This window comes from Colossoma macropomum, unplaced genomic scaffold (assembly GCF_904425465.1).
Source record: "Colossoma macropomum unplaced genomic scaffold, Colossoma_macropomum, whole genome shotgun sequence".
NCBI classification, from domain to species: domain Eukaryota; kingdom Metazoa; phylum Chordata; class Actinopteri; order Characiformes; family Serrasalmidae; genus Colossoma; species Colossoma macropomum.
In genome coordinates, this window is record NW_023494791.1 from 31,633,212 (window position 1) to 31,705,066 (window position 71,855).

Consider the following 71,855-nt stretch of genomic DNA (forward strand, 5'->3'; position numbering starts at 1 on the left):
TGTGTTTGTGCTATTTTCAATGAAATATAGGGTTTAAATGATTTACACATCATTGCATTTTGTTTTTATTTACATTTTGCACAGTGTCCCAACCTTTTTGGAAATGGGGTTGTATATAAGTATTAGAAATAAGAGTTATTGTAGAAAATATGTTAATTTTGATTAATACTTTCTGTTAAGGAGACTTTGCTATAGACACGAACAGTTAACTCTGATGTCTGAAGCTCCAAAGGCCTCTTTAACAGATAGTATTTATCAACATAATATAACGTCCATGATCGTATTAAACACAATTCATTATACATAAAACACTAAATTCTTGTTTTACCATTATCATCCATCTTCAACTGCAATGTCTTTTACAAATAAATACATAAATAAATTAAAAAAAGAAAAAATCGTTTTAAGGCATTACGCCTCTCCAGCGTGTATCCTGCCTTCCGCCCAGTGACAGCTGGGATAGGCTCCAACCCCCCCGCCCCCCCCACAATATAATTTGTGATTAACACTGACTTCAAAACCAAGAACTTTTGTAAGAAAAATTATAAATACAGTACTTTTACTTCAACTCAAGTAAAATTTTATAATTTCTATTTTAACTCAAGTTTTGTACATTGTTCACTCCTCGCAAGAAGGCTCTTGTAGCTGCTATGTGGGGGGGGGGGCCTAGAAGTAGAGGAAAAAGAGAAACTGAAACAGCACTTGAGTAAAATTTATACTGTAATCTTTGGTTGTATAAGATGGGGATCCACCATGGAAGCAGATATATTAGTCATGAAAACTCTAGAGAAGTAAAAAAGGTAGTTGAGAAAACACAATCTGCTGTAGGCGAGTTCAAAGACATCCTCACTAGTCAGAATTTTGGTGGTTTCAAAATGAAAATGAAAATTTCTGGTGCGCTTTAGATTCAACCAAAGAAAATGAAAATAAACAAGTGGTTCAGTCAAGCAAGAAAGTTTTATTACATAGAAACAAAGCATGGGCACAACACATCTCCCCACCTCCGCTGGAGTATTTTCCAGTTTCAAAGACAGAAGTCCACCATCTCACAATGTCGTCTCCGTCCTTAAAAGTGGGCAGACTCTAGTCCACATTGTACTGAAGAATGTTAGCTACCAATTCTGAACGAAGCAGGAAGCCATAGTTCTCTTATCCTTCTAAGTGTCCTTTAAATCACCTTAAATCTCAATGTTTTCATTCCACAATTTAAGGTGGCACGAACATATGATTAAAAACCAACTTTACCTTCATAAACAACACAATATGTTTATTTTAAACGGTAAGTACCATAAATACCATCTGTGTTACAGATAGAACTTTTCCAACGCACTCTGCGCTCTGTTGAGTACCCAAATACCTCCTTAAATCCACACCATTCATGTGAATGGCCTATTTATCATTCAAAATGATGAATTTTGCCAAAAGTCGAAAGGTTTTCATGTGTGATATGAGCATGCACCCCCCAGGAAAAAACATTTTAAAAAGTTACAAAACTGTTCTTTACCAATGGTTATCAGTCAGTCAATAATCAATCCTGAGAGAGGAAAACAAAGACATACTTGTGGTGACGTTTTGTTAGTTTAAAGTAGTAAGTTTGTAAGTTTAAAATACTGACATCAATCAAAGACAGACATTTATTTTGGGCTATTACAATTACACTGTTAGAAAAACAATGAAAAAATCAAACCAGCAGTATGTTAAAAAAGAAATGTAAATAAAGCTGCTTCCATACCTGAGAAATGCTTGTGGTAGATGTAGGAATGGAGTCATTACAAGAAGAGCACACATTTGTTTAAGCCTTAAAGCAGTGACATGAACAAAGATTTTACAAACATTAGTCTAATACAGGATTTTAAGTCACTTAGCACCTATTTACCAAATCACAGCTCAGTTGAAATAATACCTTTTTTACCTGTAACTGCAGCACCAGTCACTCCCTCAGATTTCTGTTTTTATTTTCTAAACTCATGTGAGTGAATCATTGAAACTGGTCTGTGGTGTGTGAAGCCATTAACCTGCTAGCCATCACAAAACCTGGTTAGTTTCTCCTTTTCTGTCACTCCAACATCAGTCACTCGACATCTCTTGCTCATATTTGAGCCTTTATTTGTAATGGGTTAGCGTAAGTTACCTGGAACTGAGCCGTTCTTCCAACTGAGCTATTAACTTAGCCTGCTAATGTTAGCTAAGCTTGCACAAACAAATTAGTTAGCTAGTTAGCCAACAGCTCTAACAAGTGTACGCACCTGTTTGTTAGAAATGGAATATAAATTCGACATGGTTCCAAAAAACATTTTCTCTTATTATTTTGTAAGAGCAAACATTCATCTACAAAGGGTGTCTCGCTAGTCAACCACAGCAGATAATGGCGAGTTACTCTTAGTTGACTGTTAGCAAGTAATGCTCATTTTTATTGTAACATGTGAAGAGTTCAATACGAACAAATCATAGGATTAGGTTTGAGTAGATGTCTGACTAAAAAACTGTTGGTACATCAACTAAACCAAGCATTTACCTACCAGATGCGTTTTGAAGCCTTCTGAAGTCCCCAGAAGCTGGTCTAAGCGTGTATTTCCCGCTTCTGTGGTGAAGCGTGTACTGGTGAAATCTGCCCTTATATTTTTTGATGAAACATCAGTTGCCAAGCCTTACCCGTCCCGATTTCAGTGTGCCAAAACTCTTAGCCGAGATCGCCGCACAACAGCCAAGCTTGGGAAAACTCTTCATGTTAGCTAGGTTATTAGCCCATCTAGCTAATGTGATCTTGCTATTAGCCCATCTAGCTGTGTCATCTAGCTAACAGCCAGCCTACTATAGAAAAATATACTTAGTCCAGCTACAGAGAATGTACAATATAAACCAAACTGCTAATGGCTGTTTTTGTTAATCTTTGCAGCAAAAATCTATGTGTATTTCTATGTGTAGTTTTGTACACTGGGTTTAATATACTCATGGGATGGGTTATGTAGCTCCGTGTTTATAGAGAATCAGTTGAACACTACTGGGTCAGTACCTGTATATGCATCAACTTTGGATGCTGCAGTCCAGGTTTTTTAAAGTCATTCCTTGGGACGCCATGCTATGCACATTTTTTTTGTTTTCCCCACTTTAAAGGTGAATGCCACTGCTTTTTCAAAAAGTCTACATAATTAAATGATTGAGACATTAATAAAATCATTCAGAGTGGTTTGGTGTGAAATGCTCCTGTAACCCAGGTTTCAAATGGCCAGAAATTAAATCCAGACACACAGTGGAATAATAATAAATTTAATGATTTATTTAAGAAACAATATAACACAGAAATAACAGTTTAGAAAAGTCAAAATAGATGAGTAAAGAAAATAAACTGAGCATTAATCAACAGCCAATAGTTCTTTGACAAGTCATGGTCTGAACGAGAGATGGCCAATCAGCGCTAAGTGGGTGTTACCTCTACCTATCCCCAAGAGACATCCTGTGAAGAAAACGCAGAGTTAGAAGAAGAGAGAACGCTGAAGTAAAATAACAAAGAAAAACTTGGAAAATATACTAATCAAATAGGTATTCTGAAGAATTTTTGATACCTAGAACCACTAGACATTTGAGACTGGAAGCTACTAGAAAGTTAATTAAATATAACTATTGAGGTGCTTCTACTTACTCTGAGCTGTTGACCGGAATACTCTTCGTCATTAAAATGACTGCCGAGGGGAACTTTGAGCTGAGTTACGTCTGAAACGACGATTTCGATTTATACCGGTTGGATTTGGTCAGTTTTTTGTTGGTTTGTTTCAACTCTTCCCTGCATTCGGTTGCACGTGGCGTGTGCACCCGTTTGGACACTAGATGGCGAGCCAAGCCCACGTCTAGAGGACAACTCACCAGACTTTCGACTTCGAGCACTATAGACGGACTTTTCTCTTGGCGACCACACTCAACAGTGTGGTAGGACTGAACATTGCAATTTCCCCAGTGAACTGAGCTTGAAAAATAAAACAACAAAAGGGAGACACATATTTTATTTCATTTTTGAACCACTTATAGTTCTAACATTTCTATGGACAGTTGAGAAAAAGGTTGAATTTGTATCTTGGTTATTGTCTGGTTGATTAATATTTGTTTGTTTTGTTGTTTAATTCATGTTTTAATAGTTTTGTTTTAAAAGAACAAGGGTTCATTATTTAAGGTTTGAGCACTGAGAAAACCAAAATAAGTGGAACTAAAACCATAAAGTAACACTTTATACACTAGAATTTAAAGCTAAACTAACACCTAAACCATAAACAGAGATTAATACTTACCTTAGCTGACTTAAATCCTAAACCCTAACTGAAAGTACAGATATAAAAACTAATTAATTACTGAAACTTTAATAAAGTGCACTAATTAGACTGACGAACTGAAAAAAATAGGTACACTACTGATTGTCCAAGGACTGCGTCAATAAAATTAAATATATTATACTGATTAGCACAAGGTGAATATCTGAAAAAAAAAGATGCCTGTTGATTTTTTGAATTAGAGGGTAATTGAAGCTTTTGTGAACACTTAAAAGGTCCTCACTGTATTGTTTTTTATTTTATTATTTGATTTCATTGCTGTACTTGGTCAAGTTTATTAATTCTGTCGAAGCTAAGAAATCACAAATTCATTCCTTAATACAAACTCGTATGATTTTATCTGCACTGGTCTTGTCTCCTTTTTTTTTTATATTTTATGTAAAGTGCCGCTACCTGAGCGAACCTATACTGGTCCATTTGAAACCCATAACACCTAGTTTAGTTCAGAATTTTTCACAGTGGTGGTAATAGGTAGTAACCAGACATCTGAGGCATTTAAAATCTATGAACGCTCACACGCAAAAGTTATTACATAAAGTGGTGTATAAATATGCTGTTTGAGACATTGTTTTATGATAGTTTTATGATTAAGTTTTGGCTCAAAATGTATTTTAATCAATTTATTTTAATCCATTCATGGCAGTGGGATACATGCAGGGCGTTGTAAGGGCGTCCCTAAAGAAAACTTTTTTCAGGATTTTTTTTTCAGACTTATTACTACTTTAGCATTTTCACCATTACCAGGGTTGGGATAGCTACTGAAAAATTAGCAGTTAGCTACCTTGTAGCTACTTTCCCAAAAGTTGCAGCTAGCTACAATTTAGCTACTTTTCCAAAAAAAGTAGTGGCTACTTTTTTAGCTACTTTTTGAAAAGTAGTGCAATACTTTTTAGCTACTTTCAAAGCACGATTGTCAGAATGTTTGTGAATCTCCACCTGACACACCAAACAAGCCCAAGTGAAAGTGTGAATAAAACACTGCATTTTGTCATATGCCAGAAAGAAACATGCAATTGAAAAGCTGCAAATATACAAAAAGATCACCAAAAAGTAAGTTTAAGTGTAACCAACAATGAAACTTACACAACCAAAGGCGTGATATCCAACAAAAATTAAGACTAAAGGCAACGTCAAACATTCCGGGTTCTTCCTTACAAAAATCAACAAAAATAACCAGATACAAACCAAACAACTTTGTGCAAAGCATTGTCAACTGTTGAAAACTTTAAAACTGCTCCAATTTAAACATTTCAGCAGGATATACAGACATGACATTCAGAGGCCTTTGTTGAACTTCAGCAACACTTAAGCCTCAAAATTCTCATCAGTGACCCTGGTTCTGTTTGGGGTGAGAATCAGGCCTGTATAATCTTTCCACTGCTGCAGAGCTGTTGCAGCTCCACAGCAGAACTAGATTTTTAGGTAAAATAACATAATCCTCCTTTGCTGTAAAATCGTTATAACAAACAGTTCTAACACAGTTTTCACAATAAATGGTCTTAAACACTGGAGTCAACCCTTAACGCTGAAGACTGATGTACAGACTGCTGGTCATGCGGCAGTGCAGATAACGAAAAGGCAAAGAGAGAGATTTAAGATGAACATCGATAATTTGGAGATGAATGGACTTATTTGCATTTATACGCACTCAGCTGGTTTTCTCATAGATTTAATCTACAACAATTCGCGAAGCCGAAGTCAGCTTCTCATTCTCCGGCTTCTCATTCGAAATCTCCCATTCCACCTTAAATGCCGCAGCAGTACAATCTGGTGCCTCAGGCACCATTTAAGGTGGAAGGGGACAATTCGAACGAGAAGCAGGAGAATGAGAAGCGACTTCAGCCTCATAAAAAGTCAAACATTGAGAGACATTTTACAAGAAACTCGCAGAAAAGTTTCCTGAGACGTGAAAAAAGCTGCTACAGCTGAGCTAAAGGTTAAAGCAGAGCAAAGTAAGTCTGAGTTTTCGTTTATTTAATTTTTAGCCTGTACCAGCACATCAGCACACACTAAGACATACTTGCATCCAAGATAGTAAAACAGACATAAAATGTTGTGCCTCCCAAGGTGGTTTCATTTTTGTTGAAAGGACAAAATGGCTCTTCTTAACGTTTCAGTTGCCAACCCCTGAGCTAAGCCTACTAGTAAGGGGTGATCAGTGCGTGGGGCCAGCATGTGCCCGTTTGCTCAAACTGTCCGCGGCTCAGTCAGCATTGCACAGTCGCCACCAGCCCAATCAACGACCGTGTTCTGTGGTTCAGATTTTGCGCGGATTGCCTGAAACCTGTAGCGAAATTGTAGCAAAAATTATCGCTATAGCTACACAAAAAATTTGTAGGTGCTACAGCTATTAGCTACATTTCATAAAATTGTAGCAGCTACAGCTCTTAGCTACAAAAAATGTAGTTAACTACAAAAAGTAGCGCGCTACTTAGCTACTCCCTCATCCCTGACCTTTACATATACAAACTCAGAAGACTCGTGTAGGTTTATTGGTGGTTTTGGATAGTAAACAGCCATATTTCTGTTGTAGACATGCCGAGCCCTGGTTCCTATCACCACCACTGTGAAGAAATCTGAGTCAGTAAATTTCTCTACAATGAACCATTTCACATCAAACCACTCTGAATGAGTCTCAAGGACTGAAATACTCAGATGTTGGAAAAAAAAATTGTGGAATTCCCCTAACGACCTTTAATTCAGAGGATCCAGTGCTATTCGAGAGAAGGATGTTCATATGGCGAAATGTATGGGGTTCTGAACATTTTTATTTACCACAGGGTGCGACAGAGGTGATTTTGTGAAAACCCTATTCATTCTGGCCAAAGAGAAATCGAGCTTAGACCCGAAGTTCCTAATATGGGCATAAGAACATGGCGCCGACTACAAAATGATGACATGACTACAGTGGTCGCATACGGTTCTGCGTGTTGACGTAGAACGTAGGAGCCAGCGTAACGACGCATTTTTTTTTCCCTGTTGGGGGCACAACAGCAGCTCTGGCATCTTCGGCGTTTGAAATACTTCCAAATTTTCTCGTTTATGCTATATATTGTTCGTTTTAAACGTCTGGAATCGGACTCTTTGATAGCGAACAGTCTCTCCGTCGCCAGAATCGTCCAAAATACTCACTTTTTAAATCGTAGAAGTACAATTAGTCCTGGTCGCCGTGCTAGCTTTTTTGTCTCCGGTTAGCAACATAGTAAATGAGACTGAGCTGCCACTCTTTTTATTTTTAATCTTTACTTTTAAACAACGCGAAAGAATCAGAAAGGCTTCTGCTCTGTATATTACTGAAAAGGTAGTCCGGATTAAAGACCGAGGAGTTGCGGCGGAAGTTTTTTCTTGAGTTGAAGTTAGATGCCGGCCGGTAAACAGCAGCAACGTTACCACTGCTAATCCGACCGAGGTCAGCTTGAGCTGCTTATTAGCAGTGTATTGACGTGCTGCTCCATCGACAGTAACACTGAGATAACAGACAGGCCTTGCGACAAAAACGGAGGAACAAACCGACATCAGCATGAGTTATAAGCCAATAGCTCCTGCCCCTACTGGATCTAACCATACACCGCCAGGTATAGCTCCAATAAAACTTTGTCTTTTGGATTTTAATGACTTTTAATAGTAGCTATTGAGAGAGAGAGCGAGAGGAATTAATATGACTGTACAATTGTTTGTGTGTGTGTGTGTGTGTGTGTATGTATGTATGTATAAATGAATGAATGACACTATGCTGCAGAATTTTGACTGGCCACAAGGTAAATGTGCTTTCCAACCACAAGGGCCCATTTAATGGAAAAACAATTGTCTTTGCTTTTGTTATCACACACACACACCACACACACACACACACACACACATCTTCTAAACTGCTTATCCTTCTGGGTTGCTGGAGCCTATCCCAGCAGGTTTGCTTTTGTTAAATGAGAGCTTAATGTAATATGTAAACTTTAAATATGCAAACTTTCAAAACCCGTACTGTTCGCTTTTCAGTCCGGAGAATTTTTTTTAAAGTTGATTAGTTTCTTTTTTTTTTTTTGTCACTAAAACCATGGCATTTACATATCTGCCTATTCAGCATGCAGCAGTGTAGCCCCTCATTTTGTAATCAGCATCATGTCCATATTAAAAACTGAGTCTAAGGTGGCTTTCTCTGTAAGAAAAAGAAAAATGTAACTGACGGTGTGGACTGACAACCTCACCGAAATACCTCATAATTTATAGGAACCAGTGACACTTGGGGAGTGGAGGAATGTACACAGAACAAAAATCTGCCTAGACCTGGAGTTACTAATGTATAACTACTACGGGGTGACATACGACTTCAGAGGTCTGCAAGGATTTTTCAGACCAGGCAGCTTTTAAATGAGTTAAAACAGAGGTCATTTGCATGTACAATTCTTAAAGACAGGCTATTTTTTGCCACTCCGATTAATTCTAAGGGCTTAAGAGTGGTTGGAAAATGGTCAGGAAAGATGAATCATGACTGTTTTTGGTGCATGAAGCAACAAGATAAAAGTGGACCTTTTTTTTTTTTAATAGCAGCCATGTCTTTGTTTGAGCGTGGTTAAACTGGATGATTGTATCTGGTTTGGTACACTATTATAGCTTGTTGACTGGTCACACATGGAAAATTACCTTTTCTTAATCATTACTGAGACTTGCTTCTGATCTAAATAAAAGCATAAAATGTGATTGTATTTTTGTGAAAGTTCAGGAAACCTGGGTTTAAACATGTCAGACTGAGGCCATCTGTCTCGTGAGATAAATGTTTTCATGGTGCCATATTGCGTGAGTGTGTTTGTGTGTACAGTGCTGTTCTCATTCTGACACTAAACGCTCAGATAGCAGGTACTGTGCCAAGGCTTCCAGCCACTTGGTTTACACTGGCAGGAATTTCCTTTGCATGACACTTCTGCTGCTAACCTCTGTTTACCGGTAGTATGTGGTCAGTGAAATTTCTTAAAGGTCGCTTTTTTTGTAAAAGCTTTCCTGTGTTGTACTGCTTATAACCTCTTCTCTTTTTGTCTCAGGATCTTGCGGATCTTCTCCATCTCTGCCCTCCTCTTCCAACTTCAGACCAGCATTCAGTGACTTTGGCCCACCATCGATGGGCTTTGTACAGGTAAAATAGCTCACATTTATATGTGGAAATCAGGCTTTTTTTTGTTTTCTGCCCATTTGCATGTGGTGTCGTTTGGCCCACTACTTTTTTTTGATCATGTCAGTTTTGTGCCTGTCTCTGTTGTCTTTACTTTTCTTATGAAAGGTGGCAGAACTCACTCTGAAAAACTTCTGTGAGACAATATATCGTCTTTGTCGGAACAAAACGTTGTATTTGTTTTTTTGTACAGAATTTGAAAATAATAGTTGCCCTTTACAATGTGTTTTTATGTCACAGTAAATGGAGCAATAAAAGTACTCAAATCTTGTTTTATGAACTTTTATTTCTTCTGTAAAGTTACTATTTATTTATTACAATTACCAATTAATTATGTAGCGTATATTATATATACAATTTTGTGCATCATAATCTCATTTTCATGATTGGGTTTGATTATTTTGGTACTGTTCAGCATTTATAAGAAGGCTGCATACAAAATGTAGTATGGGAATACAAACAATAAGGAAAATATGGGAAGCTGTTTTATTTCAGTTTGAAATTCACCTATTTGTTGTTGTTGTTGTTGTTGTTATTATTATTATTATTGTTATTATTATTATTATTATTGTTATTAGTAGTAGCAATAGTAGTAGTAGCAATAGTAGTAGTAGTAGTATGTAATTACTGCTTATTATAATTGGTTATAAAATTCCAAAAATGATGCAGTTGAATTGCCACCTTCATATTAATGCATTTTTACACCCCTATCTACTTACTTTTGCTTACCTGTTGTTGTTGTTGTTGTTGTTGTTGTTGTTGTTGTTAAGACTGGGCAATATCCATGCCTGGTGTGTATAGAGAATTTGAAATCAGTTTGAATATGGATATGTCACTGTATTTAAATCTGTGAAACAGATAACTGTTATACAGTGTAGACACGTTGATCTGTTTATTCTTCAGACAAACTACTAACATTTTCTTTTTCAATTAATCACTCATACCAGCTTCGCTTTTTAACCCCTTAAAGGGCCAGGTGCCTGGAGTGAGTCTTCCATTCTTTACTCATGTAACTTAACTCAGTCAGTTTGCATTGTTTTCATGTGACCGTTTTAGGATGTAAAAAGCGTGGAAATTTCAGTCAGGGTTTCCACCAAATGTATAGTTTCACTGATCCTTAGGAGAGCTTCGACCATGAGGCTAATGTTGGGATGAGGTTGTGGAAGATGCTAACTTAATCCTTTTGTTTACAGCCGGTGAAGGTGTCTCAAGGCTCCACCTATAGTGAACTGCTGTCTGTCATTGAGGAGATGAGTCGTGAAATCCGCCCCACTTATGCTGGCAGTAAAAGTGCCATGGAGAGACTCAAGAGAGGTACAGCAGCCATCCAATGATGGCTACACATACAATAAATTCACTTGACAAAAGTCTGTGTGTGTGTGTGTGTGTGTGTGTGTATCTGTGTATACACACACAGATCAGCCATAACATTAAAACCACCTCCTTGTTTCTACATTTATTGGTTATTTTTTATCTGCTCCATATAGGTGCACTTCGTAGTTCTACAATTACAGAGTGTAGTCCATCTGTTTTTCTGCAAACCTTGTTAGCCCCCTTTTAACCAGTTCAGGGTGGTCAGGGCCCCCAGAGGACCACCTTAGATCAAGTATTATTTGGGAGGCAGGTATTATTATCAGTCGCAGCACTGCAGTGACACTGACATGGTGGTGGTGTGTTAGTGTATGTTGTGCTGGTGTGAGTGGATCAGACAAAGCAGTGCTGCTGGAATTTTTAAGCACCTCAGTGTCACTGCTGGACTGAGTGTAGTCTACCAAATTGTAGAACTGCAGGTGCACCTCTATGGTAAGTGGAACTGATAAAATGGACAATAATTGTAGAAACAAGCAGGTGTGATTAATGTTATGGCTGATCGGTGTATAGCCCAAAGTCACAAATTTTAAAACGGTAAGAGAAATAGTTTATTACCTTAAATAGCTACATTACTTATCGTTACGATTTTTTAATGTAATCTGTTTCTAAAATGATGAAAACTAAAGGAAAACAAGATAGCAAGTTGATGAATACGGTTTTAAAATAAACAGATAAAATCTTATCTTTTTTGTTTTTTACAAAATTTTATATAAAAAAAAAGATATTATGTATTACACATCATATTAACAACTGTAATCTCAGTTATTGTATAATGTCGGTATTATTGTATAGTATTGGTACAATCTCAGTCAGTTGCCAGTCTTATATATCGTATTAAAGCCCCAAACAGAACAGCTTTTGAGCATTTTGTACCTTGTGTGGTCCTCAGTGCTCTGTCATTTAATTTTGTCCTTGCCATTATGCAAATCCTGAGGCCTCTGGTTTACAAACTTTAATAATTTAAAGTAAACCTAATTTATATGAAATCTAATGTTAACAGTTATATTTGCACAAACCCATGCTTATGATTAACCTGGAATCAGAATAGTCATATTAACTACATTTTATCATTCATATATAGTATTTGAGTCAGAATTCTTCTTTTAAGCTTCTAAAATGTCTTGATTTTTGATTGTCACTGTACACCAGCAGGCAGGAAAAATAACATTAACCAATAATATGATTCACTTCCCCTCCCACTACCCCTTCCTATCATCAAGAGAAAATGCTCAGCTCAACTTGAGACTCTCCCTTATCTTTCATTTGGAAATATGTCAAGGTACGGAAGGGAAATGCGCTAACTTCCCATTCAGGTGAACTTTAACATTTCAGTAGCAGACTTTAAAATAAAAAGATATTACACAGTTTAAGATCGGTTTAACATTCAGAAACATGGAAACTCTAAAATTTTAATAGAGTTTCTGTGGTATTATTGTTTTATTAATATAAAGTCTTGCTTGTGTATACGGACTATGGTGCCCACTGTTTATGTGAAAACGTTTAATCAAAGTTAGTTGGGATGTGTAGTCAGGGTGAGAAGCTTTCAATTTCTGCACTCTAACACACTCTAAACGCTATACCTTTTCTTTTTTTTTTTATTCTTTTTCCTTCAGGAATCATCCATGCCCGTGCTTTAGTGAGGGAGTGTCTAGCTGAAACGGAGCGAAGTGCTCGCACATAACATACGCCTACAATCTCTCTTCTTCAGTCTTTTGTCTCTCTAATGCGTCTTCTCTTTCCCTCATGCACACCTTTTTTTAAACCTCATGCATAAACTTTGCCAACTGCATTTTTGTTAAAAATGCATAGTTCAGCCCAAGTTCTCTTTGCTGCATGTGTGCTCCCACCTAATTAGTGCTTATTCCTTTTAGCACAGCAGTTTTTTAAACTCAACTTTTGCAGTTCTGTATCTAAATACAAAAACAAAAATGTCAGGTTTTGCAATTAAACATTTAAAATGTCCACATCTGTTTGTGTGCGTGCTTGTTTTTATATTTTCATGTCCCTAGAAAACCAGTGAAAAACAAGATTAACCGACAGGAGTGAAAATCTATGATTAGGCCTGGAAAGTGTGTGAGTGTGTGTACAAAAGTAATGGCATATTAAATATGGAGCCTATAAATCACACATACACATGTATGGATGTAAATTTGGAATCCTTATAGTTCATACAGTGTTAACATCATTGAAACACAAAATATCAAGGTACTTGTCTTTATTTGGCTTGTTGTAACAAATGCAGTCTGCTGTTTCAGTGAAAGACATAAGGCATATTAAAGACACCCATTCAGTGCTTTTTGTACAGAACTCGCCATGATATTTACCATGGAGGAGGCTAACAGAAAGGAATAAAGGTTTACTTATTTTTTTTTTTCTTTTTCACTTGACAGCTGTCTGTGAATTCTTATGTATCCTGTCAGACATATTTTGAAAGGCTTGTTGAGGACAATCAAGGTGAACGTTTGAGTATGAATTTGTCACAAAGTATAAATCAAAGTATACAAGCATACATACAAAGACCACTGACATGAAGATAAAGATGGGAATGCAACAGGAACTACCGAAGGTTGACACATAAGAAAAAAAGAAGGACAGGACAATAGAGTATGGTTTTACAACATATATCATCATTCTTTAATGTTATAGCAGTATTGGCCTTTGCAGAAGAGATACCGCCAAAGCTTACAACACAAGACCTTGAACATGCATCTAATGTGTAATATTGTGCACTATGAGCAATCTGACAAATTCTCACATATCTCAGTCTGTGTGGGTGTTTGGATGAATCAAGGCATTCAAATCATCCAACAAATATTTTGGTCAATATAATACAGGCCAATCTTTTAACCATGTCACATTATCAATTCTCTAACTTGTGTTTTGCAAGTTCTTATAACCATCACAATTGCAATTATGTAGGAATATCTTATTTTCCATATCGTGCAGCCATGCATTAGAGACAAAAGTATTTCACATAAGCTAATTGTCTCAATCAGGAGGTTGAATCATGTCTTCGTGTGGTGGCTCTGCCTGTTCTGTATGTTTATGTAACTGGACGTAAGCAGTCTGCTGCTACTTGCCATAATGTGTCGCAAAGACTCGTCTTATTATTCTCCAGAAATTAACGAGTGTTAGTTCAGACTTATCCTTTTACAGTGCTAACAGAATAAAGTAAGAGCTGCAGAATTTCAATGTGTCCTCAAGTCCCAAAATATTAGTTAGACAAGCCTTTGTGATCCTGTTCATCTCTATAATAAACCAAAAATAAGTTACATTTCATTGCATAACGGGATCTATTACAGACATAATATTTTGTGCACGATAACTGTGAGTAGTATGATTATGGATGGGGGGAATGAACATGTGGAAAGGAAAAAAGGAAGCTGCTTGTGTCTGCCTAGGTAGAATCACAAAAGGGCAAACAGAAGAGCATTCACGGGCTCCAATTTTACAGTGCCTCAACGACAGAACCTCTCTTCATGATCAACAAAAGAAATGTCCATATTTCTTTCAGCTCTGAAAGTAAAAAACAATAAAAAATTAAATGATTATTTTTGCTAAAGTAAACAAAAGAAGTAGTAATAGCAGCAGTAAGGCTAATAAAAAACAAGTGAATAATAATTATACAGTCATTATGCTAATAACAACAATAATAATAATAGTAATAAATTTCATTTTAAGCATGCACTTTTTAACACCTAAAGTGCTTAAGACATCAAAACATACTGATTTTTTACATTTACGGCATTTAGCAGACACTCTTATCCAGAGCGACTTACAGTTTGATTTCATTTTACACAGGTAGGCAAAGGTATCCTTAGAAGTCTTGCCCAAGGACTCTTATTAATATAGTGTAGGGTCTTACTCAGGCGGGGGATTGAACCCCAGTCTATAGTGTAGAAGACAGAAGTGTAGTGTTACGCACTACACTATACCAACGTACTGATGACACACTGTCTATAAATGTTTGGGGAACCTTAGCTTTTCAAACTTGCAATAAATTCAAATGAACATGTCTACCCTTTCAGTTTGCAGTTACTTACCATATTAAAATCTCTGCAGGTTTACTTAGAGGAAAACAATATCAAGTGTAAATATTTAAATCAATATTAATGACAGTGGCTACTTTGGAAATAAAGCTGAAAACCCTGTCTATTTAATACCCTTTTTGTGATGTCAGCACACAAACCTTTTAGGTGTTTAAACCATTTTCGTGCCAAAAGGGTTGTAATATGTGCTTTTAACAATAGTTTAGAAAAGAACACTGTCAAATTTATATTGCAATTATGTAGGAATACTATCACAGGAAAAATACTGTGTAAAAATACTGTGCAGTTGTCCGATGTTGAGGTGCATTCTGCAACTAAGCCTGAGAAAAACTGCAAAGACATGGAAAGCTGAATAGACATCTGTCTCTCCCATCACAGTTGCTTCAAAATGAATTAAATGGCATTCACATAATGTTTAATGCAGAAACAATTACCACCGCTATGATAATTCTAATTTCCACTCACATCTGTATGGGATTTCTAATGTTATGTTAACACAAAGCTAGTGATGGTGCAACTTTTTTGGCAGCACTAATTTATATATTTGAATACTTTAAAAACAATGTTTAAGTGGAGATTGTAACAGACATTAATATATTACAGTGACTCCTTCAGTAAAGAGCCCCAGTGTAGAGGTTGCCCCCCATTTTTTAACAATTAAGTAAAATCTGGTTAGACTACTACTCCTATTCAGTACCATCAAACAGACTTCCAGAAGGCCTGCCATGACATTCCTTTCCTCACTTTCCAGTTATGTTTGTGCTTAATCTGACATATAAGGCCTCCGGTTCAGCTTCTAAAGTCCTAATCAATGGGAGAGTTTGTTTGGTTGTTGTTTGTCTACCTAGACACCACTCAGACAAAAATCCTTATTGGATCATTTTCTTCTAGCCAATTCAAGATATTAACCCTTTCGTTATAAAATATGAGTATTGATACGCAAGTTCAAATACAACAAACAAGATGATCCTATGAAACAAAAACAAACTAAAAACACATTTAATAGTCCTAGAAATCTAGTTCCAGTTCCCAGAAATCATTTCCCTTAGAAAGGCCAAAGTGTTTCCCTGTGTGAAAATTGAATATTTCTTAGGAAATTTTAAGCTTTTGACAGGCAATGTATGTGCACTTCAAGTTAATGCTTGATGATGACAGGGACTGACCGTAGTTGCTGTTGTTGAAGTGCTGCTGTAGTTGAAGAGGTTTTTGTAGCGTCCCTTCTCCTCTTTCTCCTTCTCCCGGATCTTTTCCTCCATTGCTCGGATCTCCTTGGCCACCGCGGGCCCCAGAGAGGGGTCCAGCGCTAACACCTTAGCAAAATCTGCCCTGGCCTCAGCCTCATTCCACACCGCCGCATGGGCCTTCCCACGCTTAAAGTACGCCTTCACATTATCTACAGGAAGGAAACAGGACTGTGAACTCAGTGACATCTTAAACTCAGCCAGTCAATGAAGGCTGAGCTCAAGTAATGACAAAAGGAGACAAATGGCACCCTAAAATGAATACACTGAAGAGGCAATACTAGCACAGACAGAGAGAACAAAACATTTACATAGTAGCAAAAATGCATTCCACATGTAAACTGTGCATGGCCTACTTGAATTGCTGTGAGTTACCTTTGCAGGCTTTTTCCACACTAAGATGAAAATCCTGATTTGGTCAAAGTCAAGTCCTAATGATCAAAATCTTTTAATGTCTGAATTAAACAATACCTATTTTCTAGGGGTTGAAGCTTGGACAGAAGTAAACAATGCATAAATGAAAGAGTAAAGTAACGTCATGAGTCCACTGACGAGCGAAATATGTAGGGAGCAATGAAATGAAAAAAGCGAGGCGCAGCTCTGAGAAAGAAAACAAACAGCGCGCAGCTTCGGGAAAAAAATAAATTAAAAAAATAAATAAACAGAAAAAGCAGCGCACAGCATCGAAGAAATGGACGAGGCTATCCACAATCGCTGCACTAGCAGAAAATACTGCCAGAATTACTTCAACCAGCGTCATGGTTTGCGGTAGCGCTGTACAGGACTGATGTCTGCAAAGTCTGGAGAGGCAGCCGGTAAGATGTGGCACACAACCGTAGAGACCGACCGTGGAATTTCTCAGATGAAATTTAGGGCTGCTGCTAAGCTAGTTTGTAGTTACACTGGCCTGTTTGCCGGTGGCTTGTTTAACTTTTAGCTTCGTGCGAATAAGATGGACTGTTGAAGAGTATGCGTAGTTTGATATCACGTTAAATCATTGTGTTCACAAAGCATCCTGTGTTGAAATACAGTAGGTTACATATGTTACTTGATATGATAAAGGGCACAACAAAACTAAGCACTAATTTTGCTTATGGTTATGAGGAGGAGATATATAAGAGCATGTGTATTAAGTGAAATAAGGCAGTGAAGCTTAATACTTTCTTGAAATAATTACAAATGCTGTTTTGTGTAAGGTTTTTCACCTTATAACCAAAACATCCTTGGCTGAGAAGGCTCATAGCTAAGAATTATTGGTCAATGAAACGGTGAGGCCACTGTGTCAAGCTACTGAACCTGCCAAAGAAAGGAAAAACCCACTTAGTCATGGAGTGAAATCTGGTCAAAGAACTCCATGTAGATAGATCAATCCCTTTCAAGTGGGGAAGCTATAAAGATCCAAGAAAATAACTTGACAATACCTCTTTACAGCTGTTTCTAAAGATGGATGATATGGCACAAACATAACATCAAGAAATAAAGCATTTTCACTACATGCAACATATACGTAAAACATTTATTATTTTTATGGTGCTTGTGAACAAGCTGTAACAAACAAAATGTACCAACCTAGTTTTTAATAGAATTATTTTCTTTATTCACAAAAATTAACTATTACTAAGAATAACTAAGGAAAAAACAGAAGAAAATTAATACACATTCATTAAATAAGATGATGTCATAATGGACTGCCACCCAATGGGGGGGACAAATAAGTTGAAGTTGAACGACTGCGCCTACTTGGGTTTTTACAGCATTGAAGGAACAAATGAAATAGACAAAGACTATGCGATTTCCAAGAACTGTATTGTTAATATAAAGTACACCAGCAACACAACGAACATGCATAGCCACCTTCTTCATCATCCTGATCTGGTTTTTGAGAATCAGCTAACGTCACCACAACTCAGTCAGCCTACAATTAATACCCAATTTTAAGCAAAACTTCCTTTTTGGGACCTTCGCCCATACAGTGTAGTTGAAAATTAGGGTTTTCGCAAAATGCTTCAAACACTGGAACCAAGATATGACATACGAAGCCGAAAATATTTCACTGATAATTGTATTCCAGCGTAGTATGCAGAGACGAGAGCAAAGGTGGATGATGCACTTCAGCCTGCTAAAAGAGTTGCCCTCACGTACGATGCATGGACTTCAAGAGCCACCGAGTCCTTTGTGACCATCACTGCTCATTTTATTCACAGCAAGTAGGAAATGCACTCTTGCATCCTTTAAACTAGGCAGATGCATGAGAGTCACACCAGTGCTCATATGGCAGAAGTGTTAAAGAAGGCTACAGAAGAATGAAAACTTACCGAAAAAGACCCAGTAGTCGCTACTGACAACGCATCAAATATGACTGTAGCTGTTGAGCTGACAGGATATCAACATGTTCGGTGTTTTGCACATATACTAAACCTCGCGTAACAGCATGCCCTGAAACTGCCAGCTTTGCTCGACTTCTTGCAAATTTTCGGAGGATTTCTGTCTTCTTTCAGAGAAGCACCATCGCTACAGATGTAGCGAAGAGAAACCAGAAGATGCTGGACCTTCCACGACACAGTGCTGTCTGATGGAACAGCGCCTATGAGATGCTGCCTGCCATCTGTGCTGTCCTCTTATCTCCAGAGGTAAGCTGTTTATTTAAAGGGGAACTCCACTGATTTTGCAAATTACTTAATCATTCAATGGTTCAGATGTAAAGAAAATCATTCAGAGTGGTTTTGGTAATGAAATGCACCTTTCTAGAAAAAATTACAGTCAAAATTGTTTACCTAGTATTACCATACTAGGAACCAGACATCTTTATGTCTACACTACAAATATCACCAATTCATTTGCTGTTCAAAACAACCAATGAAAATACAAGTGTCTTAAGTTTTTATATGTTAGACTGATAATGCTAAAATAGTGCTAAACCCAAAATTTGTTTTCTCAGGGTACTATTTGTTCCTTACACCGCTTTGCATGTACCTCTCCAGCCTGCATGTGTATTGTGTTTGTGTAGGCGGCGATGCATCGCACAGTGTCAACAAAACTCATGGTTCATGTGAGTATCAGAGGAGCTGTGATAGATCACAGTTACACCTTGCTGGTTAATTGTTCAGAGTGGTGGTTGCAATTACAAGTACTAGAGATCCTGAAGTTGTGGCTAATTGTTTTCAAGTTATACACAAATACCAAAGTTGAACTAGTAGCGACCACTTCACAGACAAAGACTTATACAAGACCAGTGAAAAAATGCTCAGCAGATTTCTTCAAATGCCAATTGCTAAAGAAACCTGCTGTTCATTCTGTTGTATTCTCCACCACAGAAAGCCACCGTGAATATTTCACTGTTAGCCGATAGCTTATAGACTGGTAAGCAGAGTAGCAAGTAGTTTGTTGTTGACACCGCCAGTTTCCATTCGTCCTGGGTTGTTCTGCTTCGGCGCCGGTGGGTTCAGTGTGTGTGTGTGTGTGTGTGTGTGTGTGTGTGTGTGTGTGTGTGTGTGTGTGTGTGTGTGTGTGTGTGTGTGTGTCTCTCTCTCTCTCTCTCTCTCTCTCTCTCTCTCTCTCTCTCTCTCTCTCTCTCTCTCTCTCTCTCCCTCCCTCCCTCCTCCCTCCCTCTCTCTCTCCCTCCCTCCCTCCAAGTCGCTACAACTCATTGGTGTTTTCTGGTTCAAATGGATATGGCTCTACGACATTTTGAAAACAGACCTCCTCGAAGGCCCCCGCTTACTCTGCCATCTTCTACAAATAGGTAAGAAAACTGTAAAAATAAACTGTAACCAAAAGCTGCTGGCATCAGTCGTGTTGAGCGGCTGTAGCTATAGGCTAGTAACAACAAAAGCTTGTGTGCATTGGTCTCAGTTGAGAATGCGGTTTTGAGAGGAAACATAAAAGTAATCCTTACGTAACAATTTATACTAAAATATGTTTTACAATAGCTCAGGTATCAAGCAATGCATTCATAACCATTTTGTGTAATAACTTAACGGGATGTAGCTTTCGGAGCCATTAAATGCTTCGGACCTCTGGTTCCTAGTACTATAATGCTGAACAATTCTGACTCCGTAAATTTCTCTAGAAAGGCACATTTCACACTCTAAATGATTTTGTTTACATCTAAACCACTGAATGACTGAAGTAAATTTGCAAAATCAGTGGAGTTCCCTTTTAAGCAATAGTACACAAGAGGGAGTACTAATAACGAGCGATACTGGCACTGTTGTACAGGGTCAGTACAGTGCCAATATCCCATGTTACAGAACGAACCCACAGATAGTTCGGTTTAAGCGACTTGGCTGTGAATTAAATATAAATTTATTTTATATAGTTCACAACCTAATCATAGCTAAACTTTAACTCACATAAGCTTTAATGCAATAACAGAGCTACACAGAACGTTAAAACTTATGAATTTATACTTTAGGATATATTATTCACAAAAAATGCATTAAAATCGTGTTTTCAATTAAAGTTCCATTATGCAGTGTGCTTTCATTAAAGATGAGAAAGCGTGTCACTGATTGCACTCTGACTGAGACAGACATCTCAAATGGCGGAGAGGTTGTGCAAGCCCTCAAGCCAATGCTGGTGGCAACAAACATCACGTCTGAGGAGAAGGGCCAAATAATTTCTGTCCTTGCTCCGCCTCATGCCCAACTTTTGAGTAACACAATCAGCACCACTGATGATTCCCCTCATGTCAGAAAGATAAAAAGCACCATCCATCAAGACCTATCAAAGAGACATGACTCTACAGAGAAGGAAAAACAACCTGTACATCTCATTAACCTGAGACCCTAGGTTTAAATCTCTGCTTTTCCTGTCACCACAAGATATCTAGGAGACGTATGCCAAAGTGGTGTCAAAGGCTGCTGTTCCGAAGGTAATTACATCTTACAAACTGTAATGGGTTATCTGAATTCCTAGTCTTAGTTTTGTGTTGATGGGCCTTTAAACCATCAGACTATTGCATGGGTGCTCAATCTGGGTCCTGGAGATTTACCATCCTGGAGAGTTCATATTCAGATGCTCCTGAAGGCCTTCATTATTTGGATCAAGTGTGTTTAATTAGAAGTGGAACTAAGATGTGCAGGGTGGTAGATCTCCATGACCAGGATTGGGCACCCCTGGACTACTGTTAGAGATTCCATCTTTCACATATATCAAATCAATCAAAAAGTCATGCATGAAATTTTAAATGAATAAAAATGGTTGACTAGCTGAGAACATATTTTTCAAATAATAATGTAAAAGGTGTGCGACTGATTACTTTTTTACAAAAGGATGCAGACTTGGAAATAATAGAATAACTAGGAGAATAATTGAATGGAGAATAATGGAGAATAAGCATTGAGCAATATGCTGCTGAACAGCTTGACAGCAGTGAGCACTGGAATTATCCTTAGACTGCACACAACAAAGAAAAGAAAATCTGCACTTCGTAATCTCCTTGGCCAGTCATTAAAGAGCACCAAAGCACGTACAGTGTGAGCTACGTCCATAGCTGAAAATGGGGTCAGAAAATATCAACATGTTCGACCTCTATGACTGACAGATGACCCATTGGATTGGTGAAAATCTCAGGCACAAGGGTACCCACTCCTTGTTAAGCTGGCACAAAGCCTGTGTGTCCCAGGGACTGGGTATCTGCAGAAATAATCTTTTCGACTGCTGGTAACATTATTATTGCACAGAGGAGTACGCTCACTTCTGAACATGCTAATCAGTTGCTGTTCCTGAAGAAGAACATGCATATTTGAGGATGAACTGAAACATGCCCAGTTTACATAAAACTAGCTGGTAAACAATGAAATGTTCCCAAGTTTGCACAAAACAGGCTGGTTATGCTTTAAGCAGAATAAGCACTGAAATGTGCCCAGTTTACATAAAATGAGTTGGGTATGCCTGTTAAGCACTGAAATGTGTATTTTTAAATATGTTTATTTTTGAAAAAGAAATGTGTATTTTGCAATTTGTATACATTTAAGCAAAGTTTGTTACTCTGATGTAGAAACAAGCTGCTTGTTACGGAACTATAATTTGGTGGAAGGAATTGCTAACATTTAAACATAGTAAATGCCACATTCACGGCCCAATTTATTTATTTCTTACTTTATTTATGTAACTGTTGAATGAAAGCAATAGAACACTTGAGGTTGTGTGTTATCGTGAATACACTCCCTCTCGTGTTCTATTGCTTTACATAATAGTTACATAAATAAAGTAATAAATAAATTAGTTCTGTAACAAGCAGCTTGTTTCCACGTCAGAGTAACGACCTCCGCTCACTCGCTGCACTGAATGCTGTAAGCCTCGTCTTTTGAAGTACGGACTGAGCCATAAAACTGCCGCAATATCAAGTTTAGCTCAGTGTTGTCTTTTTTTGCTAGGTCAATATTAATGCTGTTTTGTTCCAGCCAGTCTGTAAAGCATCTTACAGCCCATTCTGTTTGGTGAATGGTATTCGGTTCATTTCTGGCTTTCAGTTTCAATTCCAGGTTGTTCAGGTGTTCTGCCACAGCTGCCAACTGAAAAGCTTGCTCAATGGTAATGACAGTTTCGAAATTGTAGTCTCATCTTCAGAGTCTGACCAAATCGGCTGTAGGTCAAATGCAGTCTTTAAATGACCCATTTTCTGTTTGTGAACAAAGTAAGAAGTAAAAACATTCAAATGGCTCTTACAGCTGTCAAAGTCATTGCTTAGCAATGGCATCTCAGCGGAGTGATACAGTGTTCGTGAAAAAAACGCTTCTCAACCAATCAGCTTGCGTGGCTGGAACTAACTGTTGTATAAATTTTTGTTGTATTTTATTTTCTTCAGTTACACAGATATTGTGATTGTGAGGATTGTCCTGAACTATATCAAGTATCAAAGATTTGCAGTATCGTGAAATCATCATTTTTGAGGTCAATATATCGCGATAATATCGCATCGTGAGATGCCCTGTGATTTCCACCCCTATTCGGACTCCGCCTTTCCATCCTCTCCAAGGCTGTCGTCAGTGCCACAGGGTCAACCTGATATAAGCATATACTCAAGAGTATTTTGGTGTAATTTATAACAATAACTAAATGTCATATTACTGACCCCACTGTATCTGCTTGAGTAATAACCTGGCTTCGATCATTGTCCTTTAATATCTGCTCATTCTTTTGCCATGTTTTTCCTCTATATGAAAGTATATTCACACGGTCTGTGAAAAGTGTTCGTCAGCTGTGTTGAGGCAGTGTTTACCTTCATACTTGTTGAGGAGCGAGGAGCAGTGATCTAGCACCTCATAATACTGGCCCAGCATAAGCTTACACTGGCAGTAATTTAGCAAGAGTGGAGTTATCATCTGATCCAGTTTAATCCATGCCAAATCACCAGGCTGCTCCTGGAGAAAATGTTGGGAAAAACAATAATCAAAAAATATGACAGGAGATCAGATGGTCTGCAGTTTACCTTTTTCACATGGCAGCCATTTTGCTCATTAATACTGCAATACTTTTTATAAAAAAAAATAAATAAATAAAAAATCATCGCAGCAAAGGGAAAGGGTGTATTTAAAGAGAGTTACCAGAGCAATAATTAAATATTCTGATTAACCTGAACATCAATTATTTATTATATTGTTACATATTGCAAATACAATAGGTTAAACCCCGCCAGATGGCATGGCTAAAGATTGGCCTAAATGACTTTTACAAAAATGATTTTTGTTTGTTGTAGAAGTGCACGCTCAGAACTGTCCAAAACTGAAATCAGTCAATTTTTGCTCCAAACAAGCAATTGGCTTCTGCCAGTGTATTATTTAGATTTTTGGCTGATCTATGCTGCAGTTTTACTGACATAAATGACATGAGGTTATTTACACTTGTGCTGTATGCATGACTCATTGCGCTAAATAGCCTCTTACTATCAATGTAGTACTAAATGAATTCATGTTATTTAAATTGGCAACTATATTCTTCATTTAGGAATTTAGGTTTTGAGAGAAAGAGCCTTTGCTGTAAGAAGCTTTGTTAAAGAGCAAAGACTCATTGTGCTAAGTAGCCAATTGCCTCTTACTATCAATGTAGCACTACATGAGTTCATGTTATATAAATAGATAACTTTTTTAAGTTAGGAATTAAAGTTTTAGGATAAAAAACCTCTGCAGAAAGAAGCCTTGTTAAAGAGCAAACAAACGTTACTAAGGCAGTGACTTTGGTTTAAAGTGTTAACAAATGCTAATAAAAATCAGCCAAAACGTTATGAGTTTTACCTCTTGCTGGCTGAGCTGTAGTTGAATGCCCTATAAAGCCAGGCACACACACTGTGTGATTTTTAGAAATCTTGCACTTTGGTGACACTGTACATTTAAATAGACCACTGTGTACGAACAAAGCCTACGATTTACATACTCACATTACATATTAGTTTTCTGGACGTTACTGTGTGAAACATCAGTAGCTCTCCTGTACCGACTGACATGCTACACGAAAAGCAGGCTCTACAGACAGCTCTGTTTACTAATTATTATCAATAAAGCGGTATCATGCATGGCCACAGCATCAGCACACTACACTATCAGCTGGTATCCGTATCAGAGAGTTTGGCTGTTCAAATTATGTTCCAATTATTTTTTAATGTGACCTATATCTGACATTAGTCTGAACAGGTAACATTACTGAACTAATCCACATACGCAATAGAACACCGATCCACTCCACATGCTTCTCCAATAAACACAGCAGCCTTGTGTCCTTCTTTAAGACTTTGCTCCTGCTTTTTTGCAAAATTATCAGCAAAGTAACCTGAGCTAGACAGTTACAAGTGCAGTCATAACTGTGGCTTTTCAATGGGACATGTGGTGACTTGTTATGCTTAAAGTCAACTCAGACATTTTTGCATTTTTTCAACCTTCATCTGCAGGTTCTTCAGGCAGGCGATGGCATTGTAGTATTTTTCCGCAGCTGCAGCAGTCTCTCCCTTCTTGAAGAGCATGTTGCCCTCCTCATGGATTTGTGGCACGGCCTGCAGTTTCTCCTCATCCGTCATCGCCCACGTCTCTAATGCAAAAGAGCCTGAGGGCAAGACCTGGTGGAATCACACAGGAAAGAAAAGCTGTCAGAACCTGAACTGATGAGACTTTTCCTTGACTTGGCACAGTATATTAATCTAAGAACTCTCTTGTGATTGTTAGTTACTGGCAATTTACCTTGGATTTTGATTGTTTTGAAGCAGAGCCACATAAAATCTATGCAATCTGCCATTGTGTTTTGAATACGTATTTTCTTATAGCCATTATCATAGAGATGTGAGAAATTGAGATGTATTGCCTTCTCGTGTCACGCTTCTTGGTGACCTCAATTGCACAGTGAAACCCCTAATCCATACTTACTATTGACGCAAGATGACCAGTTCTCAGTGATTCTATTTTGCTTTTTAATATTCAGAAAACTCTACTAATTTTGCATGAATACAACTTTTTCATGAGCTTCCACTGATGCATGTAACACATTAAAATCACCATGTTACCCACCTTGTAAGAAAAATACTGTGCACAAATTTAGGAAACATTTTGACAGCTGTAACAGACCAATAAATAGATATTCAAAGGTAATGCTGCCTTTGATCTCTGACTCTGACCTCTAGGAGCTCGATGGTGAAGACCAGAGGCTGGGGGTTTGCCTGCAGGTGGTCCAAGTCAGCATGGCCCAGTGAGTGATGAGAGTGTACCTGAGCGATTCCACAACAATGTCTCTGACCCTCTAGAGGATCTTTCCCCACACTGATGTTCCGTAATGACTGGGAAACCAGCGGATACAGAGCTGTGTGCTAGGGTATTAGGAGCATTGAAGACAGGAGATTCAGATTAGAAAAACACTAAACTTATTTGACAGCATTGGCAGTTTAACAGTCTGGGCTGCAGCTCTCTAACATGTCACACTTCAACCCTTTAAACCCCATTATTTCCTTTCTTCACAATCATGACTACATAACTTACATATTAGTTTCATAGATGTTACTGAATAATTCATAGCAGTTACTCAAGAATTCAGAGTAGATATAATTCACTGTAGTTACTCATAATAATAGTAATTCATAGCAGACACTGAATAATTAATTGTAGATATTAAATAATTCATTGTATATACTGAATGACTAATAACAATTCATTGTAGTTTAATAAGGGTTTAAATGCATAGATGCGAATATATTGGAATGTTAAGATCCATTCCAATTATAATATATAATAAAGTTTGAATTCAATTTAGCCTAAATACAATTCACAGGCCTTTTTCAAACGTTACATTTTGGGAACTATTTTACTGTCTGTATTCCAATACCGTGTAAATATGTCTTTGTCACATTTTTGTATTCAGTGTAAAAACTATCCTGAATCATACCAAAATAGTCAAATCTAAATTTCAGGTTTGTATTGAATAATTTCCAAAAGAATTAAAATCAAATCACAAATTTAATAAAAACTAATCAGAGATTAGTTACTGGATAATAAATATAGCTTCAAGACAAGTGAACAATACATCTAGAGCTTAAGAGTTTCATGCTTATTATTATACTTCTGTACTCAAAGTTAGACATGTTTCACCATATAATGATAATGAGTAATCGGATGTTTATGGGGAAACTAAGCCAGGCTTGTTCATTGGCTCAGTTAGCAACAGTGTAACTCCTGTCAAATCCCATAACTGACCTTTATGTCACAGGTGAAGTCAGCTACTTCTCCAGCTCTCATTGTGGTGACTACCCGCTCCCAAACCGGCAGCTTAAACTTCTTCCCTAGGATAAGCTCCATGGGTTTACTCTTTCCTCCCATCATCCTGGAGTCATCCAGCACATTACCATCACACAGGCTGGTGCGATAATGAAATATGACCTGAAGGCAATCAGCTGTTACTGTTGACATGTGTACCAACTGATAGTGACCTTTTACACTACATGGCTGCTATCTATCTATCTGGTAAACCTACAGGAAGATGGATCCCTATGAGAACGGTTGGTGCCCACTGCACTAACCTATACTGTAGTCCATAATCTCACTCTTAATCAGCTTTTGTAAATGTATACACAAATATGTCACTTGTTCTAGTAAATTGTCTCATCACAGAAGAACAATTCACTGGGATCAGTTGTTCAACTGTCAACTGGGACGGACAATTGTTAAAAATATACCGGCATAGGAAATTAGTTTAGATTTGGTCGATATTTCTACTCGATCTCTGATGATACATTTGTGGCTTTCCAGAAGAGCAGCCTGTCTAGGCGATGCTGAGCTACGGTCCTAAAATATCGTTATTTTATTTACTACACTTGTCTACCAACAGAAATAACTGTTATATTTCTCCATAATGCTAATCCTGATTAATAGATTTTTACATGATGTAAGTGGTTATGTATTAGCATCGGCAGATGTGTGCAAGTATCAGATATCAACATCCGATGTCGTTGCACGAATACAGTTTCATTTAACGTTAGCACGATTAGAGAACGAACATTCTCGTGTAAAACATAAACTGACTGGCCTTGACGGCGTAATACAGAAGCGGTAGTGCAAAGTTACATGAAATTTATCTTAGCTTATGCAGATAGCTAGCTTTTAAAGTCGTTATTTTGTCCAATTGTTATTCGTGATGCACATCAGTTATACATGTTGATTCATATTCGCATGGAATGATTTGACCTAGCTAGCTAGGTTAGTTAAAGAATGAAAACAAACGTATACGTTACATACGGGGACCCTCTCCAACCATCATGCGTTAGCTTAGCTAGTTAGCTGTTAGTTAACATAACATTTAACATAACTCAAACCACATAATGATCCAACATTATGCATAGTTTCATGCTGAAGCTTTAAGTGGAAATAAGATAGCTAGCCAAGAAGGCCAAACAGCCTTAGTAGTGGTCAGCTAACGCCAAGCTACGCTAGATGGACGGTCTTCAGACACGTTACGAAATAAACCTTTTGCTTTCCTATAGAAATGCAATTCATTTGTCTTTACCTTTGTACCATCGGGAAACGATGGGAGCTCTCCTTTACCTGGAGAGAGCACTTTTTTCTGAATGCCATCAGCACCGAGCTTGATAGCAACTTCCTCCATTCTTTTCAAACTGAAAAATAATGCACAACCAAACGTTGACCACGGGAGGCGCCATACAACAACTCGTCAAACTTCGGGAACGATCGCAAAACATCGGCAATAATCCTACCGATTCGCAGTGTGTCCCAATTCAGGGGCTGGATCCTTCGAAAGACAGGCCTTCGTAGACCGCGTCCTTCGAAGGATCCAGCCCCTGAATTGGGACACACTGCGAAGACCCGCGAAGGCTGAACCGAAATTAGACGGTCTGCCTTACAGCGGGTTTTCTGTTAGCGTCACAGCACCGCTGTTCCCGCGCTTACCGGTGCGCCACGAAACGCCGCTCGTCAAGTTCTTTTAAAGGTCTTTACAGATGGAGCCAGAAATTTTGATTTTATTTGTTTATTTTTCATTTATTAGAGCTGGAGATGCTTCACCGCCGGCTACTGATGAGATTGTTTGTTTTTTTTTTTACATTTGTATCGTTAGCCATTCGCCTCAGTTTAAACTCAATACTTATATTAAAAAGTGTTCACTTTTCTGTTGATGCCGCCATGTTCTCAATTCCTCGCTGGGATATGTTGGCTGGCGAAGGATGCACCCGTTGGATTCTTCATTGCCATGGAAAAGAAGGACACATTTCTCGGCCGCATATGAAGGTAGTCTATGAAATGGGACAGCCTAGTTGCGCCGCTGTGACGTAATCGGCCTTCAAATGCAGCCTCCGAAGGACACAGCCTCATGTGTTTATTATACATGATCTCTTCTCTGTTGTGCCTTTTCTGCCTAGAAAATATGGCCCATGTAGAGAGATTACATATCACTATTTAGATGCAAACTACAAATAGACCAACAAGGCCTAAAAGTGGTGACACAGAAAAATATGTGTATATATGTATCTATGTATATATTATATTTCATTATTTCAAACATCAAATATTTGTATCAGAAATACCACTCATCCCTACTGTTATACCAAAAACCGCCCAGTCTTGCTTTTCAAATTAAAAGCCCCATTTGCTCAACAATTACACTGTGACATATGTATATGATAAGACTGACTTTTACTGTTGTCCTCAGCATATAAGTCATATGGCTGTCTTAGAATTAGCCTACATGCTGCTCGTGTACTGATTGTGCCCTGTATATCTGTGTCCTGTGTATCAATATATTAATAACAGCAAAATGAAAGAAATTATACCAAATGCTGCTGCACTCAGTTCCATACTGAAGCCATACCTGTTTCCCTGCTGGTCTTGAGTTGGGTTTGATTACTTTGTTTATTTAAAAGTTATCTTTTTATAACATCAAGCCAAAGGCCACATTCACTTACTATTAAACTAGAATCTCTATACTGCTCCAGCAAGTTATATACACACTCTCAACACTGGGACCTCATTCTTAACACAGTGATGATCTCTGTGGAAATTTAGTGTCTTAGGATGGTATTCTGAATAAAATCTTTTAAGGCTGTTTTTTTAAAGAATTATTATTTGAAATTTTTATTATATACTGCAGGCACATTTGGATAAGCACTTTTAGAACAAAGACTGTTTCCAGTATTCTCCAGTTCAGAGTACACATACGCAAAACAAACGCAAAACATTTGCAAGGGAATGCATTTTATTTGCAAGGGAACGCAAAACATTTGCGAGGGAATGCAAAACATTTGCGAGGGAATGCAATGTCATTAACTTTTTTTTTTTTAACCACAGCCCCTTAGGGGCTCCGTACAGAGTGCTAAATTGGAAGTCAGTATATTAATGCTTCTACAGCTCAGAAAGCATGCAAATAGAAATGTATGTTTTTACAACTATTTGTTTCTAATTTATGGCATCAGCAATGGACAAAAAGTACAGGGCAGTGCTGCAGTGTAGTAGCTGTCCTTTGATGTAGCATACATACAGCATAAATTAGCTGGTTAAAGTTGTACTGGCTACTACTACTAACGAATATAAATTCAAAGATTAATTCACTGATGTTACTTGTTCCAGAATTGTGCAGTGCTCATTCCAATCACACAGCATGCCAATCGTCTGCCTGCATTGCCATGCAACAGACTTCCCGTGTCTCCTCCTAGGCCCATATCGTCCTCCTTCTCATGAATAATGACAGCCCGCCCTAGCACTGATAGCCCCCCAAACAGTGTGGCCTCGGAATCCACTGATTGACGAATTTTCCCATTCCGAGAAACAAAATTCCCAAAATCTCCTGGGTGGTGTGGGTGGTTGACTCCTGAAGGGTTGTAATGGCCACCAGTGGAGGTGCATCCTTCGCTCAGGTCACCATACTGGTGAATGTGAATTGCTCTTGCGTGATGAATCGATGCAGGAAGGCCATGCAACCTGAAACTCACTCTTAGCTTTCCCTCTGGGCCGGTTTGTTTAAAAAGAACTTGCCCATACACTTTAGGTGAGCCAGGAGACAGCTGAGTGTTTGGACGCATCCGGCAGGAGGCATACAGTGACCCACTGAATGTTTTATACTCCGATGGGAATGCTTCATTTGACATAGGTCTACAAAACTGGCAACCAAGCACGACCACCAGATGGAGTGCAAGCTGCATGGACTTCATTTCTTGTTATTTCTGGAAAAAAAGGGAAAAGCTGAAGAAAATGGGAAATCTAAGAATGCTCACCATATACATCTGACCTTACAACCATTCAGTTTAAGTAGGAAACAATTTAATGCAATAAAATAGCAAATTTCACCACAATTTGATTATTTTTAAAAATGACACTGTAGACACATTGGCCACAAGGTACACCTACCTTGTATCTACTCTCATTGGCAATTTTATCAGACCCCTTATGAAGTTTAGAACAATCATGAAAATACATTGATGCTGGCTCAACATTATGATGGTCGATGGCATCATCTATTGGCCCAGACCTACCAGCCAAAAACATCCAGTCAACAGTGTCTTGTGACCAGAAACTGAACACTAGCATCTCAAACTGTATATCTACCAGAAGGACCACCAAGGTAGGTGTGTCTAACAGAGTGAAAAAGACCCACTGACGTACCACAGTCAGTGTCACTGTAGTGCTGAGAATGATCAACCACACAAATAATACCTGCTCTATTGTGGTCCCATGGGGGTCCTGACCATTGATGAACAGTGTAAAGAGGGACTAGCAAATTACACAGAGAAACATGACTCACTGCAACATTTACACAGGTAGAAACATTTGTATTGTTCACTGTTGATGGGGTGAGGCATAATAAAAGAAACAGAGTTCTGGAATGAAGTGTGTGCATTGTCTGTGGTGTCTCTTGCTCTACATAAGGTACATTGTTGTACCTAAACAACAGAACACACACAACCTGTCAATAGCTAAGTAATAAAAGATGACCTGATTTCTAAAAGGCATAAAGTTAATGATGACACATTTCTTTAATAATTTAAGCAAGATCACTATTTATTTCCATCTTGTACAGTTTTAAACAAATTTTGAGTACTCTGCATGGTCAGCACTTAGTAACATCCCCTTTGACAAGTATCACAGCTTGTAAATGCTTTTTGTAGCCAGCTAAAGGTCTTTCCATTCTTGTTCACCTATTTTCACCCATTCTTCACCCTTCTTACAAAAGGCTTCTGTAAGATTTCTGGGCTGTCTTTTGAGGTCTGTCCATTGATTTTTGATGATATTTAGATCACGAGACTGTGAGGGCCATGGCAAAACCTTCAGCTTACGCCTTTTGAGGTCCGTTATGGATTTTGAGGTGTGTTTAGGATCATTATCCTATTGTATACTTAGACTGTTTTGTGGGCATCAGTTATTTTATTTTTAAGAGTGCTAGGCAGCTGCTTAGAGGAGTGCGTGGCTGCTGATTGTTCGAACAAAGTTTGAGCAGTCAGAGTATTTATAAAGCCATAGAATAAATGTAGAATATTTTTCTTCAAAATATATTTCTTACACCTGGGAATATAGCTCTTTGGCATTTGTCTCTGTGAGGCTTATGGTATGTTCCTTGAAAAGGACATGGTGACTTGAGATAAGGGCTTGTTTATATTGCTCTCCAATCTATCCTATCAGTTTGTGTGAGCACATTAACTTGTTGAGATTATTTTTCTGCATTATTTTAATCAGGTTTCCCTTTCTGTAATCCTGAAAAATGTATTCCTATTAAACTTTATAAAGTATTCTTCTTTTGAAATTCAAAGTGGGGTCCTCTCTTTTTAGTTTTTGGGGGTATATCGCATTACAGACATTATAAATCGGCATTTTTTAGACATTTTCATCTTATTCATGCTGTGGAAAATTACCAACATTTTGTTTATCTAAAAAAGGATGAACTGCATGGCATTAAACTCAACCAAGTGAAGAAATAAGCCCTTCGTGCTGTTACCTATATGACAAGCTAACGTTTGCAGAGATTATAGCACAACTTGAAATGGACAGCAGTTCAATTTATGTAACGTTATACCATTAATTGAGTAAAGTGTTAAACGTTAAAACACCCCAAAGTAAAACGCCTGAGCATTTCATTTACTTTTTTCTTTTGTTCCCAAACTTTCATCACCGCAATCCACTCTAATTCCCGAAATATACTTCACGCAAGAACGCGAACGGAGACGTTTCAAGCTACGGAGACGGGGGGCTTCGCATGTAGTTGAGTTAAAAAATATGTCACAACACATTTCTTAACGCAACGCAAGCGCGACCTGCATTCTGGGCGTTACAACAAGGGGCGCTAATAACGACAGCCAAGCCTGTCCAAACCATAGATATACACACCTAGATGCCGCGTCAGAGCGGCACATGCCAGTGCCTTTACCCTCAGTAAATGGCTAGTGCCACTCCTGAAAAAATAATAAATAAAAACAAGAACACAAGCCTGCGTTCCTCTTGTCCTGTTTAATAAATACGCCGATAAATAGTCTATACATACTTTAGATTTAGCATGAATAACACCACAATGAATTCAGTCATTAGTTTGAGTACATCTGTAACACAAGCTGCTTTCTTCAGCTCTCCGTGCCACAACAAAAGCCCAAAATGACAGATTATCTGCACAGAGTCTTTATGTCAACATTCCTCCATGACTTTTCCCAGGTTCTGATGGCCGATGGTGGAGCTATGATGTGCCGCTAGTTAGCCGAGCAGAGTAGCCGCTGTCCAGAGTCTTTGCTTTACTCACAGGAGCTGTTGGTATGTGCCTGTTTTGAGAGGCACAAGCCGTTTCTGTGTGGCAGGTGCCACTGGCGAGTGCCACTAACCGAGTGGCACGAGCGGCATGTGCCACTCGTTACCAGTTATCGGTGTCAGGTGCCATTCGCTAAGTGGCACATGCCAGTACGTGCCATTTCCGGACGGCGGAGTTGCCACTTCCTGCTGCCAGATGCCACTTCGGGACTGAACCCCTGCAGAATAGGAAGCCAACTTCAGCTTCGTCCTTCCGTGTATTAAGATGAGAAGTGATTCACACACTGATGGATTTGCTGGTTGTGTTTTTACTGGAGCTTGCGCTAAACTCACGTCAGGTGCAGACTGAATACTTTCCTGCTGGTCCGGACAGCTAATTAGCACGATCAGTTATTAAAGAAATAAAAGCTACCGAGAACAGTCCATGCAACCTAGATTAAATTATGTCTGAGGATTATAACAAAACAAATCTGGTGAAATCTGTGTCCGATTTAATCCTGAGACTCATCATCTCTCAATACAAGTGAATTTGTTCATAAGCGGATCTTGACCGCTCCAACATGGAGGACGTGCAGACGTATCGCCTCACATAAAGAACAGCAGGCAACGCGGCATCTAAGTATGTAAATCTATGGTCCAAGCGGTCTTGTATCGCCAACGTGCTTTCTCAACTGCCATAGCAGACGAGCAGTTGAGTTTCAGGCAAATATGGCTTACATAAACATAAAAAATGATACATTATCACCTAAATCATTTAAAATTACAGTAGAACAAAAACAAAATTACCCAGAAATTTCTAGCTCTAAATTTAAATTTATAGGTCTATTTAACAGTAAACAGAGACGAGACGGAACAAACCGTAAACATAGGCAGAAAAACAGAAAAAAAGTGAAAGTGAAAACGAAATGTTGTGGTCTTGCAAATAAAACAAATGAGGGTATTGGAAAGCACTAAACATCTCATTTCTCATTTGCTGTAAGCAATAACAGTGTCTCAGAAACAGTTAATACATTATCTTACAGGACTACATGGAATATGGCGTTCTATCCCTCATATTTTACAGCTGCGTTAAGGTCATGTACTTTTCAAAAATACAAATTTCAAGTTTACCTGAATGGGTTAGTGGTCCTACCTGGTCCAGTACTTGATTCTAACGGTCAGTTTGACTATCTGCCTGTAGTTATAGAACTACACACTCTCCCTTCAGAGTTTCATAACAAAGGGGCGTAAACAAGGCCTCTAAACCCAAAAATGCAGGCCTGGCAGCAGCGTGGGTGGTGGCTGTTCATGATCAGATTTCATTTTTTTTCTCTGTGCATGTTTGCATTAGTGTTACTGAGGCAAACTGAGAGATTAGCTCTGATCTGTTATGCTATTTCTTCCTACAAATGTGTCTACTGAATATGACTTAGTGAGATGTGCAGAAATACAGCTAAATGTATTTATATACAAAAATCTAAACAGTAAAATGAGGCCTGATAGTGGTGAAATGGTGAAATAGTGTAATTCAAACGCAGAAACAGAAATACTGTTGATCCCTGCTCTAAGCCCGGTCTTACTCTTCAAGATAAAAGGTCCATTGTAGAACTCTGGAGTAATGTATGCTATCATAAATAATATATTTTGAAAGAATTAATTATTAATTTTTAATTAAAGAATGATTTATTACTTTTTTAATTCAGGTGTTTAATACTGCAAGCACATTTGGATAAGCATTTTTAAACGAACAGAGATTGTTTCCTGCATTCTCCTGTTTAGAGTATATTTAACAAAGATCTAACGACAAGGCAAATTTGTTTATACTTTCTTTTCAATTTTTAAACTTAAATGCAGTTCAGAAATGCATGTGGGAAGACATGTATTTTCAAATTGAAGTTTCACGATTATTTGTTCTTAACTTATGGTATAAAGAATGAACAAAGAGGAAAGTGCAGTGCTCCACTGTAGGGGCTGCTCTGTGATGTGGCTGACAAAAGCATAGCTTTTTTGTAGTTATACTAGCTACTACTAAAGTAGATTAATTCATCGATGAAAGTTCATCCACAGTTTTGGGCTGCTCATGCCAATCATATAGCATGCCAGACATTGCTGCACAGCAGTCTTCTGGCTGGTTTCAGGGGTGGAGCCAAGGGCAGAGGCTTGGCCACCCCTCTGACCACTACAGTTAAACAAAATGAGACAGTCAGCCTGGTAATTTTATCTCAAAATGATTTGCGCCCGTTTTGGTGAGTTCTAAATGCTGAATATGCTGATGTTCAAAACCTGTGTAAACTTAAAATTGTCCCTGGAGGGCAGCCATTTGGTTGCATATGTAATTTTACAAAATGGCTTTAAAACAGCATCCTGATCACACTATTATGTGTTTTTCTGTGCTGAACGGTGGGGTTTGTGTGTCTGCCGTCATCTGGAGCTGTGTGGCAGCAGCAAGAGAGCCGTGGACAAGGGCTGGTGAGGACACCTGGATGGTGGCAGAGCAGTGTGGCAGCCTGGTAGTGTTAGCCATGGCAAGCCTTTGATGTTCTTCTAGCTGAAGGCGGAGCTGAGTGCGATGGTTCGGCAGGCATTTCTGCCATTCAGGAAGGCAGCACGAGGCACGTTGCTACCAGTGGAGCTGGCCCGGCACATGCAGCTTGCCGCACCGGCTGACCTTCAAGTTGTCACAGCCACGGCAAGGAGTGGCACTGTGCAGAGGTGGAGGATGCAGCGTTCAGTCTCTCTGCTCCGGCTCTTCGGGGAAAGGGAATGCGGCCCTGAGTGAGGACTGGCGGTGCATGTGGTCGAGAGCGCGCACTCCATGGTATGTGTGTGCAACCCCTGCTGAGGAGACCCTGCAAGAGGGTGGAACAGTGTGCCCCTGCGCACTGCAGGGACTTTGCTTGGCCTTTGGCCAGACTCTTTATAGGTTCACAAGATGGTTTGGACCTTTGAACAGGGGGCTGTGAAATGTTCTGCTATTGGTTTATTTGGCTATGGGCATGCAAGCCTCCTGGGTGAGCATGGTAAGAGAGACTTTAATTTGTAAATAGTCGGTGTTATGGACATTATTAGTGCATACACATTTGTGTCATTCTGTACTGGACTGTGGGGTTGAGTGAGGGGTTTGTGTGTCTGCTGTCATGTAGAGGTGTGTGGTGGTTGGTCAAATCAAACTTTACCATGTCCATGAATCCCCAGATCTGCACCTTTTATCTAACAGGAAAAATAATTACCAAAGGCTTGACTAAACAAATAGGTTTTCAGCCTAGACTTAAAGACTGAGGCTCTGTCTGAGTTCCGAAACACTGACTGGAAGATTATTCCAAAGATGGGGGGCTTAGTACGAGAAGGTTTCCCGGGTCTCCTTTGTTGCCAGACGTCACAGTATATAATGCATAGATGCATGTTTCGGGATGCAGCCTCATTAATGCTGGCTTAAATTTCGCAGAGTGCAACACTGTGAGGTACATCACTTTATTGCTATTTTTAGTAATAAATATATGTCATAGCAAAATGTCCACATTACAGAGCCACATTGATACTGATATCAAGACAACATGCATTAATAAACAAGGCTGAAGCTGACTTGCTATTCTCCAGGTTCTTATTTAAATTTTTCGTTCCACCTTTCTGTTGCCATTGCCTCTATTCTGGTGCGTGTAACACTACAGATACCTGCTAACTGCTACACAATTTTCACGAGCTGACGAAGAATTAGCTAACTTTAGCTTTGCCTCGGTGACCATAGTCGTAATAATAATAATAACTAGAAAGTGAAAGTTTGTGAACAAACGTTAAGCTTGCTTTAAAAAGACAACTAATTACACTAAAACGTTAAAATATTGGAAGACCGTTGATGGTTGCTAAATGGTTAGATGTTGTGTGGTGGTTGCTATGGTATCCAAGATGTTTTGTAAAGTGTTGCTAGGTGTTTGCTATCCTGTTAAATATACTGGGATCTTAAATATACTGCTTCCTTAAATTCACTGCCACCTTAAATCCAGGAGGTCATTTTGAGTACTTGTAAAATTACATAATAAACTTTATGCTCACTTAAACCATTTGCAATTTACAGCATTGTTATGTAATGATTTACAAGTGAAATGAATCATTTTGAAATTAGATTAATCTTTTTGAATCACCCTGTATACTGACACATTAAATCCACTGCCACCTTAAATCTAAGTCGATCTTAAATTAATTGCTGCCTTAAATCCACTGCTCCCTTAAATCCAATGCCTCCTTAATACCACTACCTTAAATTTACTGCCACGTTAAATCCACTGCCAATTTAAATTTACTGATACCTCAAATCCATTGCCGTCTTAAATCTTCTGCTTCCTTAAATTTGTTGCTACCTTAAATCCACTGCTACCTTAAAACCACTGCTCCCTTAAATTCAATGCCTCCATAATTGCACTGCCACCTTAAATTTACTAATATCTTAAATCTACTGTTGCCTTAAATATACTGATACATTAAATCCACTGCCTCCTTAAATCTCCTGCTACGTTCAATTTTCTTGCTACCTTAAATACATTGCTACGTCAAAACCACTGCTACCGTAAATACAATGTCTCCTTAAATCCAATGCCCCCTTAAAATTCACTGCCACCTTAAATTTACTGATACCTTAAATCCACTACCACCTTTAATCTCCTGCTACCTTAAATACACTGCCACCTGAAATTCACTGCTACCTTGAATTCACTGCCACCATAAACTTACTGACACCTAAATCCAATGCCACTTTAAATTCACTGCCACCTTAAATTTACTGATACCTTAAATCCACTGCCACCTTTAATCTCCTGCTACCTTAAATACACTGCCACGTTAAATTCACTGCTACATTAAATTTACAACAACCTTAAATTTACTGACACCTAAGTCTGCTGCCACATTAAATCCACTGCCATCTTAAATCCAAGGCTACCATAAATTAATTTCTACCTCAAGTCCACTGGTCCCTTAAATCCAGTGCATCCTTCATTCCACTGCATTTGTTGGTAACCCTAAATACACTGCCAGCTTAAAACCACTGCTCCCCTAAATCCAGCACCACCTTAATTCCACTGCCACCTTAAATTTACTGAAACCTTAAATACACTGCCACCTTAAATCTCCTGGTGCCTTAAACTTGTTGCTACCTTATATGCACTGCTAACTTAAAAACACTGGTCCCTCAAATCCAGTGCTTCCTTCATTCCACTGCCACCTTAAATTCACTGCCACCTTAAATTCACTGCCACCTTGCATTTACTGATACTTTAAATCTACTGCCATGATAAATGCACTGCGACCTTAAATTAACTTACACCTTAAATTCACTGCCACCTTTAATCCAGTGCCACTTTAAATTTAGTTCTCCTTAAATTCACTGCCACCTTAAATCAACTACCACATTAAATTCACTGCCACTTTAAATGTACTTCCACCTTAAATCCACTGCCTCCTTAAATCCATTATTTGTGCTGATATTGCTGTGCATTAGGCTGTAATCATGTGAGTTTTGTGTGTATGAGTGTCTGTGTAAGAGAAGTGCATTGTGACATCACTTGCAGCAGTTAGACTTGAATTAAGCAATAGAACACTCAAGGTTGTGTGTTATAGCGATAACACACAACCTCAAGTGTTCTATTGCTTTTATACAACAGTTAAATATATGAAGTAAGGAATAAATAAATTGGGCCATGAACGTGGCATTTAATATGTTTTACTGTTAGCAATTCCTTCCTCCAAATTATAGTTCCTTAACAAGCAGCTTGTTGCTACGTCAGAGTAATGTGCTCCGCTCACTCGCTGCACAGCCAGCAGTTCGTTCTCCAGCTCCTTACACAGACCAACTGAAAGTTTCGAAATTTAGTGTGGTCTCACCTTCAGAGTCTGACTAAATCGGGTGTAGGTCAAATGTAATCTTAAAAGTATCCATTTTCTGTTTCTGTGCAAAGTAAGAAGTAAAAACGTCCAAACAGCTTGAGCGTCTCTTACAGCTGTCAAAGTCGATGCTTAGCAACAGCGTTTCAGCTGAGTGATACAGTGTTTGTAAAAAATCCGTGATGTTACGGCGAAATAACAGCACAGTTACAATGCTTCTCAACCAACCAGCTTGCCTGGCTGGAACTAACTGTTGTATAATGTCCCAAACATTCTGCCATTCATTTCCTATGAGAAAAAAATATTGTCTTTGAACAATCGTTTTATGAAGACTGTATGTCAGATCCCTTAGAAAAGCCCAAGTAACCTAATTGGGTATATGTCCTATGATCCTGTTTCATGGTTCTAGCTCAAAAACTGTGGGATGAGAAACATTTTTATTTTTTGAACATAGAATAATAACAAGGAGAAGATTACAAAGAACAGTAAATTAGCTTTTCAAGCCAACTTAATAATAATAAGAAGAAGATTACGAAGAACAGTAAGTTGGCTTTTTCAAGCCAATTTAATGAGAAGATTACGAAGAACAGAAAGTTGGGTTTTCCAAACCAACCTGATAATTTACTGTTGAGCTGAATGTGATTATATGAATAACTTCAACACAATTTTTTTGTCATTTTAATAAAGTAGCCACAATGCATTAATGCACCCCTAGTATTTTGGACTGCGCTTCACTCTTGACATTTGTTCTTCATCATGCAGTGCTTTAAGACAGCCTTGTCCAAGCTAAGCTTGTTGCAGTCACTTCAGCATTTCATTTTGAATAGGCCAACTCATATCTCAGTACAAACAAAATCCATGCAAGTCATAAAAAAGGGACACAACAATTAAAACCATTTAAACAACCAAATTCTAATGATAATTTTTAAGGTCTATCTAACCGCTTTGGTGGAACAAAACAAAATAAAGCAGAAACTTTATTTCTTCTTGAGACTGCTGAAGCAATTGAATCCTGATGATCCAGTTCTACATAGTGATCATCAAGTCCATCCTCACATCATCTATAACCATCTGGTTTGGTTCCTCCGCTCAGAAGAACGAGTCAGACTAATGGCTAATATGCAGCCTATTACGAGCAGTAAATCCGCCTCTTTCAGTGACGCAATTCTCTTGTATTTGCATAACATATTTGTGTAGATGAATCAAAAGCTAAGGCGCAAAAACTAATATCCTTGATAGCAAAATGTGATACTGAGACATTAAAGTTGTCTCTTAAACAAATCATATAACGTTAAAACCATTACTAAACCACTAACCATCATGCATACATGTGCTCAGCTTTTGCTATATATATTCTAAGTCTGCCACTTTCAGGACTGCGCATGCCTGAAAACTTGTGGTCTAAGCTACTAACTGAGAACGTCGATTCTCCATGAAAGCTTAGGGGAAAGTCCCCGGACACTGAGCAGAAATGCTCTGCGCAAAACGCAGAAGGCTAGCCGGCGGTGCGGATAAACTGCCGAGACGTCCACACAAAGCGGACTGAGCAGAGCGCAGCCGGGTGCCTTGGTCACAGCTAGAGACATGCAGGTAGGGAGTGAAACACCCCACCAGAACGGGGCTCAGTCTCAGGGTGTGCACATTTTAAGAAGTGTTCTTTAACAATCTGGATAGAGTGAAATCTCGCAGGAAACAGATGTAATAACTCGCCTACTTTTTATCTCTTTCTCTTCTCGTTTCTGCAGAAGGTTTGTCTTAACTAATATTGAGTAACAGGTCTAAGCTTCTGTAGTTTCAATAAATTGGCTTTTGTCGAAAACGCAGTCCAGTATATTGGAGCCCCTTTCCCCTTTAGCTATTTTCAGAAAACTAAGTTCAGGAAGTTGGAGTAAAGGAAGTGAGCCGGCGCTGGTAGCCCGATAGACAGAGCATTGCCCTGACTATTATGAGCAGCCAATCCCAGCATAGCATTCGAGATATTAGCCAATTGCAGTGCACGACTTCGATTGCTCCTAGCCAATCTCAACGCAGAATATGAGCCACTATCCAATCAGAGCGCTCGGAAGGCGGGACAATGCTGAAAACGGGTGGGGTAAAAACAAGGCTGGCGCGCCATTCACTGCTTTTACTTTGAATGGCTGGTCATGCGCATGCGCATCTAGATCAATTTTGTTTTAAGGTAGTTCATGGCAGCCGGAGGCTGAATTTACTCGCTTTAAAAATCAGACCATATGCATCAAAGCAACTTCGTACTTTTTCTACACTTAATCATAGCCTAGCTGCGTTTTGCATGCATTGTAATCACGATGTTAGGGCATTTTGCAAACGTGGAAAAGGCACAGCTCGTCAGCTACGTGGAGGATTATTTGGAGTGTGTGGAGTCGCTTCCCCTGGACATTCAAAGAAACGTATCGTTGCTGAGAGAAATCGACACCAAATATCAAGGTATGATATCATTTTGTGTGCCTGCCTGAAATATCTGTATATATTCTACCCACGCTGCCCTTTACTTGCTTAACGCAAGTTACTACACCCTGCTTTGCTCTGGCACCTTTTTTCTCTCAGTCCATTCAACCCCATTATAATTTTAAGTTCATTTTCATGTTCCTCTCCCGTTTCCGGCCGACCTGTTTGAGCTTTTACAGCATTTTCCGTTTTCTCCCTTGATCAGTGTATTGCAGCCCTCATTCTGCCTTCTCACAGTCAGCCATTTTGGCTCTGAGTCTACCTTCTTCTCTTCTGTGGCTTTTATTGAGTTCTTGTTAGTCCTATCAAGCCTCGACAGATTTAAAACCGAAAATTACTGAAAGCTAAAAGTGCTTTACTTTATTGGTAACCTAACAGGCTGTGTTATTTGAGTAGTAGAGGCATGCAGAGCTCCTCCTTTGGGACGTAGCTGAAGTTGGCTTTTTATTCGAATTTTCTGTTCCACCTTAAATTGTGCGGCAGTTACATTCTGGCGATTGTGACCAAGAATAGTTTCCTGTGGGTCTGCGGACGGAGACTTGGTCATAGTTATTGCACACTGTACTGCGCAGTTCTTACAATCTGTAGTATCTAAAAATGCCTCTGTTACTTTTAGGTTCTGTGATGTGGTGCTGGGTGATTATGTCGTGTGCACCGGTGTTAGTGTCACACAACGACGATATTGATTTTTTTTGTTTTTGTTTTTTTTAGGTCTGTAGAACTTAAGCTTTACTGGTCACCTAGGTTAACAGCCTGTACTATTTGAGTAGTGGAGGCATGCAGGGCACCTCCTGTGGGCAAGCGGTCTCCTGAGAGGGGAGCAAAAGTGCAATGTATGTGGTGGGAAGAGGGCCAAAAATATAAAACAATATACAAATAAACAAGTTTGATTTACACTGGTCTGTTTTACTCTGAGTGTTATTTTAAAATGCATTTTATAGCATTGCTCTGTAATCCCTGGTTGTCTACAAGTGAACGCATTTCATTACTCTGACCTGGTGCTACAGTAATGCGGGACAGTATTGCTAAAATTCAGTATTGTATTTATTTTAGTAGTTTGGCTAGATTAGCAAAATAAGACTAATCATCATGTTGTTTTTACAAACAGAGAAAGTTAAGTTGAATTGGTTTCATTCAAAATAGCGCTGTGTACCAAGTACTGAGCAGGCATGCTGAGAGACTGAGCAGTGCTGCTAACATTGCACTAAAACTAAAACTAGGCAGTGATATGCATGGTAGTACAATACTGTCTCTCTACAGCCTGTTTTACAAAAAAAAAATGAAATTAACAATTAAGCCTTATAATTCTATTTAGTGGAACAGAGTAAAGTTGATATATAGACTTTGGTAGCAAGTCTCTACTTTTTTCACCTCCATTTAGCTGACCTACATGGCACCCATTTTGGGGAAGCCATTGTGATTGTGTGTTTAAATCGGACTAAAATCACACAGAGTAGGTCAGGTGGCAATTTACCAAGGGGGAGTGTATAAAGTGACCAATGGCTTCGTGTTGGGCAGTCAAGGAGTCAGTTAACACTTTTATATGTGAGCAGACTCTCCTTCACTCCGTTTATTGATTAGCGTGGCAGCATACACTCGACTTATGTCATACCGTATCAGCTGGTATTGGAATGTTGATGTTGGTGAATTTTTATGAGCACGAGTAGATAAGCACGACATGGGGCCAATATCCGATTCCAGTGTCTATACATGCATTCGTGGAAATATCACAGTAATAACACTGGTCAGTACTACTGTGATGGGTTTGCTGCAGTGACTCTTGTGTACTGGGGACTTCTTTCAGCTGTAGTCAGATAAACATTTTCACGGGCTAACTCCTAATTTTTGGTCTGAATTATAGAAATGCTTAATCAAATGTGTCGTATTTAAAGTTAGTAATCCTGCATCAGTACCAAAAACCAGCCAGGTGTTGCTTTGAAAAAAAGTAAATATGAAAAACTTGATCAGTTCATCACAACATTAACTTCATCAAAACATCAGTTGTGGTGGTTACAGTTTGCAAACTCCAACAAAGTCTGATTTGATGCAGTTAGTTTAATTTCTGAAGGGCATTGGATCTCGTGCAGCAGGGTGAAAAAAAGTGGTTTCGATATTAATGATGGATATTCATGAATATGTGAAAATTTAACTGTTCTTTTTCAGTGGCCAAAATGTGAACTTTGCATTTAGGGGTGCAACAAAAAAAATCAATGACCAAATTAGTTGGCAACTAATTTAATAATTAATTACGTCATCATACGTTTTTTTTGCGCTAAGTGAGAATGTTTTGACATTACCGCATACTGGAGAGTTACCAAAGGCGTGATGGCAGCCTCAAGAACAAAATCCTCAAAAGTGTGGGAGCTCTTCATGTTTGACTCTGAAAAAAGGTTGTCAGTCGTACTATTTGTAAAGCCGAACTTAGCTGGCATGGGAGGACATCCGCCATGTTGGAGCATCTGAAGAGGAAACACGTCGGCTCACTGGATGAAGAATATTCATCTCTGTAAAATAGCTGTGCTTGCTAGTTTGTTAATGTTAAAAGCCATCCTATTTCATGTTATGAGCTGTAACATCTTTTATTTCAAAATGCATGTTCTCTGGTATTGTTAATGGAGTTGGAAAAGAGAAAAGAGTAACTATTAATGACCCTGTTCACATTACAAATATTGCATTGTTGTCTTACTCGAGGCTACCAGTGCGTTCAAATTGTGCGAACATAAGAGAGCAAACAGTTTTCTGTTTGCCTTGAGTTCTCCGCGAATGTTTGCAAACACTCGCAGTTTCAAGAGGTAGTTCAAAATCTGAAAAAATCAATTATTCATTTCAATAATCGATAGATTATGGGATTGTCAAATTAGTTGTTTGCTGCAGCCGTATTTGCATTAGGTAATGTTGAGCGCTCTCTCATTCTTTTTTTTTCTTCATGCTCTTTTATTAACAAACTGAGTATTAAAGCTGGTATGCTTGGGCTGGAGTCAGTGCTACTCTTAGAATTAGAGAGAAGTGAAGGTGAATTTAATATAAACTTATTTGAATAAATGAATGTATAAAGAAAACATTAGCATTATTTGGACCATTGAATGAATTGTTACCAAGGGTACGGTAGTAATTTGACTACATTGGCATAATAAAGTTGAATCTTTCCTTGCTTCTCTTTTTTTCTCACCCAGAAATCCTACAGGAAGTGGATGATGTTTATGAGAAGTATAAGAAGGAGTCAGATGGAGCTCAGAGGAAGCGTCTGCAGATGCAGCTCCAGCGTGCGCTCATCAGCAGCCAGGAGCTGGGTGATGAGAAGATCCATGTGGTCACTCAGATGATGGAGTTGGTGGAGAACCGCTCGCGACAGATGGAAGCCCACTCGCCCTGCTTCTTAGAGCCAGGAGACACCGAGCGATCAGCTGAAAAGGTTCGTCACGAGACAGGAACTAGCTCTGCTAATGTTGTGCCTGAGCGGTCGTCATCCCGTCGGCCACGGCGACATAGGAACAGCGAGAGCCGTGATTCTTGCCTCGGAGCCAATGGGGCGTTAGAGGACTTATGTGATGAACCAGCACAGCAGCCTCGTGAGAAGAAGTCTAAATCAGCCAAGAAGAAGAAGCGGTCCAAAGCAAAGCAGGAGCGTGAGGCATCGCCAGTGGAGTTTACCATCGACCCCAATGAGCCCACCTACTGCCTCTGCGAGCAGGTGTCCTACGGAGAAATGATCGGCTGTGACAATGAGCAGTGCCCCATTGAGTGGTTCCACTTCTCCTGCGTTGGACTCACCTACAAACCCAAGGGCAAGTGGTACTGTCCCAAGTGCAGGGGTGACAGTGAAAAGACTATGGACAAAAGCACAGAGCGGCCCAAGAAGGACCGGAGGTCCAGGTAGTGCCTCAGAGCAGCAGAGTAGGATTGTACCCGTTGAAATATTATGCCTATAAGAATTAGCCTGGTACAGACATAGGCTGCGATTACAGTGTGCATTGCAATATATTAAAACACGTTAGGGAATCAGTCAGTAAAACCTTAATAAACCGCGCAAGCAATTGGTGACACCTTGATGTGACACGAAATACAGTAATCTGACCAAAATTATTTGTGCTTGTTGGGTTGTAAGAGCATCTTGATTCATTAATATCCACAGGATGTTCTGGGATTTGGTTAGGATGCTCACAGAACACACAGGTCTCTTTTGGATACTATATCAGTATCATAAAGGCCAGTATGGTGGTGATTTTTAACTAACAATATATTGTGCAGCCCCTTATTACAAACCTTGCAGGCTTTCACTTGATGGATTCAGTCTCACATTACGCTAGCAGGGAGCCATTTGTGCATACAGGCACAGCTTTTGTCAATATCAAGAACTTAGGACTTTGTTGTGATTTTCATTTAGACTTCCTTGCCTTGTATTTGCACTTATTTATTGTCAACTGTCCCTTTAGCCAAAGGTACTGAACAATATATAAATGTGGCTGCTTAAAGGGCTCCCAGTTGATCTGTCAGAGCTCTGCCCACATTCTTTCTTGTGAGATTCGACAGGTTTTATAGAAGGTTGGATAAATCTGAAAGTCTAATAAATTTAGGTTGGATTTTAGATTCCATACGTAACATTGAGTTTTTCAAGTTGGAAGTGCTACACTGCTGAGCCGCACTACATTGTTGTAGTTAAGTGAAACTAGGCAGACTGAACACGACAATGACTTTGCCACCATGCTGGTTAGTTAAAACTGCATCTGATTGTTCTTTACAGTGTGATCTATCACACTTTTGAAATTAATAATGCACTCTAAATTTACATTTACCAGCGTTCCATGAAGTCCAACCTAGCAACAGTTGTTATGAATGCACTTTGTGAGCAGAGCCTGGACATGTCAATTTGTGTAAAGCCAGAGTGAATCTGTGGAGCAAAAACAAAGTGAAAGCTTGTGAGATATGGGTTTGTTTTTCCAGGCTTTAGAAGACTGGGCTTTGTGCAGGATGGTGGACGAGCTTTTAGCTAAATTACTGCTTCGAAGTTTCTCCTGATTCCCTTAGCCCAAATGTGATTCACCCAGGTGCTGCTCTTGCTAAAGAAAGAAAGAAATAAAGAAAAATAAACCCAAACTTCAAGGTGAATGATGCTGATGGCTCATGCACCTTCAAAAGACTTGTGTTCAGAATACTGCCATCAATGTTTGTAAGATATTGAAAAAAATATTTTTCAAACTTTATTTTTTCATTTTACTGTATGTTGTGTTGCGAGAGAAGTTTAGACATAAGAAGTCATTGGACATAGAAAAGAAAATCAAATCAAAATACAGTGTTTCATGATTATATCTACATTATTTTTCCAATTAATTGCATTTCACATGTTAACACGAATAAGGAAACGTAATTTTCCCGAATGTCTTCCAGTGAGAGAATGATTGTTTGGTTTATTGTATCTGGTGTAATGTGTTTTTTTTTTTTTTTTTATAAAGTTTCACATATTTAAATAAACCTGTGCCTATGTCTCTACTTAACGTTTGTTAGACTTATTTGTGAATAAGATGTCACTTATTACATGATGAAGTAGTTCATAGTGCAGAATAAGTTGATGTATGTATTTTTAATGCAGCGTATCTTCTATATTAAGCCCATTCCACATCCACTCCTTGGTTCCATAGGTGCCATAAACAGGTTATCCACAACCAATCCATGTACATTAATGCTCAGTATAAGCTACTAGTGTTCAGAAGATAACAAAGCACTTTAAATGTATGCAGTGTTGAACTATTTTACTGGAAAAAGAACCTTGTGAATTTAAACTTTTTTGATATTTTGTGTGAAAGGGAGAACATTATGCTGGACCTTCAACATTTCCTAGCTTTTGAGCTCCCCCTGAATGTTTGAATGAAGTTGCTTAAGCTTTGTTCACATGTTTGCGGTAAACGGACGATGGTAAACTAGTTATTTTAGTGTTGTCAATGGGGCCATAACAGAAAAACGGTCCGCAGACCGCAGCGGTGGAACGCTCCGTCAAAAGTTCAATTTTCCCAACTAACCGTGTACACGCCTTCTATACGGACAAGCAGTGTGTCCCAATTCAGGGGCTGGATCCTTCGGAGGACGCGGTCTGCGAAGGCTGAACCGAAATAAGACGGTCTGCCCTACGGCGGATTTTCTGTTTGCGTCACAGCCCGCTGTTCCCGTCCTTACCGTTGCGCCACGAAACACCGCTCTTGTCAAGTTATTTTAAAGTTCTTTAAAGACAGAGCCAGAAACGTTGATTTTAATTGTTTATTTTTTTCATTATTAGAGCTGGAGATGCTTTACCGTCGTGTACTGATGAGATTTTTTTTTTTTTTACATTTGTATCGTTAGCCATTCGCCTCAGTTTAAACCCAATACTTACATTTATATATACTTAACTTATCTGCCACGCGATGGACTGGCGACCTGTCCAGGGTGTATCCTGCCTTCTGCCCAATGACAGCTGGGATAGGCTCCAGCACCCCACCGCGACCCAGAAGGATAAGCGGTTTAGATGATGTATGTATGTATGTATGTATGTATATATTTAACTTATATTTAAAAGTGTACTCTTCAGCCGCCGTTCGCTTCTTTGTTGATGCTGCCATGTTCTCGAATCCTCGCCGGCAGGCAATGAACCTCGGGATATGTTGGCTTGCGAAGGATGCACCCGTTGGATCCTTCGTTGCCATGGAAAAGGACATATTTCTCGGCCGCATATGAACCTTAGGAGCCTTCGAAATGGGACAGCCTAGTCGCGCCGCTGTGACGCAATCGGCCTTCAGATGCAGCCTCCGAAGGACGCAGTCCCTGAATTGAGACACAAAAGCTGCATGCATATACGTCTACCGCTCCGTCCTTGCATTGTCTAGCATGTAGGCACCCTGTATTAACGCTGCATTTACACTGTTCCGGCTTGTCGGCGGACGTGAACGCACTCTCCTCCTTCAGTTGGCCGCATGTGGGCGTTAACAAAGACGTTCCCTGCGTCATCCAATTAAATCACGTCCTGCTAAGTCAAATTTTAATTAATAAATGTGCTGATTTTCTAATAATCAAAAAACAAACTTAGGATGTTATATATTACAAATATATAAATCTAGGTTTAAAATTGTTGGAGGTTTTCCTCTATGCTCCACCGGTACGTTTGAATACGGAACAAAAGTTTCATACATTGTTGTGAACACTTATCGCGCAAACACCAGCTATCTTCTGATTGGACAGACGCATCGCGTTGGCCGGATTAATCTGCATAAAGTTCAGCTCGGCTCAACTTTTTTTTAAAAATGATTTATTAGATAATTACATTTGTACAAAAGCAGTATAAAGCAGAGCAAATATAGTTAAGTCAGATAACAAACTGCATAAACAAAAGATGTGGTAACAATTTTAAACAACAAAGTTTAAACAAAAAAAGAAAGAAAGAAAAAAGCCAGGGGAAAGAGCACATGTTTTTACAAAAACAAATTAAAATATAGCCACAAGCGGCAATGAGCGGGTTCAAGCACACATAAGCACAAGAAGCTCTCATGCACTTTGAGCCAAATAGGCCTAATCAGGCCTCATGCAGTTTGGGCCTTCAAGGCAGAGAGGCTGAAAAGAAGTCTGAGTTTATCAACAGGCCTTCATTTGTCATGAACCATTTTATTTTCAACATATCTTTACATTTCTATGGACTGATCTACAAAGGTTTGTAGAACATGCAAAGGATTATCAACATAGATGTCAAAAATACATGAGTAATGGTAAAATATCTGTCATAGTTGTGTTTGCAAGGGGTTTTGTTTCTCCATGTTTAAGCTTTGATAATCAGGCCATAAGACCCAGTGCACTCAAAAGGGGTCCTTTTGGCACAGAGGAGCTCACTGAAAGTGGTTTAGAATTGGTCAAAAGGTCTCCACATGTTATGATAATTGATCAGGGAACTTGATCAAAGCTGTTCACTGAGTTATGTTCAGATTGACCTTTTGACCTTAGTATAATAAGCTGTAATTTTTGAAGGAATAACTCAAAATACTACACAAGGAGTGAAATATTTGACATAACATGTAATTACAAAGTTATTCGGGTCAGTGAACTGAATCAAATGGCACCCTGTGTTTATCTGTAGACTTTATAATAACACTGTAATAGCATCTTTAATGATTTTTGAGGTTTTTGACAGCTAAGGCACCCTCTAAAGGTCATATCTGGACCAAATTTTGCAAACCCTGTCTGAGTCTCAATATATATATATGTTCTCAAAGTTTTGAGATGATACAACCAAAGACTGATGAGTTATAGCAAATCAAGCTGGCTATGCCAAGGCCGCAGTGATGTATTGAAGGAGCAACACCAGGTTGAGTGAAAAAGTCAATATTTTTTTGATAATTATCTACCTAGACAGGCCACAGAGTATTTCTAGACCAAATTCGAGAAGTTTGGATCAAAACTCAGAGACTAGTTCGAAAAGCATGGTTTTCAAACAGCTAACGATTACAAAAAAACTATGCATTTTTATAATAAACATGCAATGGTAAAATTGTTTGGCATACTGTACTACATAAGATTCTTAAAGAGTTTGTGTCAAAAATAGTAATAATATGTTTATATCATGTAATAATATATGATTTTTTATGAATAGCACCCCCCAGTGGCCAAATCTGTTGAAACTTCACTGGTTGTTAGAAAGGGGCTTCATGTAGAATCCATTCAAGTTTCGTCATGATTGGTCAATGTTAAGCCTGTCAAAAGCCTGCTGAATGCTGATTGGCTGATGGCGGCCATAAATTTCAATGAATCAAAATATAGCTGCAAGCGGCAATGAGCGGGTCCAAGCACGTATAAGCCCAAGAAGCTCTTATGCACTTTGAGCCTAATAGGCCTAATAAGGCCTAACGCACGTTGGGCCTTCGAGGCAGAGAGGCCGAAAAGAAATCAGAGTTTATCAACAGGCCTTCATTTGTCATGAACTAGGAGCAGGGGGCTTTAAACCTAATATATGTTTATATTTCAATTTACTGAACTACAAAGGTTTGAAAGAATACATGAGTAATGGTAACATTTCTGACTTTCTTGTGTTTGCAAAGTATTTTGTTTCTCCATGTTAAAGGCTTTGATAAGCAGGACACAAACAGACCCAATGGACCCATAAGGGCCCTTTAAGCATAAAGGACCTCAGTGAAAGTGGGTGAAAATTGGTCCAAAGGTCTTCAAATGTTATGTAAATCGATCATGGACCTTTGTCAAAGATGTTCACCGAGTTTTGTTCAGACTGACCTTTTGACCTTGGTATAATAAGCTGTAGTCTTTAAATGAATAATTCAAAATACCAGAGAAGGAGTACAATTTATGACATAACATGTAATTACAAAGTTATTCAGAACAGTGAACTGAATCAAAATACACCTGTCATTTATCTGTAGACTTTGTAGTATTGTAACAAAATTTTTAAAGATTTTAGGTGTTTTTGAGTGCTAAAGCGCCCCCTATTGGCCAATCAGGATCAAATTTTGCAAGTCACATGAGAGTCTCAATTCATAAACATATTTAGAATTTTGAGAAGATTGGACCAATGACTGATGAGTTATAGCAATTTAAGCTAGCAATGCTATGGCCGCAATGATTTAGTGATGGAGGGAGACCACAATGAGCAAAAAATGGGAAATGTGCTGGATAATTATTTACCTAGACAGGGTACAGAGTATTTCTAGACCAGATTTGAGAAGTTAGCTTCAAATTCCACGGACTAGTTCGAAAAGTGTTAATTTCAAACAGTTAACGATTGAAAAAAAAACTAAGCAATTTTTTAATAGACTTCTAATGACAAAATGGTTTGGAATAATGCACTGCATGAGGGCATTTAAGTTATTTGACCAAAAATGACAATCTGTACAAGATATACTTGATTTTCTGTGATAGCGCCCCCCAGTGGCCAAATATTTTGAAACTTGTTAGAAGGTGGTGAGATAGAGATAGCTGTCAAGTATCATCAGGATTGGCCAATGCTAAGCCTGTCAAATGGCTGCTGAAAGCTTATTGGCCGATGGCAGCCATAAATTTAAATATATCGAAGTGTCCTTAACGACTTACTTATAGTCTTACTAGTAGATGGTACTTGCAAAGTTTCAACTTGATTGGATGTACAGATGCTGAGAAACAGCTATTAAGGCACATTAAGCATTTACAGCGCCCCCTAATGACCAATGTGCACAAAAATGGATTGGCTACCTCAGAGTCTCATTAGGAATAAGCCTGTCAAGTTTCAAATTTTTTGGGTAAAGGATTCTCGAGTTACAGATTTTTCAATTAAATAAGAATTATTTAGATTTTTCCAGAAGGATTAATTTGCATATGGCAGCCATTTTGAGTAAAAAATTGAAAATGTGCTGGATAATCATTGAGTCTTAGGCTATGCTGAATTTTTTGACACCAAAAACATGAGGATTGGATGAAAACTGTAGGACTAGTTCACAAAAGTAGTTTTTGCATATTATGCAAATTAGCTCAAAATCTAAGTGGGCGGAGCTTAATGGTCCAAATTACAAAGTTGTTTTGTTGGACCCAAGGAATCAGGAAAAAAATATGTCATGTCTGGCAAAAATCTGGGGAAGGAATTATGGAGCCAAACGCGTTGTGTTGCGCAATAGCGCCACCTTTAGGCCGATTGGGCTCATTTCGCGAACCTGAGTAGCGGGAGGGACTACTACCTATTGACCAAGTTTCATGTCTCTAGGACTTACGGTTTGGTCTGGGCGATTCGTTTTATCGGAGAAAAAGAATAATAATAATAAATATAGCCGCAAGCGGCAATGAGCGGGTCCAAGCACGCATAAGCCCAAGAAACTCTCATGCACTTTAAGCCTAATAGGCCTAATAAGGCCTAACGCACTTTGGGCCTTCGAGGCAGAGAGGCTGAAAAGAAATCAGAGTTTATCAACAGGCCTTCATTTGTCATGAACAATGAGCACGGGCTTTAAAACCTAATATACGTTTATATTTCAATTTACTGATCTAAAAAGGTTTGTAGAAATACATGAGTAATGGTAACATTTCTGACTTTGTTGTGTTTGCAAAGTATTTAGTTTCTCCATGTTAAAGGCTTTGACAAGCAGGACATAAACAGAACCAATGGACCCATAAGGGCCTTTTAAGCATAAAGGACCTCAGTGAAAGTGGGTGAAAATTGGTTCAAAGGTTTTCAAATGTTATGAATATTGATCAGGGACCTTTGTCAAAGATTTTCATTGAGTTTTGTTCAGATTGACCTTTTGACCTTGGTATTACAAGCTGTAGTCTTTAAATGAATAATTCAAAATACCAGAGAAGGAGCACAATGTATGATATAACATGTAATTACAAAGTCATTCAGATCAGTGAACTGAATCAAATGACACCTCTTATTTATCTGTAGACTTTGTAGTATTGTTGTAACAACATTTTTAAAGATTTGAGGTGTTTTTGAGTGCTAAAGCGCCCCCTATTGGCCAATTAGGAACAAATTTTGCAAGCCAAATCAGAGTCTCAATGTATAAACAAACTTAAAGTTTTGAGATGTTCGGAACAAGGACTGATGAGTTATAGCAATTTAAGCTAGCAATGCTATGGCTGCAATGATTTAGTGAAGGAGGGAGACCACAATGAGCAAAAAATGGAAAATGTACTGGATAATTATTTACCTAGAGAGGCTACCGAGTATTTCTAGACTAGGTTTGAGAAGGTAGCTTCAAATTCCACGGACTAGTTCGAAAAGTGCTAATTTCAAACATTTGACGATTGAAAAAAAATTAAGCACTTTTTTAATAGACTTCAAATGACAAAAGTGTTTGGAACACTGCACTGCATGAGGGCATCTAAGTTATTTGACCAAAAATAACAATCTGTACAAGATATACTTGATTTTCTGTGATAGCGCCCCCCAGTGGCCAAATATTTTGAAACTTCACAGGTTGTTAGAAGGTGGTGAGATAGAGATAGATATCAAGTATCATCAGGATTGGCCAATGCTAAGCCTGTCAAATGGCTGCTGAAAGCTTATTGGCCGATGGCAGACACAAATTTAAATATTTCAAAGTGTCCTGAAAGATTCACTTATAGTCTTTGGAATAGATGGTACTTGCAAAGTTTCAACTTGATCGGATGTACGGATGCTGAGAAACAGCTACATAGCATTTACAGCGCCCCCTAATGACTTATGCGCACAAAAATTGATAGGTGTCCTCAGAGTCTCTTTAGGAATAAGCCTGTCAAGTTTCAAATTTTTTGGGTGAAGGATTCTCGAGTTACAGATTTTTCAATTAAATAAGAATTATTTAGATTTTTCCAGAAGGATTAATTTGCATATGGCAGCCATTTTGAGTAAAGAATTAAAAATGTGCTGGATAATTATTGACGGTGAGGCTCTTCTGAATTTTTTGACACCAAAAACATGAGGATTGGATGAAAACTGTAGGACTAGTTCACAAAAGTAGTTTTTGCATATTATGCAAATTAGCTCAAAATCTAAGTGGGCGGAGCTTAATGGTCCAAATTACAAAGTTGTTTTGTTGGACCCAAGGAATCAGGAAAAAAATATGTCATGTCTGGCAAAAATCTGGGGAAGAAATTATAGAGCCAAACGCATTGTGTTGCGCAATAGCGCCACCTTTAGGCCGATTGGGCTCATTTCGCGAACCTGAGTAGCGGGAGGGACTACTACCTATTGACCAAGTTTCATGTCTCTAGGACTTACGGTTTGGTCTGGGCGATTCGTTTTATCGGAGAAAAAGAATAATAAGAAGAAATATAGCCGCAAGCGGCAATGAGCGGGTTCAAGCACGCAACAGCAGTACGGGCCGTTCTGCAGGTTTAGCCCATTAGGCCTAAAAAGGCCTCAAGCTTCTGGTTTAGGCCATTAGGCCTAAAAAGGCCTCAAGCTGTTGGTTTCGCCCATTAGGCCTAAAAAGGCCTCAAGCCTTTTATTATATTAGGCCTAAACAGGCCTCAAGCCTTTGTATAGTAAGTCTTTGTATAGTGAAATCTTTGAATGAATAAGTTAAAATAAAAAACAAGCAGTGTAATTTTTGACATAACATGTAATTAGAAAGTTGTTCATCTTAGTGGACTGAGTCACATGGCACCAATTGTTTATATCTGGACCTTGTAATAACATTGTAATAGCATTTTTATTGATTTTTCAGTGTTTTTGAGTGCTGAAGCACCCCCGAAGGCCAATCTGGACCAAACTTGGCATACTCCATTAGAATCTCAATATCTACAAGTCCGCATGTTTGAACATGATCTGACCAATAACTGATGAGTTATAGCTAATCAAGCTAACAATGCCACGTATGCAGGAATGTAGTGATTAATCCACATGACCCTGAGTAGAAAAGTCAAAATGTTTTTGATAATTATGTACCTAGAGATGCCAAAGAATTGTTCTAGACCAATTTTGAAAAGATTGGATCAAAATCCAGAGACTAGTTCAAAAAGTAGGGTTTTGAAACATTTATCGATTACAAAAAAACTATACAGATTTTTAATAAACATGTATAGGCAAAATTGTTTGTCACACTGTATTATAATGGGCTGTAGGTGGAAATTGTAATAATATTGTAATAACATGTAATAATATGTACATTTTTGAAATTGCGCCCTCCAGTGGTCAAATCTTTTGAAACTCGACTGGTTGTTAGAAATTGGCTATATATAGACACCAGTCAAGTTTCGTCATGATTGGTCAATGGTAAGCCTGTCAAATGGCCTGCTGAATGCTTATTGGCCGATGGCGACCACAAATTTCGATGTATCCAAATGTCCTTATAGTCGCACTTGTAGACTGGCGAGAGGATGCTGCATGCAAAGTTTCAGCTTGATCGGATGTTCAGAGGCAGAGAAAATGCCCTGTTTTTGTTGCTCCGCCCCCTAATTACTTATGCGCACAAAAATCGAATGGCTACCTCAGAATGGGCTACTGACATGGCCTGTGAAGTTTGAAATTTTTTGGCTGAAGGATTCTTGAGTTAGAGATTTTTAAATTAATTCTGAATTATTTTGAATTTATCCAGAAGGGTTCATTTGCATATGGCCGCCATGTTGTATGGAAAACTCAAAATATTTTTGATAATTATTGACCAGGACACTCTTCTGAATTTTTTGACACCAAAGACATGAGGATTGGGCAAAAATTGGAGGACTAGTTCGCAAAAGTAGGTTTTGCACATTTTGCAGTATTGCGAAAAATCTAAGTGGGCGGAGCTTAATAATCAAAATAGCCAAAAGGTTTATTTGGACCCATAGAATCAGGAAAAAAATATGGTTTGTCTGGCAAAAATCTGGTTTAGGAGATACAGACCCAAACGCGTTGGCCTGCGCTGTAGCGCCCCCTTGTGGCCAACTGGGCTAATTCCTTGCGCCTGAGTAGCGGGAGTGACTACTACCTATTGACCAAGTTTGGTGTCTCTAGGACTGACGGTTTGGGCTGTGCGTTCCGTTTCAGGGCAGAAAAATAATAATAATAATAAGAAGAAAAATCCGCACAATTCCAATAGGGTTCAATGCATTGCATGCTTGAACCCTAATAATAAGAAAAATCTTGACAATTCCAATAGGGTTCAATGCGTTGCATGCTTGAACCCTAATAATATGAAAAATCCGCACAATTCCAATAGGGTTCAATGCATTGCATGCTTGAACCCTAATAATAAGAAAAATCTTGACAATTTCAATAGGGTTCAATGCATTGCATGCTTGAACCCTAAATATAGCCGCGAGCACGCAACAGCAGTATGGGCCCTTCTGCAGGTTTAGCCCATTAGGCCTAAAAAGGCTTCAAGCTTCTGGTTTAGGCCATTAGGCCTAAAAAGGCCTCAAGGTTTTGGTTTCGCCCATTAGGCCTAAAAAGGCCTCAAGCTTTTATTATATTAGGCCTAGAAAAGCCTCAAGCCTTTGTATAGTAAGTCTTTGTATAGTGAAATCTTTGAATGAATAATCCAAAATAAAAGACAAGCAGTGCAATTTTTGACATAACATGTAATTAAAAAGTTGTTCATCTTAGTGGACTGAGTCACATGGCACCATTTGTATATATGTGGGCCTTGTAATAACATTGTAATAGCATTTTTATTGATTTTTCAGTGTTTTTGAGTGCTGAAGCACCCCCAAAGGCCAATCTGGACCAAACTTGGTGTGCTCCATTAGAATCTCAATTTGTATAAATACTCAAAGTTTGAACATGATCTGATCAATGACTGATGAGTTATAGCTAACCAAGCTAACAATGCCACATATGCAGGAATTTGGTGATTAATCCACATGACCCTGAGTAGAAAAGTCAAAATGTTTTTGATAATTATTTACATAGAGATGCCACAGAATTGTTCTAGACAAACTTTGACAAAATTGGATCAAAATCCAGAGACTAGTTCGAAAAGTAGGGTTTTGAAACATTTATCTATTACAAAAAAACTATACAGATTTTTAATGAACATGTATTGGCAAAATTGTTTGTCACATGGTAGTACAATAGGCTGTAGGCAAAAATTGTAATAATATTGTAATAACATGTAATAATATGTAATTTTTTGAAATAGCGCCCCCCAGTGGTCAAATCTTTTGAACCTCGACTGGTTGTTAGAAAGTGGCTACATATAGACACCAGTCAAGTTTCGTCATGATTGGTCAATGGTAAGCCTGTCAAATGGCCTGCTGAATGCTTATTGGCCGATGGCGACCACAAATTTCAATGTATCCAAATGTCCTTATAGTCGCACTTGTAATCTGGCCCAATGATGCTGCGTGCAAAGTTTCAGCTTGATAGGTTGTACGGCTGCAGAGAAAATGCCCTGTTTTTGTTGCTCCGCCCCCTAATTACTTATGCGCACAAAAATCGAATGGCTACCTCAGAATGGGCTACTGACATGGCCTGTGAAGTTTGAAATTTTTTGGCTGAAGGATTCTTGAGTTAGAGATTTTTCAATTAATTCTGAATTATTTTGAATTTATCCAGAAGGGTTCATTTGCATATGGCAGCCATGCTGTATGGAAAACTCAAAATGTTTTTGATAATTATTGACCGTGAGGCTCTTCTGAATTTTTTTACACCAAATGGATGAGGATCGGGCAAAAATTGGAGGACTAGTTCGCAAAAGTAGGTTTCGCACATTTTGCAGTATTGCGAAAAATCTAAGTGGGCGGAGCTAAATAATCAAAATAGCCAAAAGGTTTATTTGGACCCATAGAACCAGGAAAAAAATATGGCTTGTCTGGCAAAAATCTGGTTTAGGAGATATAGACCCTAACGCGTTGGCCTTCGCTGTAGCGCCCCCTTGTGGTCGACTGGGCTGATTTCTTGCGCCTGAGTAGCGGGAGGGACTACTACCTATTGACCAAGTTTGGTGTCTCTAGGACTTACGGTTTGGGCTGTGCGTTCCGTTTCAGGGCAGAAAAATAATAATAATAAGAAGAAGAAAAATTCTCACAATTCCAATAGGGTTCAATGCATTGCATGCTTGAACCCTAATAATAAGAAAAATCTTGACAATTTCAATAGGGTTCAATGCATTGCATGCTTGAACCCTAAATATAGCCGCGAGCACGCAACAGCAGTATGGGCCCTTCTGCAGGTTTAGCCCATTAGGCCTAAAAAGGCTTCAAGCTTCTGGTTTAGGCCATTAGGCCTAAAAAGGCCTCAAGGTTTTGGTTTCGCCCATTAGGCCTAAAAAGGCCTCAAGCTTTTATTATATTAGGCCTAGAAAAGCCTCAAGCCTTTGTATAGTAAGTCTTTGTATAGTGAAATCTTTGAATGAATAATCCAAAATAAAAGACAAGCAGTGCAATTTTTGACATAACATGTAATTAAAAAGTTGTTCATCTTAGTGGACTGAGTCACATGGCACCATTTGTATATATGTGGGCCTTGTAATAACATTGTAATAGCATTTTTATTGATTTTTCAGTGTTTTTGAGTGCTGAAGCACCCCCAAAGGCCAATCTGGACCAAACTTGGTGTGCTCCATTAGAATCTCAATTTGTATAAATACTCAAAGTTTGAACATGATCTGATCAATGACTGATGAGTTATAGCTAATCAAGCTAACAATGCCACATATGCAGGAATTTGGTGATTAATCCACATGACCCTGAGTAGAAAAGTCAAAATGTTTTTGATAATTATTTACATAGAGATGCCACAGAATTGTTCTAGACAAACTTTGACAAAATTGGATCAAAATCCAGAGACTAGTTCGAAAAGTAGGGTTTTGAAACATTTATCTATTACAAAAAAACTATACAGATTTTTAATGAACATGTATTGGCAAAATTGTTTGTCACATGGTAGTACAATAGGCTGTAGGCAAAAATTGTAATAATATTGTAATAACATGTAATAATATGTAATTTTTTGAAATAGCGCCCCCCAGTGGTCAAATCTTTTGAACCTCGACTGGTTGTTAGAAAGTGGCTACATATAGACACCAGTCAAGTTTCGTCATGATTGGTCAATGGTAAGCCTGTCAAATGGCCTGCTGAATGCTTATTGGCCGATGGCGACCACAAATTTCGATGTATTCAATTGTCCTTCAATCCACGCTTGTAGACTGGGGAGAGAATGCTGGATGCAAAGTTTCAGCTTGATCGGATGTTCAGAGGCAGAGAAAATGCCCTGTTTTTGTTGCTCCGCCCCCTAATTACTTATGCGTACAAAAATCGAATGGCTACCTCAGAATGGGCTACTGACATGGCCTGTGAAGTTTGAATTTTTTTGACTGAAGGATTCTTGAGTTACAGATTTTTCAATTAATTCTGAATTATTTTGAATTTATCCAGAAGGGTTCATTTGCATATGACAGCCATGTTGTATGGAAAACTTAAAATGTTTTTGATAATTATTGACCAGGACACTCTTCTGAATTTTTTGACACCAAACACATGAGGATTGGGCAAAAATTGGAGGACTAGTACACAAAAGTAGGTTTCGCACATTTTGCAGTATTGCGAAAAATCTAAGTGGGCGGAGCTAAATAATCAAAATAGCCAAAAGGTTTATTTGGACCCATAGAATCAGGAAAAAAATATGGCTTGTCTGGCAAAAATCAGGTTTAGGAGATATAGACGCAAACGCGTTGACCTGCGCTGTAGCGCCCCCTTGTGGCCGACTGGGCTGATTCCTTGCGCCTGAGTAGCGGGAGGGACTACTACCTATTGACTAAGTTTGGTGTCTCTAGGACTTACGGTTTGGGCTGTGCGTTCTGTTTCAGGGCGGAAAAAGAATAATAATAATAAATATAGCCGCAAGCGGCAATGAGCGGGTTCAAGCACGCAACAGCAGTACGGGCTCTTCTGCAGGTTTAGCCCATTAGGCCTAAAAAGGCCTCAAGCTTCTGGTTTAGGCCATTAGGCCTAAAAAGGCCTCAAGGTTTTGGTTTCGCCCATTAGGCCTAAAAAGGCCTCAAGCCTTTTATTATATTAGGCCTAAACAGGCCTCAAGCCTTTGTATAGTAAGTCTTTGTATAGTGAAATCTTTGAATGAATAAGTTAAAATAAAAAACAAGCAGTACAATGTTTGACATAACATGCAATTAGAAAGTTGTTCATCTTAGTGGACTGAGTCACATGGCACCAATTGTTTATATGTGGACCTTGTAATAACATTGTAATAGCATTTTTATTGATTTTTCAGTGTTTTTGAGTGCTGAAGCACCCCCAAAGGCCAATCTGGACCAAACTTGGCATGCTCCATTAGAATCTCAATTTGTATAAATACTCAAAGTTTGAACATGATCTGATCAATGACTGATGAGTTATAGCTAATCAAGCTAACAATGCCACATATGCAGGAATTTGGTGATTAATCCACATGACCCTGAGTAGAAAAGTCAAAATGTTTTTGATAATTATTTACATAGAGATGCCACAGAATTGTTCTAGACAAACTTTGACAAAATTGGATCAAAATCCAGAGACTAGTTCGAAAAGTAGGGTTTTGAAACATTTATCTATTACAAAAAAACTATACAGATTTTTAATGAACATGTATTGGCAAAATTGTTTGTCACATGGTAGTACAATAGGCTGTAGGCAAAAATTGTAATAATATTGTAATAACATGTAATAATATGTAATTTTTTGAAATAGCGCCCCCCAGTGGTCAAATCTTTTGAACCTCGACTGGTTGTTAGAAAGTGGCTACATATAGACACCAGTCAAGTTTCGTCATGATTGGTCAATGGTAAGCCTGTCAAATGGCCTGCTGAATGCTTATTGGCCGATGGCGACCACAAATTTCGATGTATTCAATTGTCCTTCAATCCACGCTTGTAGACTGGGGAGAGAATGCTGGATGCAAAGTTTCAGCTTGATCGGATGTTCAGAGGCAGAGAAAATGCCCTGTTTTTGTTGCTCCGCCCCCTAATTACTTATGCGTACAAAAATCGAATGGCTACCTCAGAATGGGCTACTGACATGGCCTGTGAAGTTTGAATTTTTTTGACTGAAGGATTCTTGAGTTACAGATTTTTCAATTAATTCTGAATTATTTTGAATTTATCCAGAAGGGTTCATTTGCATATGACAGCCATGTTGTATGGAAAACTTAAAATGTTTTTGATAATTATTGACCAGGACACTCTTCTGAATTTTTTGACACCAAACACATGAGGATTGGGCAAAAATTGGAGGACTAGTACACAAAAGTAGGTTTCGCACATTTTGCAGTATTGCGAAAAATCTAAGTGGGCGGAGCTAAATAATCAAAATAGCCAAAAGGTTTATTTGGACCCATAGAATCAGGAAAAAAATATGGCTTGTCTGGCAAAAATCAGGTTTAGGAGATATAGACGCAAACGCGTTGACCTGCGCTGTAGCGCCCCCTTGTGGCCGACTGGGCTGATTCCTTGCGCCTGAGTAGCGGGAGGGACTACTACCTATTGACTAAGTTTGGTGTCTCTAGGACTTACGGTTTGGGCTGTGCGTTCTGTTTCAGGGCGGAAAAAGAATAATAATAATAAATATAGCCGCAAGCGGCAATGAGCGGGTTCAAGCACGCAACAGCAGTACGGGCTCTTCTGCAGGTTTAGCCCATTAGGCCTAAAAAGGCCTCAAGCTTCTGGTTTAGGCCATTAGGCCTAAAAAGGCCTCAAGGTTTTGGTTTCGCCCATTAGGCCTAAAAAGGCCTCAAGCCTTTTATTATATTAGGCCTAAACAGGCCTCAAGCCTTTGTATAGTAAGTCTTTGTATAGTGAAATCTTTGAATGAATAAGTTAAAATAAAAAACAAGCAGTACAATGTTTGACATAACATGCAATTAGAAAGTTGTTCATCTTAGTGGACTGAGTCACATGGCACCAATTGTTTATATGTGGACCTTGTAATAACATTGTAATAGCATTTTTATTGATTTTTCAGTGTTTTTGAGTGCTGAAGCACCCCCAAAGGCCAATCTGGACCAAACTTGGCATACTCTATTAGAATCTCAATATGTATAAATCCTCAAAGTTTGGACATGATCTGACCAATGACTGGTGAGTTATAGCTAATCGAGCTAACAATGCCACGTATGCAGGAATTAGTGATTAATCCACATGACCCTGAGTAGAAAAGTCAAAATGTTTTTGATAATTATGTACCTAGAGATGCCAAAGAATTGTTCTAGACCAATTTTGAAAAGATTGGATCAAAATCCAGAGACTAGTTCAAAAAGTAGGGTTTTGAAACATTTATCTATTACAAAAAAACGATACAGATTTTTAATAAACATGTATAGGCAAAATTGTTTGTCACATGGTAGTACAATAGGCTGTAGGTGAAAATTGTAATAATATTGTAATAACATGTAATAATATGTAATTTTTGAAATAGCGCCCCCCAGTGGTCAAATCTTTTGAAACTCGACTGGTTGTTAGAAAGTGGCTACATATAGACACCAGTCAAGTTTCGTCATGATTGGTCAATGGTAAGCCTGTCAAATGGCCTGCTGAATGCTTATTGGCCGATGGCGACCACAAATTTCGATGTATCCAATGTCCTTCAATCGCACCTTGTAGACTGGCGAGAGGAATGCTGGATGCAAAGTTTCAGCTTGATCGGATGTTCAGAGGCAGAGAAAATGCCCTGTTTTTGTTGCTCCGCCCCCTAATTACTTATGCGCACAAAAATCGAATGGCTACCTCAGAATGGGCTACTGACATGGCCTGTGAAGTTTGAAATTTTTTGACTGAAGGATTCTTGAGTTACAGATTTTTCAATTAATTCTGAATTATTTTGAATTTATCCAGAAGGGTTCATTTGCATATGGCAGCCATGTTGTATGGAAAACTTAAAATGTTTTTGATAATTATTGACCAGGACACTCTTCTGAATTTTTTGACACCAAAGACATGAGGATTGGGCAAAAATTGGAGGACTAGTACACAAAAGTAGGTTTCGCACATTTTGCAGTATTGCGAAAAATCTAAGTGGGCGGAGCTAAATAATCAAAATAGCCAAAAGGTTTATTTGGACCCATAGAATCAGGAAAAAAATATGGCTTGTCTGGCAAAAATCAGGTTTAGGAGATATAGACGCAAACGCGTTGACCTGCGCTGTAGCGCCCCCTTGTGGCCGACTGGGCTGATTCCTTGCGCCTGAGTAGCGGGAGGGACTACTACCTATTGACCAAGTTTGGTGTCTCTAGGACTTACGGTTTGGGCTGTGCGTTCCGTTTCAGGGCGGAAAAAGAATAATAATAATAAATATAGCCGCAAGCGGCAATGAGCGGGTTCAAGCACGCAACAGCAGTACGGGCTCTTCTGCAGGTTTAGCCCATTAGGCCTAAAAAGGCCTCAAGCTTCTGGTTTAGGCCATTAGGCCTAAAAAGGCCTCAAGGTTTTGGTTTCGCCCATTAGGCCTAAAAAGGCCTCAAGCCTTTTATTATATTAGGCCTAAACAGGCCTCAAGCCTTTGTATAGTAAGTCTTTGTATAGTGAAATCTTTGAATGAATAAGTTAAAATAAAAAACAAGCAGTACAATGTTTGACATAACATGCAATTAGAAAGTTGTTCATCTTAGTGGACTGAGTCACATGGCACCATTGTTTATATGTGGGACCTTGTAATAACATTGTAATAGCATTTTTATTGATTTTTCAGTGTTTTTGAGTGCTGAAGCACCCCCAAAGGCCAATCTGGACCAAACTTGGTGTGCTCCATTAGAATCTCAATTTGTATAAATACTCAAAGTTTGAACATGATCTGATCAATGACTGATGAGTTATAGCTAACCAAGCTAACAATGCCACATATGCAGGAATTTGGTGATTAATCCACATGACCCTGAGTAGAAAAGTCAAAATGTTTTTGATAATTATTTACATAGAGATGCCACAGAATTGTTCTAGACAAACTTTGACAAAATTGGATCAAAATCCAGAGACTAGTTCGAAAAGTAGGGTTTTGAAACATTTATCTATTACAAAAAAACTATACAGATTTTTAATGAACATGTATTGGCAAAATTGTTTGTCACATGGTAGTACAATAGGCTGTAGGCAAAAATTGTAATAATATTGTAATAACATGTAATAATATGTAATTTTTTGAAATAGCGCCCCCCAGTGGTCAAATCTTTTGAACCTCGACTGGTTGTTAGAAAGTGGCTACATATAGACACCAGTCAAGTTTCGTCATGATTGGTCAATGGTAAGCCTGTCAAATGGCCTGCTGAATGCTTATTGGCCGATGGCGACCACAAATTTCAATGTATCCAAATGTCCTTATAGTCGCACTTGTAATCTGGCCCAATGATGCTGCGTGCAAAGTTTCAGCTTGATAGGTTGTACGGCTGCAGAGAAAATGCCCTGTTTTTGTTGCTCCGCCCCCTAATTACTTATGCGCACAAAAATCGAATGGCTACCTCAGAATGGGCTACTGACATGGCCTGTGAAGTTTGAAATTTTTTGGCTGAAGGATTCTTGAGTTAGAGATTTTTCAATTAATTCTGAATTATTTTGAATTTATCCAGAAGGGTTCATTTGCATATGGCAGCCATGCTGTATGGAAAACTCAAAATGTTTTTGATAATTATTGACCGTGAGGCTCTTCTGAATTTTTTTACACCAAATGGATGAGGATCGGGCAAAAATTGGAGGACTAGTTCGCAAAAGTAGGTTTCGCACATTTTGCAGTATTGCGAAAAATCTAAGTGGGCGGAGCTAAATAATCAAAATAGCCAAAAGGTTTATTTGGACCCATAGAACCAGGAAAAAAATATGGCTTGTCTGGCAAAAATCTGGTTTAGGAGATATAGACCCTAACGCGTTGGCCTTCGCTGTAGCGCCCCCTTGTGGTCGACTGGGCTGATTTCTTGCGCCTGAGTAGCGGGAGGGACTACTACCTATTGACCAAGTTTGGTGTCTCTAGGACTTACGGTTTGGGCTGTGCGTTCCGTTTCAGGGCAGAAAAATAATAATAATAAGAAGAAGAAAAATTCTCACAATTCCAATAGGGTTCAATGCATTGCATGCTTGAACCCTAATAATAAGAAATATAGCCGCGAGCGGCAATGAGCGGGTTCAAGCACGCAACAGCAGTACGGGCCCTTCTGCAGGTTTAGCCCATTAGGCCTAAAAAGGCCTCAAGCTTCTGGTTTAGGCCATTAGGCCTAAAAAGGCCTCAAGCTTTTGGTTTCGCCCATTAGCCCTAAAAAGGCCTCAAGCCTTCTATTATATTAGGCTTAAACAGGCTTCAAGCCTTTGTATAGTAAGTCTTTGTATAGTGAAATCTTTGAAAGAATAAGCCAAAATAAAAGACAAGCAGTGCAATTTTTGACATAACATGTAATTAGAAAGTTGTTCATCTTAGTGGACTGAGTCACATGACACCATTTGTTTATATGTGGACCTTGTAATAACATTGTAATAGCATTTTAATAGATTTTTCAGTGTTTTTGAGTGCTAAGGCACACCCAAAGGCCAATCTGGACCAAACTTGGCATACTCTATTAGAATCTCAATATGTATAAATCCTCAAAGTTTGGACATGATCTGACCAATGACTGGTGAGTTATAGCTAATCGAGCTAACAATGCCACGTATGCAGGAAATAATTGATTGATCCACATGACCCTGAGTAGAAAAGTGAAAATGTTTTTGATAATTATTTACATAGAGAGGCCAAAGAATTGTTCTAGACCAATTTTGAAAAGATTGGATCAAAATCCAGAGACTAGTTCAAAAAGTAGGGTTTTGAAACATTTATCTCTTACAAAAAAAGGATACAGATTTTTAATAAACATGTATAGGCAAAATTGTTTGTCACATGGTAGTACAATAGGTTGTAGGTGAAAATTGTAATAATATTGTAATAACATGTAATAATGTGTAATTTTTTGAAATAGCGCCTCCCAGTGGTCAAATCTTTTGAACCTCGACTGGTTGTTAGAAAGTGGCTACATATAGACACCAGTCAAGTTTCGTCATGATTGGTCAATGGTAAGCCTGTCAAATGGCCTGCTGAATGCTTATTGGCCGATGGCGACCACAAATTTCGATGTATTCAATTGTCCTTCAATCCACGCTTGTAGACTGGGGAGAGAATGCTGGATGCAAAGTTTCAGCTTGATCGGATGTTCAGAGGCAGAGAAAATGCCCTGTTTTTGTTGCTCCGCCCCCTAATTACTTATGCGCACAAAAATCGAATGGCTACCTCAGAATGGGCTACTGACATGGCCTGTGAAGTTTGAATTTTTTTGACTGAAGGATTCTTGAGTTACAGATTTTTCAATTAATTCTGAATTATTTTGAATTTATCCAGAAGGGTTCATTTGCATATGACAGCCATGTTGTACGGAAAACTTAAAATGTTTTTGATAATTATTGACCAGGACACTCTTCTGAATTTTTTGACACCAAACACATGAGGATTGGGCAAAGATTGGAGGACTAGTACACAAAAGTAGGTTTCGCACATTTTGCAGTATTGCGAAAAATCTAAGTGGGCGGAGCTAAATAATCAAAATAGCCAAAAGGTTTATTTGGACCCATAGAACCAGGAAAAAAATATGGCTTGTCTGGCAAAAATCTAGTTTAGGAGATATAGACCCTAACGCGTTGGCCTTCGCTGTAGCGCCCCCTTGTGGCCGACAGGGCTGGTTTCTTGCGCCTGAGTAGCGGGAGGGACTACTACCTATTGACCAAGTTTGGTGTCTCTAGGACTTACGGTTTGGGCTGTGCGTTCCGTTTCAGGGCAGAAAAATAATAATAATAAGAAGAAGAAAAATTCTCACAATTCCAATAGGGTTCAATGCATTGCATGCTTGACCCCTAAAAATCTTGACAATTTCAATAGGGTTCAATGCATTGCATGCTTGAACCCTAATAATAATAAGAAGAAAAATCCGCACAATTCCAATAGGGTTCTACGCACTTCGTGCTTGAACCCTAATAAGAAAAATCCTCACAATTCCAATAGGGTTCAATGCATTGCATGCTTGAACCCTAAATATAGCCGCAAGCGGCAATGAGCGGGTCCAAGCACGCATAAGCCCAAGAAACTCTCATGCACTTTGAGCCAAAAGGCCTAATAAGGCCTAATGCAGTTTGGGACTTTGAGGCAGAGAGGCTGAAAAAAGGTCTGAGTTCCTCAACAGGCCTTCATTTGTCATGAATTAGGAGCAGGGGGCTTTAAACCTAATGTGTGTTTATATTTCAAGTTACTGATCTACAAAGGTTTGAAGAAATATTTGAGTAATGGTAAAAATTTCTGTCTTTGTTGTGTTTGCAAAGTATTTTGTTTCTCCATGTTAAAGGCTTTGATAAGCAGGACATAAACAGACCCAATGGACCCATAAGGGCACTTTAAGCATAAAGGACCTCAGTGAAAGTGGGTCAAAATTGGTCCAAAGGTCTTCAAGTGTTATGAAAATTGATCAGGGACCTTTGTCAAAGAAGTTCACCGAGTTTTGTTCAGATTGACCTTTTGACCTTGGTATTACAAGCTGTAGTCTTTAAATGAATAATTCAAAATACCAGAGAAGGAGTACAATTTATGACATAACATGTAAATACAAAGTGATTCAGACCAGTGAACTGAATCAAATGACACCTCTTATTTATCTGTAGACTTTGTAGTATCGTTGTAACAACATTTTTAAAGATTTTAGGTGTTTTTGAGTGCTAAAGCGCCCTCTATTGGCCAATCAGGATCAAATTTTGCAAGCTACATCAGAGTCTCAATTTATAAACATACTTATAAATTTGAGATGATCGGACCAAGGACGGATGAGCTATAGCAATTAAAGCTAGCAATGCTATGGCTGCAATGATTTAGTGATGGAGAGAGACCACAATGAGCAAAAAATGGAAAATGTGCTGGATAATTATTTACCTACAGAGGCTACAGAGTATTTCTAGACTAGGTTTGAGAAGGTAGCTTCAAATTCCACGGAGTAGTTCGAAAAGTGCTAATTTCAAACATTTGAGGATTGTAAAAAAACTAAGCACTTTTTTAATAGACTTCAAATGACAAAAGTGTTTGGAACACTGCACTGCATGAGGGCATCTAAGTTATTTGACCAAAAATAACAATCTGTACAAGATATACTTGATTTTCTGTAATAGCGCCCCCCAGTGGCCAAATATTTTGAAACTTCACAGGTTGTTAGAAGGTGGTGAGATAGAGATAGATATCAAGTATCATAAGGATTGGCCAATGCTAAGCCTGTCAAATGGCTGCTGAAAGCTTATTGGCCGATGGCAGACACAAATTTAAATATTTCAAAGTGTCCTGAAAGATTCACTTATAGTCTTTGGAATAGATGGTACTTGCAAAGTTTCAACTTGATCGGATGTACGGATGCTGAGAAACAGCTACATAGCATTTACAGCGCCCCCTAATGACTTATGCGCACAAAAATTGATAGGTGTCCTCAGAGTCTCTTTAGGAATAAGCCTGTCAAGTTTCAAATTTTTTGGGTGAAGGATTCTCGAGTTACAGATTTTTCAATTAAATAAGAATTATTTTGATTTTTCCAGAAGGATTAATTTGCATATGGCAGCCATTTTGAGTAAAGGATTAAAAATGTGCTGGATAATTATTGAGGTTCAGGCTCTTCTGAATTTTTTGACACCAAAAACATGAGGATTGGATGAAAACTGTAGGACTAGTTCGCAAAAGTAAAAAATAGTAAATTAGCTCAAAATCTAAGTGGGCGGAGCTTAATGGTCCAAATTACAAAGTTGTTTTCTTGGACCCAAGGAATCAGGAAAAAAATATGTCATGTCTGGCAAAAATCTGGGGAAGGAATTATGGAGCCAAACGCGTTGTGTTGCGCAATAGCGCCACCTTTAGGCCGATTGGGCTCATTTCGCGAACCTGAGTAGCGGGAGGGACTACTACCTATTGACCAAGTTTCATGTCTCTAGGACTTACGGTTTGGTCTGGGCGATTCGTTTTATCGGAGAAAAAGAATAATAATAAGAAGAAGAATAATAATAATAAGAAGAAAAACTCTAACAAAAACAATAGGGTCCTACGCACTGCGTGCTTGGACCCTGATAATAATAATAAGAAGAAAAACTCTAACAAAAACAATAGGGTTCAATGCATTGCATGCTTGAACCCTAATAAGAAAAATTCTCACAATTCCAATAGGGTTCAATGCATTGCATGCTTGAACCCTAATAAGAAAAATCCGCACAATTCCAATAGGGTTCAATGCATTGCATGCTTGAACCCTAATAAGAAAAATCTTGACAATTCCAACAGGGTTCAATGCATTGCATGCTTGAACCCTAATAATAAGAAAAATCCGCACAATTCCAATAGGGTTCTACGCACTTCGTGCTTGAACCCTAACAAGAAAAATCCTCACAATTCCAATAGGGTTCAATGCATTGCATGCTTGAACCCTAATAAGAAAAATCTTGACAATTCCAATAGGGTTCAATGCATTGCATGCTTGAACCCTAACAATAAGAAAAATTCTCACAATTCCAATAGGGTTCAATGCATTGCATGCTTGAACCCTAATAATAAGAACAATCCGCACAATTCCAATAGGGTTCAATGCATTGCATGCTTGAACCCTAATAAGAAAAATCTTGACAATTCCAATAGGGTTCAATGCATTGCATGCTTGAACCCTAAATATAGCCGCGAGCGGCAATGAGCGGGTTCAAGCATGCAACAGCAGTACAGGCCCTACTGCAGGTTTAGCCCATTAGGCCTAAAAAGGCCTCAAGCTTTTGGTTTAGCCCATTAGGCCTAGAAAGGCCTCAAGCTTTTCGTTTAGCCCATTAGGCCTAAAAAGGCCTCAAGCTGTGGGTCTTATTCATAGGCAGAGTGAACAGAACTGATAGGAAGTCAGTTCATCAAAAGGCCTTCAGTTGCCATAAACTAGAAGCAGTGGTGTTTTAAACACAGTATGTACTGATCTACACTGCTTTGTAGAACATCCAAGAAGTTGCACTTGCACAGTGGAATGGTTCTATATTTAAGCCATTGATTTGATGTAGGCCATAATGAAGCCCAATGCACTCATAAGAGGTCCTAAGGGTGTAGAGGAGCTCAGTGAAAGTGGGTCAGAATTGGTGAAAAGGCCACAATATGGTATGATTCTTGATCAGGGACCATATCCAAAGATGTTTACCAAGTTTTGGTCAGATTGACCTTTTGACCTTTGTATAATAAGCCTTCGTATAATGTAGTCTTCAAATGAATAAGCCAAAATACCAGACAAACAGTATAATTTGTGACAGAACATGCACTTAGAAAGTTGTTTAGGTGATTGATCTGAGTCGTATGGCACCATTTGTTTATCTGTTGACCTTGTAATAACATTGTAATAGCATTTTAATTGATTTTTAAGTGTTTTTGAGTGCTAAAGCGCCCCCTAAAGGCCAATCTGGACCAAAATTGGCATACACCATTAGAGTCCAAAAATGTAAAAGTCCTTAAAGTTTGGACAGGATCTAACCAATGACTGTTGAGTTATAGCTAATCAAGCTAACAATGCCATGGTCACAATAATTAATTGATTGATCCAAACGACCCTGAGTAGAAAAGTCAAAATGTTTTTGATAATTATTTACCTACACATGCCAAAGAATTTTTCCAGACCAAGTTCGAAAAGATTGGATCAAAATCCAGGGACTAGTTTGAAAAGTAGGCTTTTAAAAAAGTTACCGATTACAAAAAAACTATGCAGTTTTGTAATAAATATGCATTGGCAAAATTGTTTGGAATAATATACTTAATATGATACACAAGGACTTTCAAGTAAACTTGTAATAAAAGAGTAATAATATGTAATAATATGTTAATTTTTATGATTAGCGCCCCCCAGTGGCCAAATCTTTTGAAACTTGGTTGGTTGTTAGAAAGTGGCTAAATGTAGAGATCATTTAAGTTTCATGATGATTGGTCAATGTTAAGCCTGTCAAAAGCCTGCTAAATGCTGATTGGCCGATGGCAACCATATACTTCAATGAATCAAGTTGTCCTTATGAATTCACTTATAGTCTGGCCAACAGATGGTATCTGCAAAGTTTCAGCTTGATCGGATGTACGGATGCTGAGAAACAGCCATGTAGCATTAACTCCGCCCCATAATTACATATGCGCACAAAAATCGAATGGCTACCTCAGAATGGGCTATTAAGAGGGCCTGTGAAGTTTGAAATTTTTTGGCTGAAGGATTCTTGAGTTACAGATTTTTCAATTAATTTTGAATTATTTTGAATTTAGGATTCTTGAGTTACAGATTTTTCAATTAATTCTGAATTATTTTGAATTTATCCAGAAGGGTTCATTTGCATATGGCAGCCATGTTGTTTAGAAAAGTCAAAATGTTTTTGATAATTATTGAGGGTAAGGCTCTTCTAAATTTTTTGACACCAATTACTTGAGGATTGGGCGAAAATTGTAGGACTAGTTCGCAAAAGTAGGTTTCGCATATTATGCAAATTAGCTCAAAATCTAAGTGGGCGGAGCTAAATAGTCCAAATTGCAAAGTTGTTTGTTTGGACCCATAGAACCAGGAAAAAAATCTGCTTTAGGAGTTATTAAGCAAAAATGATTTTTCTGCGCTATAGCGCAACCTTGTGGCCGACTAGGCTGATTCCTTGCGCCTGAGTAGCGGGAGGGACTACTACCTATTGACCAAGTTTCAAGTCTCTAGGACTTACGGTTTGGGCTGTGCGTTCCGTTTCAGGGCGGAAAAATAATAAGAAAAATCTTGACAATTCCAATAGGGTTCAATGCATTGCATGCTT

General features: G+C 38.6%; 4 protein-coding genes across 8 annotated transcripts; 2 read left to right on the forward strand and 2 right to left on the reverse strand.

The window, feature by feature from the left end:
* The first annotated feature begins 7,259 nt into the window (after window positions 1–7,259).
* cdk2ap2 (cyclin-dependent kinase 2 associated protein 2) lies at window positions 7,260–19,094 on the forward strand. 3 transcript variants are annotated; one of them, XM_036574860.1, is made up of 5 exons: window positions 7,260–7,894; window positions 9,353–9,444; window positions 10,674–10,794; window positions 12,072–12,130; window positions 12,465–12,574. In XM_036574860.1, exons 1-4 carry the CDS (start codon window positions 7,840–7,842, stop codon window positions 12,092–12,094), a joined length of 291 nt encoding a protein of 96 aa, XP_036430753.1. In that variant the 5' UTR covers window positions 7,260–7,839; the 3' UTR covers window positions 12,095–12,130; window positions 12,465–12,574. The 3 variants fall into 3 exon arrangements, with proteins under 3 accessions (XP_036430753.1, XP_036430751.1, XP_036430752.1); XM_036574858.1 differs by lacking the exons at window positions 12,072–12,130; window positions 12,465–12,574 and adding an exon at window positions 18,640–19,094; XM_036574859.1 differs by lacking the exon at window positions 12,072–12,130 and having other exon boundaries at window positions 12,465–12,613.
* Window positions 13,052–28,262, reverse strand: LOC118810802 (aryl hydrocarbon receptor interacting protein). 2 transcript variants are annotated; one of them, XM_036574857.1, is made up of 7 exons: window positions 28,121–28,219; window positions 26,815–26,941; window positions 25,746–25,934; window positions 25,017–25,193; window positions 23,367–23,508; window positions 16,064–16,293; window positions 13,052–14,367 (listed from the first exon to the last, which is right to left on the reverse strand). In XM_036574857.1, the coding sequence occupies exons 1-7, from the start codon at window positions 28,186–28,188 to the stop codon at window positions 14,362–14,364; spliced, it is 939 nt and encodes a 312-aa protein (XP_036430750.1). In that variant the 5' UTR covers window positions 28,189–28,219; the 3' UTR covers window positions 13,052–14,361. The 2 variants fall into 2 exon arrangements, with proteins under 2 accessions (XP_036430750.1, XP_036430749.1); XM_036574856.1 differs by having other exon boundaries at window positions 13,457–14,367; window positions 26,815–26,997; window positions 28,121–28,262.
* Window positions 28,263–29,857: 1,595 nt separating this feature from the next.
* On the reverse strand, window positions 29,858–34,589 carry sod3b (superoxide dismutase 3, extracellular b). 2 transcript variants are annotated; one of them, XM_036574862.1, is made up of 2 exons: window positions 34,481–34,580; window positions 29,858–30,785 (listed from the first exon to the last, which is right to left on the reverse strand). In XM_036574862.1, the coding sequence occupies exon 2, from the start codon at window positions 30,771–30,773 to the stop codon at window positions 30,180–30,182; it is 594 nt and encodes a 197-aa protein (XP_036430755.1). In that variant the 5' UTR covers window positions 30,774–30,785; window positions 34,481–34,580; the 3' UTR covers window positions 29,858–30,179. The 2 variants fall into 2 exon arrangements, with proteins under 2 accessions (XP_036430755.1, XP_036430754.1); XM_036574861.1 differs by having other exon boundaries at window positions 29,871–30,785; window positions 34,459–34,589.
* A 5,996-nt stretch (window positions 34,590–40,585) lies between these two features.
* Window positions 40,586–47,096, forward strand: ing2 (inhibitor of growth family, member 2). The gene is made up of 2 exons (XM_036574863.1): window positions 40,586–41,646; window positions 44,841–47,096. The coding sequence occupies exons 1-2, from the start codon at window positions 41,508–41,510 to the stop codon at window positions 45,542–45,544; spliced, it is 843 nt and encodes a 280-aa protein (XP_036430756.1). The 5' UTR covers window positions 40,586–41,507; the 3' UTR covers window positions 45,545–47,096.
* Window positions 47,097–71,855: the final 24,759 nt, after the last annotated feature.

Coding starts and splice junctions, on each gene's coding strand:
- LOC118810802 (XM_036574856.1), bottom strand. CDS start 28,219: ATGGAGGAAGTTGCTATCAAGCTCGGTGCTGATGGCATTCAGAAAAAA. Junction 26,998..28,120: donor CGTTTCCCGATGGTACAAAG/GTAAAGACAAAT, acceptor GATTGCCTTCAG/GTCATATTTCATTATCGCAC. Junction 23,509..25,016: donor TGAAGAACCTGCAGATGAAG/GTTGAAAAAATG, acceptor CATTTTCTCCAG/GAGCAGCCTGGTGATTTGGC.
- ing2 (XM_036574863.1), top strand. CDS start 41,508: ATGTTAGGGCATTTTGCAAACGTGGAAAAGGCACAGCTCGTCAGCTAC. Junction 41,647..44,840: donor AATCGACACCAAATATCAAG/GTATGATATCAT, acceptor TTTCTCACCCAG/AAATCCTACAGGAAGTGGAT.
- sod3b (XM_036574862.1), bottom strand. CDS start 30,773: ATGAAGTCCATGCAGCTTGCACTCCATCTGGTGGTCGTGCTTGGTTGC.
- cdk2ap2 (XM_036574858.1), top strand. CDS start 7,840: ATGAGTTATAAGCCAATAGCTCCTGCCCCTACTGGATCTAACCATACA. Junction 9,445..10,673: donor CATCGATGGGCTTTGTACAG/GTAAAATAGCTC, acceptor TTTTGTTTACAG/CCGGTGAAGGTGTCTCAAGG. Junction 10,795..18,639: donor CATGGAGAGACTCAAGAGAG/GTACAGCAGCCA, acceptor GTCTTCTTTCAG/AGAAGCACCATCGCTACAGA.